Source organism: Trichomycterus rosablanca, chromosome 20 (genome assembly GCF_030014385.1).
Source record: "Trichomycterus rosablanca isolate fTriRos1 chromosome 20, fTriRos1.hap1, whole genome shotgun sequence".
Classification (NCBI taxonomy): domain Eukaryota; kingdom Metazoa; phylum Chordata; class Actinopteri; order Siluriformes; family Trichomycteridae; genus Trichomycterus; species Trichomycterus rosablanca.
In genome coordinates, this window is record NC_086007.1 from 23403104 (window position 1) to 23475192 (window position 72089).

Genomic DNA, 72089 nt, shown 5'->3' on the forward strand with positions numbered 1-72089 from the left:
CATTTTGTAGTGACTCTGTCTGTCTCTTGACATCCACTCCTCGCAGACAACCTTACATGGGCTATGCAACAAACACGCACTGCTGCACTGACGTCAGGTTAGTCGAGATTAGGCAAGATTTAAGCTATTGCTCTTGGCTGCGTTCTAATGAGGGCTTGGGCCTGTTGGAGTGGAAGCTGAAACAGCTGCTTCTCCTGCAACCAACAATCCTTTGCACTGGTGCTCTGATACGCTGGCTGGACTCCCAGACCCCCACTCATTATGGATGCATATTGACAGTGCTGACCTCACCTGTTCTGACATCATGGGAGCGGCTGGAGTTGGCTGGGGTGATATAGATTAGTGTCTGGTTTGCACAGCTGTTGCACCACACATACGCTGCCACACACATTCAGTCAGACAGCGCACTTTTGCTCAGTTTAAGGAAATCATAGTTTTTCAGATGCCATAATGCAGCATTATCTTTCATGTGTTATTTTTTGTAAACTAGATGTATGTAGAGTGTATATCTTAACTCAAGTGCAATATTTTAACAACGATTCTATGGATTCAATTTGGCCACTTTAACCATAGCGATTACTAATATTTAGACTTGCAATTTCCGTAGACACCTGCAGTAAAGTGGGAAGACATTGGCACCTTACAAAATTCACTTCCATTTTATCTTTGAAAGCAACAATCAGCATAACAATTGTTTGTCATATGCTCTATGGACAGGGTCTATTGTGCAGCTGCACACAAACTTCACCATATAACACCATAACATCACCATACGCAATATCAAGCCAGGCAATAGTAGTAGAAAGCCTCTTATGATTTTTGAATTCATGTGTTTCAGCCACAACAATTGCTAAATGGTGTAATAAATCAATTATATAAAGGTGCTTCCAACTACAATACTTCAAAGTCTTGTGAGAAAAAGGCTGTTATTATAGCAGTAAAGATCACATAGAACTCAAATACCATTTGTTTTTGAAATGGGATGTCCAGCAAGCTCACGGCCAGATCAGTATTTGGGCTGTTGTGTGCTTAGCTAAGGGTTAATTAATGGGTGTGAGAAGCAGCTACCCTCCTACATGCATTTTTATTCATCCCTATGCCTCAGTGGTAAAACAGTGGGTTACCATGACATTCTCTTCCACTTAAGAAAAACAGTCCATCCTTGCTTAGGCATGAGTCCCTCCCTTTAGTGCAGAGATTACTGACCCTGTTCACAAGCATTCCTTTATTACGAAGACTCGGTTACTCAGTCCAGATTGTAGATAAAATGGTTTTCAGTTGGTCCCAAAAGGAGAGTCATATTCCAAGCATTAGAATTAAATTAAATATAATAAAATAATAAATTTGGATAATTCCACACACCAAAATTGACTGCACACAGGTAATGTTAAGCAATATAAACAATAAAACAACTTTGCTAATGCTAACCACTTAAAGGAGCCTGTTTTAAGTTGTTGCAATACTGCAGTTTATTGCGAAGCTGCACCCATAAATAGGGTCTTAATACAATTTTTAAGTCCAAGTACAGTTCAAGTTTACTTCTAAATTTATTACAGTTACCAGGTATAGATATTGGGAATAGATGTCATGTCACATTGCATTGTTTGACATGACAAAAATCTATTGTTGCTCAAATGCTATGAGTATGTAATAAAAAAAACATTACACTAATTCCTGCTGCCCTAATTCATTGTCTTTTTTAATATGTAATATTTCAAAGGAAGTAGCATGTAATATATACCCTTTATATGTTTTTGCTTTTTCAGCCTATTTCTCTAGTTTGAAAGTGGAAGTAATATTTCTCCCATTCAACCTGTACAACCTGCTTTCAATTTGTAAAACCGAAATATTCATCAAGGGACTGCTTTAACTGGCAGAATTTATACTGTTTCTTTTATTAGACTCGATCATAGCTAAGTGGAGGCATTACATACTCGGTGCATGATGTAATACACTTAACGTCTTTCCCCTGTAATAAAAGTTTACTGTCATATACAGTTAAAGTCATCTCTCAAAAGGACATGCACAAATGCTTCTACTTAGATTTTTAAAAAATCTGTTATAGTTTATAAATTATTGTTAACATAATTGGAATAAAAAAGCTGAATGGTTGAAGAGTTGCTTGAGAATGTGCTTCAATGGAAAGCATCAGACTCAATGAAATCTGACCTTTTGTAGAAAGGAATTTACATTGTCAGTTTCACAGGGGGCTTACTTGCTTTTCAGTGGTGTCAAATAATGAGGAAATGTTAAATTAGTACCCAAGGATGTAACAATCTATGATGTCGTACAGTATGACATATACATTTTCTAAATTGTTATACACACCTTGTGAGACTATAACGAATGATTGCAGCATTTGTTTCTTCAGTGTGGATTTGCCTGACTGATCTGAGTAAACTCCCCATATATACAGTATATATATTTGAATAATGGCTGTGTTGAAAGAAGCTTTTCTTCACTTTTAAAACAGTGGCTCTGCATATACACCTTTTGTTCTTTGTTAAATATTTCAAGCACAGGCATGTTGTGATTGTTCATTCTTTGTGACTAGCACAGAGTGCAATGGGGTTAACATGTACACCCCAATTTAACTATGTTTGGGATATACTGGAAGAAAACAATTCTAAACAGGCTCTCCCCTCATTTAAAATCACTCCCTGGAGGAGTCAATAATGAGATGATTGATGATCAACCTGAACGAAAAAGCAACGTTCATATTTTCTGAAACATGCAGGCTAAAATGTCACCGGTCAAACTGCAATGAAGTTCCACCCATGACTAATGACTCCCTGCTGTCACAGGAGAGTGAAGACTTTAAAATTCTCCTTCAGTGCATGTCAGGAAAATCTCTCAACAATATGATTCAGAGGGAAACCACTTAAGTGAAGTAAGTGCATGGATGATGATTAGTGTATGGTATTATAGCATTCACAACTGAGACAAGATGCACACGTGATTCATGTTTATAGCTATGTTATTTAACAGGTCTGACTCCCCCGAGAGGACACAAAGTAAGAACATTCCTCAAATAGGTCGCAAATCCATTGTGGGACAAACAAAATATTATTTATTATACAAATTTATAAAAAAACATTTAATAAGGGATCGTAAAGTCATCATATGATTTAAATATTACATGTTATAGATGCCTAACAGCAATAAAATAGCTCAAGATGATCTGCAATGTTTAATACCAAGTGATTTAGAAGTCAAGTGATTTAAATAATGTGGTTGAGAGAATATTATTACGCTGTAAACCAGGTGAGCAGTGTAATTCTGAATGCCTTGTTCTAGCCATGTGGTGTAATAATAATGTACCTTTAATAAAGTCACCTGACATTTTTTCTGCTTTAAAATGAGATTATTTCCTTGATTGAACTAAAATACAAGATCAGCGTTGAGTTAGTTGTTGTGTTGACTTAACTGTGTTGACTTAAGTCACTTCTGAGGTTACCTCACTGACCCACAAATCCTGTTTTGTGGTATGCCTAATGGAATTCAACCATGTAGAAATTGTGATTTTAAGCAAATACATTTTCCATAGTAACAAATGCATTTCACATTCCTAAAACAAGCACAGAGGTTGTACTTTGGCAAATATTGATAAAGACTTTGGGAGGATTATGCACTTGACAATTCCTTTAAGATATCAGACATGAAACCATCACTAATAAACAGTTCTGGACACCCAGGTAGGTTCAGTTTCTTTACTTTGACCACTATTGTGTGTTTTAGCCACTGTTTGTGTGCTGACTTTTTGAAATCAAAGCAAGCTTCTATCTTTTTTTTTTAGCTTGTAGAGGTTCAGGGGCCGCTCTGTTTGCTGAGAACGCTGGAATGCTCAAGATTGCCACTGGATGCAATCCTTCATCTGGATTGTCAGCTCTTTTTGACATGTAAGGATTACCTGTGCCTTAAGCTATGCCTTCTTTCATCCAACTGATCTACCCCAGAAAAGTAGACGGTTCTGGCATGAACTTCTAGCTTCAGGTCTTGCCACACTGCCTTCATTAAATTCTAGACCCCTACAAAAAGCTTATTATGTTTATTTTCAGGTATTTAGACTTGCTTAATTGTTTTAGATCATTGTCCTGCTTTGTAACCTAATTAAACCATATAATTACTTAAATAATATTTTCTACAGCATATCACCCTGGGCCTAAGGTAGCAACGTCTCCCCCTACACCATCACAATACCCTTTTCATGTTCTTACAATAGCATTTGCATTTTACTAATTGTGAAGTGACCCAGATGCAACCTTGACTAGGATAAAGCAGTTGAAAAAACTGATCAGTCAGTAAAGTAAGACCTCTTTAATAAATAAAACTATGCTTGTGGTCCTCCAGTTCATAAAACATTGTGAGTTTAAATGAATAATATAAAAAAAGCAACAGCTGGAAAGTGGGTGTGCGAAGAGTCACAGTAGGTTAAAAAAAACACAATGTGTGAGAAAAACTGCACGATACTTTGTTAGCATGGGAAGTTGGAAAAAACTTAGCATTGATTAGATTTGCTTTGAAATGGGTTTGTACATTTGTTTATTGTTTTTTATGACAGCAGCTTGAAATAGTCTCTCAAAAAATCTCAAAGGGACATATTCAAAATTCTTATGGTCAGCAGAGACAGTGACATATCAAAAAAATTTATGGTAATAGAATGTTTATGTCATTATATCATCTGTAAGCAATAAGTCACAAACTTTCCCACACAACTGTACTTGAAAAAGTCTCCTTTCTTTAGCCCTGGTGTTTGTGATACAATGAATAAAGTGCCTTAATTTATTAGTATTAATTCTACATTTCTAAACTGCAGGTTTTACAGTCAGATTTAAGAATAGAAATGATCAGTTTTAAAACATGTAGAATCCCACCAGATGTTGTTGGAGCAGAGAATATAACCTGTAAAAATATAACCTTTGCCACTAGTGCACAAACATACAGTATTTTCAATGCATTTATTTCTGTTAATATTCATTTATGATATTACTTTATTGATAAGTCATTATCACATTTGCCATATGCACAGTGGACATACTGTATTTTAAGTCTGTATCATTTAAAAGGTTTACAACAATGAAACAGGAAATATTATTGACTGTAAGCTTGTTTTCACTTCATTTCCCCTAGCTAAGGTCCTCAGCTGCTGACCACAGCTGCACTTAACTGTTGATATATATTTTCCAAAGCTTACATCTGGACATTCAAGAGAGAATGTCAGGGGAGCAGAATTAAAGGAAATTCAGAGCTGAATTACTATCTGCACCATTGGAAAAAGCAACAAAGATATAGGTCAGAGGATGATAGTTTATGCTCTTGACTTATTAAATGTTAAGTTTGTGTTAAGGTAAGCCTTTCTTTTCTTTTTCTCCCAATGTAGTAATTTTTACACTCAGGCTGAGAGAGGTCGCAGACTAGCTCACATCCCCAAGATTGTTTCAGATTTTTTAATTGACCAGTGTTGTTTTTTTACAGAAAGCCCTAACAAGTACAGATGAACAAGCCAGGCTCTCTGGATTCCTCCACCACTTATACCGATACCTCAGCAGGGGAGTAGGAGTCACTCCTACTTGGAAGAGTAGAGGTTCTTTTCTTTGTTTCAATGCCAGAACAAGCATGTTTGAAATATTTATACCCCGAAAACTGAACCTGAATGCTGTTACCAACTTTAGTAGAGGATTAATAACAAAATAACACCATTAAATTTGGCTCAATTCTATATACTGCAACACACAGCCAGATTATTATAAATTAATATAAATGAATAAGCCTTTGGCAAGTATTTTAGTAACTTAAACAAAACAACATGTGTTAAGGGAGTGAAAATAAATATACTTACTTAATGGGGTCTTTCTGCTCCATTGAGTCACTGTCATAAAGTTCATTTATCATGTTCAGTTTCATTCATCATGCACGTTTCATCAGTGTTTGCAAATAAAGTAAAGCCATTAAAATGTATAATCTAATTATTAAAATTAAGACATGCCACAAACACAAAAATGATCATTTAAGTTACTGTAGGCAGCTTGCACTAGTCTACTTATAGACACACTAGATTGACAAAAGTATCGGGACACCTCTTCTAATTTTTGAATTCATGTCTTTCATTTACATCAATTGCTAATAAATAATTTATATAAAGGAAATTCTATGCTTTCATCTTTGCAGCAACAGTTTAGAGAAGGTCCTTTCCTGTTCCAACATGACTGTGCCCCTGTGTACAAATCAAGCTCTCTTGGTTTAAAGAAACTCAGAGCTCTGACCTCAACCCCACTGAACAGCTTTCAAATGAACTGGAATATCAGTTGAGGCTTTCTTGGCCAACATCAGTGCCCATCTATTAAAATCCTCTGTTCAATGGGCAAATTCACACAGACATACTTAAAAGTCTTGAGAAGCATTCTCTAAAGAGTACCTGTTGTTGTGAAAGGTGAAAAGATCACACAGAGGCCATTCTATTCTAGGTCACTCGCATTTATTTTTGAAATAGGATGCCCAACAAGCTCGTATTCAGGTGTCCACATACTTTTGGCAATACAGTGTACATTATTCATATTTACAAGTCAATGACATTGCTTTAATTGACTATGAGTTCTACTTACATTGTTATTTGACATAAGAATTACTCTAATCTATTTTGTTCTGCATTTTTGTACCTCCTGGTCATGGTCCACAGAAGCGCTAGCTAGCTCATGGCTTGTGTAATAAGTAGCTAATGTTTCAACATGTTGGATGAATAGTGACAGCTGAGCTATGTGTCTTCTTAAACATGGATTTGCTCTATGGCTTGAAAAAAATTGTTTTCAGGCAGTGAAATTCCCAGGAAATAAGAATCCATCTTCCAGACATGAGTAGACATAAAAAATGGTAACTGGGCTCTGCCTGGTGGTGCCAACAGACCCCTTAGGCTGTGAAAAAAACTTTTAGGCTTTGTGCTCAGTTGATTAATGCATGCAGAATATATGTATTACCTAATAACGGAGCTACATGAGACTGTATAGTTCATTGTAAGCTAAAAAGAAATAAATTTTATTATAATGTTTTCGTTATGGACCATCAAGTTTTGTGTAGTAATGGATTGTAAATTTGACACTTCCAGGAAAAGCTCACTAAACAACCAGGCAGCTGTAAATAACTTATTTCTACCTATAAATTCTAACAAAGTGCACTGGTTGACCATTTCTGGCTTGTGTCTGAAATGCAGCTTGTAATAGTTCTTAAATGGGCTTAGCAAGACACAGCAAAATACATTGGTGTGATTGAGTCTTGAACAGAATCTCACAGGTTTCTTTTGTATGGACTTTGCAAGCCTCTCAGCTTTTATTGCTCCCCTGCAGCTGAATAATACACTCATGACCCTCCTCATAGGACCTGCTATATAACCAATACATAAAAATCTGTGCAGCTAATGTTCCACCGAGCTAGCTGAACATTCGTCTAAAAGATAAAAGGAAGTGAGCACTTCAGGCTCTCTAGGCCTCGTGGCATTACCTCATACTCTCTCGACAGAGCGATGATGGGTTTCATACAATAGACACAGGGCGTTCTGTATTTCCAAGACACACCTGACACAGATTGTAATCTATAGAGGTGATGTTTTACCTCGTGGACATAAAACTGCAGTCTCTTTTCATTTCATCTGCTACATAATGATGAAAGCTTAATAATTTAATTGGTTCCGTTAAAAAGATAAATAATGGCTTTTTTGCCTGTGCATAATTTGTATGCTGCTGCAGTGCATAACTTTACGATTAGTCAGTTCAGCTGCAGTGATGTACTAATAAAAAAGAAGAATGCTAATGAAGGGTGCTTGATATGTTGCTCTTTATGTAATTTATATACTTCCAACTTTGTGGCACCTTTCTGTTCCAGCATGACCATGCCCTGTGCAAAGCGAGGTCCATAATGACATGGTTTTACTAATTTAGTGTGGATCATTATCAGTGCATGGTCTCATAAATGCTCTCTTGACTGAATGGGCACAAATTCCCACAAACACACTTATAAATGTATGCTTTTATAGTCACAAAGCAAGTCTTAACTTCATAGTTTTAAAATGGGATGTTTGATAGGCTCATAGTCAGATGTCCACATATTTTGGCCATATAGTGTATTACAAAGTTCTAAATCAGTCTGTAAGTGTGAATGAGATTGTATTATCTTCATCCAGCTGTTGTGGAGTGACTGGTCAGCAAATTGCTTTTACTCTTTCATCACTTTGTAAAGAATCTGAGCTGGGCTTATGTCTTTGACACTTGGGACTGCACAGCAAGAAGTGTGAGAGGGACAATCATGGTAATGTAAACCTTACTTTAGAGTAACATTACAAATTATCAGCACTGATTAGCTGGATCCAGCGGTGAAACAGGCTGTAACTGTATATCTATCAAGACTTGAAATTGCCTAATATTTTGATCCATTGTATATAATAGGAATAATCAAATGAACAATTTATGCCAGATCATTATACTTCCTCTGTCAAACATTTCCTGTAGCTGCTACTCAGACTTAGACAACAGTTACAAGCATGATCGGATTGTTTTCCCTACAAAAGTGTTTTGCCTTTATTTTGATATCAAATATGTAAGATACATAATACAGGATCATAAAGTTATTAATTAATTCAACTAAATAAGAAAACAAACGGCTGGTTTGATGTGTGAGGACAACCAAGTACAATATAAAAACTAGTAGGATGGTTGTTTGTTTTGATTTTGCCAGTAGCTCTGGACGACACGTCTCTCTGACAGACAACTATTTTACTCTATTTATTAAAATGCGGCGATTGTGTCACAATTTAATGTACTTACTGCTACTTGGAGAGCTGATGGTTCTCATTATTATGTGGGATCTTTTTAACAGAGCTGACCTTTCTAACTAAACTTGCGGTGTATTACTTTAATCCTGGCCCATTGAACATTCCTTTAAAAAGCAGTATCACACATGGTGCTGCCACACATTATAAAGGGAATAATCTTTTATCCCTGTCATGTTTAAAACTTTAGAGACTTGGCTTCACGCTCGGCTTTACAATTCTGTGGTGGTCCGGACAAAGCATTAATGGGTAATAAAGAGCTTCAAACTGACAATGGTATTATATTAGCATCCCGCTGTCTCTGAACCATGTCAGGAGGTGTGGGGAAGGCTTTGCTTTTCATTGTGGAGCAGATGTGGTTGTTAAATGGAAGAGTAGGTTTTTTGATCTCACACAACAATATAAAATCTTTTAAAATAATTAAATAAATTGCCTAAGAATGTACCACTCTGATTCTTTATATCAGGCTAATGTTGAACTAATCATGACCAATTTAATATCAGTTTGGAAAAGACTGGTATGGTATTGTTAATGGAATAATGGGGTCAACACCTTCCTAAAATAATTTTTATGTTTTATTTATATACATTAAACAGGTTAAATATACTTGAATGAATAACTTTAAAAGTATTTCTTCCTGTTTATCAAGTTCTATTGTTAGCCACTCCCATTGCTAACTAGATAAAGTATATAATCAAAATATATAATCAAAAACTAAATTATATGCTTTAAACTTTGTGGCAGCAGTTTGGAAAGGTGCTTTTCTGTTTCATCATCACTAAGCCCCTTTGGACAAAGTGGGGCTTAGTGCTATATTCTACAGCATAACTGCATAATGCATGTGATGTATTTACTAGTAGCAAAACATTTAGAACTTACCAGAATGCTATTAAAAAATTGTTCACATTTCATAACTTGCAATTAAAACCACATTCTTATAATTTTCAAAATTCTTCAAGCCCACTTGGTACTTTCTTGGCAGATGGTTTGTGTCTTAACTATGCAACTTGAATTCTGTTCCCAGGCCGAACCCCCCTCCCCCCAAAAATGAATTCTCTAGAAATATATATTTGCATTGATTATAACTAGTCTCATGTTCAAATGTACATGAATGTATGCTCTCATGTAGATGGACCTAAACCTAAAATCTTGATTTGCACAAGCATTGCTTGATTTACTCAGCTTTAGCTGTTATTAAATTCAAATTGCCCACACAAGTGGTGCAGCAGACTTGGCTTTTTGACCCACAGGTCAGGGAGTTCACAGCTATTTAACTGCTCTCTGCATAATCATGTCAGTGGGTGACTTACACCTAAACACAAGAGCGATTTAACCTAATTAACGTAATATAGCATTTAAGTAAATGTATCCCTGAAAAGTAAAAAGCCCATATAACCAAAAATATATGTTGTTGGTGCAGCAGTTTATTACAGCCGCCCACCAGCTCTGAGATCATGGTTCTAGCCTCGGCAGTATTACCACCCTTGTAGGGCGCTCTACAGACACAGCTGGCCACAGCAACAGTAATCACCAGCCTCCTAAGGCACCTACACTTGAAATATGCTGCAGGCATCCAATTAGAAATTATATTATAGAATATATAGAAGTATATTTACATTAATTAGAACATTAGCTATGTACTGTTTAACAAAAATTTAAAATGCTTTTTTTTATTTACATGTTTTATCTACTGCCCTAACTTTTTTGGAATTGGGTTTGTACAAAAATATATAGTAATACTAAAGCTAAAATAAGCATTTTGCTGGTAGGTAGCTAAGAGGAAAGTGACTAACGACAGAGATCAACAACAAACTTTTTACCCTTTTACAATTGAATATTGAATAACATCTAGCTTCATAAGTTCTTGTCCAGTCTTTGTTATAAATAATAAAAGTTCTGCACTGAAAAAATTATCAATACAACCAGAATCAGGCATTCATGTTAAATTAACTATAAGTTTATTTATGCACAGTTAAATGGATGTATACACAGTATACAAAGAAAACTGGTAACAAAAAGTACAACTGCTTCTCTCTACCTCAAAAGAAACAAAAATCTAAATAAATCAAATTGCTAAATTTTTAAAATCATTAAACAGCAACAGATGTCAATTTCTTGTCAACAACAAACACAGGATTTCTAATCGTATACAGCAGTGATTAATACAACACATACCAGGACATTATTACTGTGCCTTGTAAGAAGAAACATATTGGCCAAATGTATTTGTGTTTATAGCTGGATGGGTTGAAATAATGATTCTGATGGGAAATACAACATTTAACGCCATGTGCATTTCTCTATAAAGTGGACTGCTTTTTAAAATCTCATTCATACAAAAAGGGACACCTGTACAAAAAAGTTTGAAAAGGAAATAGAGACTTTCATTTGCATTGTACACAGGCAATACAACAAATAGTTTCCCTTAATCAGGGCATAGATCAGGGTAGAAATTTATAGAACCAACACAATTTATAGGACCAATCAGAGCTACATTTGGTTGACATAAACACTTCACATTTGACCATTTAACTACAAAAAGCTAAATATATTTGCATTACTGAAGCCTGAATGCTGTGTTTTACACTACTCTGATAGCATTGACTGAGGACAATAGAAAATATTTTAATAGATACACTATATATATATATATTGTGAATACTTATTTTGCGGGGGTTGTGTAAACTAAGTTGGAACAGCAATCCAAAATCATTGTAAAATGTTAAATCTATCAGACAGTTTGTTTAAACTGTGTCGTTCTTGGAAATATCAGTCATGTGGTTCTGCTTAGTGGATCTAAGTTCTAGAAAATTCCTAACAAATATGCAATGTCAAAAATGCAAGTGAATTGTTTTGTAGATATCAAATATTTATTTATTTTAAGTTGCTAGTGTGCAACATGAAAGCTTGTGTGGTTTTCTGCTTATGTAATGTTAGTTTCAGCAGAGCAACTGCTAGTGTAGATGCTGCCCCATTAGTGCCAGGGAGACAAATTTGGTCCATACCAGCAATATGCTCATTTTAGCTTTAGTATTATTTAGAAGTATTTATTTTTGTACAACCCCAATTTCAAAAAAAGTCTCTCAAGACCAACCTGGTTCTAACTCAACACCAGGACATGAGTATGTGCTAAGCTGCTGCTCTGAAGTACAATAGACTGTGGGATGTGTTGGTATTTATCTGAAACTAAATATTTAGCCAATTTAATCCAATAAAACAATGCTAATGTAGGGCACAGTTGGTCATTTTATATTATATTAGCTAATGTTGCTTCTGTTATTGGAACAGTTTAAAACAGACTGGTTTAAAACATCATTTTTAGGTCCAGGTTTAACTGTCAGCAGTGCTGGCGGCCGTCTGGGCGCCAACACAGATATAATCGGCTGTGTCTGAGGGGGAAGATGGCTGAAGAATAATTCAAAAGCAAAACTGTTGGCAATTCAGATTTTAAGAGCTGTGTTGTTGCAACAAAGAAAAACAGCAAAAACAGTGTGAAATCAGGTAGAAATAATCAAATCATTATATCACACAAACCTGGTTACCAGTTACTTTATCCTGTTGCACCATTATTTGCACTGGTAAAGCACCATAAGACAGCAACAAAAGTAAATTGAGAGTTTGGACCTGAAACAATGGTCCATAAAACCTACACTATATAATAAGATGTGGACACTTTTTAAATCAAGTATATGCTTCTGAATTGACTGTGCCCCTATGCATTAAGCGTGTTCCTTCAAGTCAAGGTTTGATGAGTCTGGTGTGGAGGAAATCCACTGGTTCCAAGCCCTGACCTGGGGTTAATTGGAATGTAGACTGTGAGCCAGGCCTTCATGACACTTTTTATCTTGTGGAAGAAGCTTCGCGGAAGATTGGGGGCTGTTGTATACCACAAATGCAGGTATTTCAGTAATAATTTTTGTCCAGTAGTTTACAGTCAGGTGTCCACAAATATTTGCCTTTATAGTGTACATTTACAAGTCTCTAACAGTTTCTAGCAGTGCAGAAATCCAGTTCTTGTGGTTTTCTCTTGCCTGAGCAGTGGACTCTGGATAGAGGCAGCCCGGTGTGAGTGACACAGTGTATAGTCCGTTTCTTGAAACCCTTCCCACAGCTTTTTGAGCAACTAGACCACTCGCCGATACTCCACATAGGACAAGGGTCACCACACACCCTCACAGCACTAGGCTTTTCTGTTTTGTCACAGTAAGTGTCTGCTTTCCCATTTAGGTCTAAGCACTTAACAAGTCTTTTCTGGAAGCCGTTTCCACAGCTCACAGAGCATTCCTCCCAGTCACTGGTCATCCATTTACCGGAGGGTTTCTGACTTTTTAGTAGTGCTTTGTTGGTATCTGGCATAATGCTGTTCTGAGCATGTTTTTTTTCTTCCTTCTTGAGAATCTTTTGCCCCTTGCTTTCCTTTGTCAGGTAGTAAGAATAGCGTATGCGTGGTGGAGTCATTTTACCCACAGAAAGCACCTCCACAATCAGGTTCTCCTGAAGGGGTCTGATGGCCTTCAACATCTCAACAGCTGTGGAGGTTCCAGTGTAGCGCAGTAAGCTGCCTTTGACTATAATGTCTCGCTCAGCCGCAGAAACCACATAATTACCATTGAGGAGATACCGACCGTGAATGTTCCTGACGGCTAAGTAGTTGTCATCATTCAGCAAACCTTTGTAGCCATGCTGTCTGATGTCTATGCTTGAAGCTCCAACTGGTAGGGTGACCACAAAATTATATCCACGTCTGGAAAAAACCCCAAACACAAAACAACAACAAAAAACAATAGTTTTATTTTTGCATAGTGTTGATGGTTGTAAAAACATTTGTGAACTGTTTGTACTTGTCTGCATTACTTATTCATAGAATGTGGTATGATCCTCATCCAAGTCAAAATTATAAACACATTTTCTGTCTAAACTACTACACCCAAATAGTGTTTTTGTTGTGTTTCAGTGTCTTTACTGAGCACAATGATTATTCATTTGCAGTCCAGCCTGGGAATTATGTAAACCTTAAGATGAATAATTTGTCTAAAAACCTGGGTGTATATCAGAATACAATGAGTGGATTTTCCAATACACATGAGATTACTGTAGTAGTATAAGCATAAAGCAAAGAGCACACAATAAAATACTGAAAGTAAAAACCCAAGAATAACTATAACTGGCTAAGATTTCTGCTTATGTGCTCACAATACGAAAACACTAAACACAATAATGGTAATAGAAATAGATATAATGGAGAAAACAACTGCTGTGTAGTAAAAAATATATGTTTCTATACACCAGTTGCCAACTGAATGTTTCTGTGAAGAGATAGATGCACTGTCTATTAAGACCATCATAACTGTAAAGCATGGTGGAGGGTGCTTTGTTGACTCCAGGTCTTGACAGCTTGCATATTGAGATCGCAAGTTGAATGTTCATCATCTAAAATTCGTTAGAAGTTGGATGGTGTAACAAAACAATGACCTAAAGTGCCTGAGTAAAACAACAAGAGAATGGTTTAAAAAAGCAGGCTATGAAATGGCTGAAACTGGGATACTGTTGCATGTCCTGGAAAGTGTTGATGAAGTCTGATTAGCTTTTATAGAAATTGTTACCTCTGCTAACATTGTGTTCAGTAAAGACTTAAATAGTACTACTGTTAGTGTGTAATTAATCTGGGCAGAATAAGTTTATCTATTATTATAACTTGGATGAAGATCAGAATTCCAGGCATTTCTAAACTGTTTGTGAAGTTTATACTGACTCAAACACTGATCTCAACATGGAAATACCTAATATGGCACCTACATTGGTCTGGTGAACACCCCAGAGACATTTTTGCAGTTTTGATTGTTTCCTCCACACACTCCACACTTGTCGAACTTCAAGCTAGAGTTCAGCTTGCCATCACACCCCGCTTTGATGCATTTTCCTTGGACACAGACAGCTGAGGTTTCGGGGGAGCACAGTGTTCCATCCACAACCTGTTCGTGTAGATAAACCGCTTTGTCAGTGCACTTTATTTGAAAGCTCTAATGGCTAATGCGTTCACACCTCACTGACAGAGACCAACTCATACCAAACACACACAGACAGCGCTGAAAGGTGTTAAGTTATACAAAACCGTTCTTCCAGAGGAAGGTTGGTTGAGCATACCATACCATACTCAAACACGGAGTAATGCCAACAGAGTTTCAGTGTGTTAGTGGTTCCAATCATTTTATTGGTTTTAATCTTTGACTGTTTGTTTAAACAGCTGAGACTGAGATGCCACAGCTGTAAATGATTCTGTGTATGGCTTTCTCTTCTCCCATCTTATAGTTGACGTTACAAGATCAAATTTTACTGATCTTATTCTTGTCTTTGGCATACTCAGCATTTAAAAGGGAAGCACACTCCCAAATACACACTTTCAAATCCTTCATTAAAAATTTTGGATAAGTGGAGACTGTTATAGCTGCAAAGGGGAAATCTAAATTAATGCCCATGTTTATGAAATAGAATGTCCAATATTCATGGTCAGGTGTTTAGACATTTTTTGCTTTATAGTGTACACTACATTTTAATTTAATTTCCATTTCATCAACCTCGTTATCAAGGTCTGGTATTGTAGGCACGTCCAATTTCACCAAAAACGCACTGGGCAAAAGGTAGAAATACACAAGACAGGGTGCCAATCTGTTGTAGTGCTTCGTTTATCCGCCCAGAAATAGGCAGAAATCTGTGATGACCTGTTGGCTGATAGCACTGCTGAGAGCTGGGTTCAAATCTCAGCTGTGGTGTCAGCCGGTCGGGCTTCTAAACAGACATGTGGTGAGCTACCATAACAGACAGCTGCGCCACCCAAGCCCAACAATGTTTAACAATGGTTAACAGCCAGCTCTGATTAACAGGTACTTAGATAGTAGTGTCCATACCTTCGGAGCAAGTACGTAAAAGTATCCTGTTCCATTTGCTCTGCAGATAAGCTTGCACTGATCTTTCGCCGAAACTCCAGAATATTTGGGCACCCACACCACAGAGGATCCAAGTCTGTTAGTTTTGAGGCTGATGTTATTGAAGGCCTCACACTGCTCCTCACGGAAACTTTTTCCTGCCAACATAAGCAAGGCATCAATTTATTGTGTGCACACATTCCAGCAACCAGCATCACAAAGATGCTGAACGTATACCTATCATTGAAAAAGTGGTAAAGTAGAACTTTGTGTCAGAGGTCTAAAACAATTGAGTCAGTTTACCTGCATGTTTACATGGCTCCAAATTGCAGGAGCGGTGCTTCACACGCAGGCCATGGCAGTATTTGCCACCGTTTTCTGGAACTGGGTTGTTGCAATCTCTTTTGACCAGCTGGACTCCTCCCCCACATGTCCGAGAGCAAGCTCCATATGCCCCCCACCGACCCCACTGTCCATCTACCTGTGAAAAGAACATGACTGTGATCTTCAACAACTAAGATGAGTAGGTCTGTCACAATTGCAAACATTATTTCAGGTGACTGCAATTAATCATCAGGTTGTGCAATCTTTTTGATGCTTTGACAAATCCCAATTTCATTATTGACTTCATTATTGTAATTAAATCACTTTGCCACATCTTGATATTTTTTATATTTGTTATATTGTTTTCTTGATTTACAACATATAAATAACAACACATGTAAAGCCATTGGTAGCATAGCAGTAACAGTTGTTGCACACAAAAGAAGACAAGAGAACAGATCAAACTAGAAGCCTCTTTCTAAAACAGCCACGGTACCCTTGTTAGTGAAAGTTTGATTGCTGTTTTGCTCGTATTGTATATTATACTCCTCCAGATGTTGAATGTGCACAGATTAGAGAGAAGGGAAAGCCTGTGGGCGTCACTGTCATTTATGAACAATTATAAAAGACGTCTTCCAGATGTGCATTCCCATTATAAACATGCATAGCCCCACATGAATACTATAGATTTGAGAAAGCTTTGCCATATTTTGAGAGATTTGACTGGTTTATCAGGAAAACTCAGTTGTGGTTTAATAAAAGTCTTGTTCAAATCAAAATCTCTGCATTTTTGTAGTGACATTTCTCCTCGTGTTTTGGAAATGACACTATATGGTAGTGGTGTGCGATACTGCAAAATTTTTTATCGATCCAATACCAAGTAAATACATGTACCGATACTTTTTAATCATTTACACTTTCGGCAATTAGCAGACGCCTTTATCCAAAGCGACTTACAGTACTGTGACAGTATACAGTCTAAGCAATTGAGGTTTAAGGGCCTTGCTCAAGGGTCCAAGTGCAGCAACCTGACAGTGGCGGGGCTTGAACCAGTGACCTTCTGATTACTAGTCCAGTACCTTAACTGCTAGGCTACAACGTCCCACAACTACAGCAAAAATAATTAAGGTAGATGCATCATCAAATGGCTAAATCTGAATGAATTTTTATGACATTTCTGTATAATTGTAATACATACATTTTTGTAAGTAGTTGCTCTCAGTAGGGTTGTAAATAAATTCAGATTTCTTGTTTCTAGGTGCTTTACTTTCTCACTACATTACCATCATGGCGTATCACCACAAAACTATTATTTCTATCAAATTGACCCTATATCTGTATCTGCAAAGCAAATTATTCAAAAACTTACAATCTTCCAATGCCTACCAATGTACTGATGTCTGTTAGGATTATAACAACGTGACGGTACCACAACAAAACACAGCAGAGCAGGAGGGGAGGAGCGAGGTGTGCATGTAAGATGTGAGAGGAGCGAGTCTGTACACACATGATCTTTACTTTCTGATGAAACGGGAGAAACGTGCTGAATATAGCAGAGAAAAAGTAAAACTAAAGTATCTATCCCATCACACTATTATCGATCCGATACCAATACCAACATTGGTATCGATAATATCGATATTTGGATTGATCCGCCCATCACAACTATATGGCCAGAAGTATTTGGACACATGACCATAAGCTTTTCTTTAGCTAGAACTGTTCTGAGAAGGCATCTCACAAAACTTTAAGATATGTCAGTGAGAATTTGTTCAGTGGGGCTGAGATCAGGGATCTGTGCAGGTCACTGGAGTTTCTTTAATCCAGTCTTTTCTTCATGTCTTTATAGAGCTTGCTTTGTGGAAAAAACCTACCCTAAAGTTGTGCTGCAAAGTTGGAAGCATGTCATTTTCTTTATTATACATGTTAGCAATTGTTGTGGCTGAAACACATGAATTTAAAAATAAGGAGTGGTGTCTCAGCACTATTGTCTATATAGTGGATTTATTTATACATATTCATCTGACCATGAGCTTGATGAACATCCCATTCAAACCATGAACCATGCTTTGTTGCCACAAACTTAGAGGCATATAGTTAATTTGATTTAATTAATTTTATAAACTTGTTAGGAGTGGGTGTGGCTGCAACACTTGAACTCAATAATAAGAGGTGTCCACATACTTTTAGTCATGTCGTATACTATATAAAGCCTTATCCCATATACTTGTACTTACCCAGTACAAGTAAGCTTTTTAATTCTCTGGAAATAAGTGAGCAGTTGTAGAACATAAAGTTAAACAAAGTTGTCAAATGGTGTCAAATATATAGATGGTATTGAACGCAATGATTTTACCATGTTTGATACAAACATTTAAGTTCATAGCAAAAAGAACCCACAGAAAATTGTATATTTCCTTCTCTGGTATTTTTATGACTGTCAGGATTCCAATGTTTTACTTGAGGAGAGGTCAAGACTTTATTACGTATGTCTGTCCCTTATCAACTGATCCAATCTGAATAGGGCTTTGTTTGCAGTCTGCATTCTAAGCTTACATTGATGAACATTTGTGCCAGTGTCTGTTTTTTTCAAGACATCTTATGATGTAACACAAACAATTATAGTCATTTATTTAAAATACATCAAGAATTCATCTACAACAGGGTATATCAGTATCTATATAGAGACTTCCTCAGTGCTCTTACCTTGGGTTTAGTACTGATGTCCTTATTAGCGCAAGTGCCCATGTAGCATATCTTGTTTATGCCACAGCTGGTGCCATCAGCCCAAGGGACGTGGCGAGTCTGACACACTAGCTGCCCACGTGCCCTTCCTGTGCACCACAGCTTTGAACAAGCTTGCATATAAGGACAGGGCTTAGATCCAGAGCCAAATGCCAACTCGCATTGGCGTATGAGGCTGTAAGTAAGTCCTGGAAGGTCCTCTGATAGATCAAGTAGCTTCTGGGGTTTGTTCAGCAGACAGTCACCTTATAGAAACAGACCAGGAATGGGTTAGCTTTTGTAATAATAAAGAGGGTTCTCCACATATGTGGAGGTGTGATATGACATGCATGAAATTAAAACGATATATAATTCTACTTTGAGTGTTGTATATATTTACCATGGCCGCTGTCCAGAAAATCTGTAACTATGCTGGCACTGCAAACAGACCAAAGACTGCTGCGATCAACCTTGATGAGGTTAGGGGACATCATGTGGTCGTCCTTCAGTTTCCCAAACTTTTCCTCACAGGCCTTGTTGTTGTCATGTGGCATATTAAGGACATGGCCTGAAAAGTTAGTGCAATAAAACATGTTTAAATTGAGATTTTATTACCCGCCCACTACCTAAACCATTAAGCTACCACTTTCCTAAAAGCAGTATATTTATGAGATGATTTTATCCAAATTGTGATAGAATACACATACACATGCATTTGTGAGTTAAAGGCCTTGTTTTGGGGCCCAACACTGTCAACCTGATGATGGTGAATCTTGAATCGCTTAGCCACCATTGTATCTACATTCCTTGTAAAAACAGACAAACTAAAGTACTTAGATGTAGCAAACACAGGTACATTTAAGTACTTTTATTTCAAGAGAGTAAAGAAAACTGCATTTCAATCTCAAGTCCTTAAAGCTGTCGCATGTAAATCATCGTGCTTACCTAGTTCATGTGCGGTGATGAAGGCGGAGGGAAGCCCATCATCCTCAATAACAGAACAGCTTCTCTTGGGATCACACATGGTCCCAACATCAGCCATGCCCAGAGTGTCACAGGTCGTAGCCGCACATAAGTCCTGGTGGGATTTTAAAAACACCATAGCCAGTTAGCTGAGAAGACAGCATTTTATTGCTGTGAGTTGTTGTACATTTTAATTTGCTCTATTCTATTGAAATCACGAATCCAAACAAAAGTCAAGCGTTTCATTAAATTAGGTTATAAACTGATTCAGATATGGCAATGGGACAAAGAAGAATTTCATAGTCTATTTAAATAATGAGAAGTGCCCTTCTGCAGTGACCAACGGGGGTGGCCAAGAATTTCTATAAAAGTTCTAGTCAAAACACAGATGGAAAATGAATAAGTGATTGTAGTAAGGTCACCTGTCATTCTGTAACCCAAGAACCAAAGGATTGCTAAGCTGATTGCAGCAGTGACACTATTTCTATTATTTTGTTATGTGAGTGGTATCATGTGAACAAAATTATCATGCAATTTTAATGTGTAACAGTTACATTCAAGTATTTTTATGTATATCCATTCCATGGTTATTTCTCAAGCAATTAGCAAGAAAAAAAGTGGGCCAGTGAAATTACTGTATCTGTAACATGCAGGCAAAGAATGAACTCTGGCTTAACTCTGAAGTATGAATGTATAGTGACATAAACTGGGTGGACCGTAATTTCTAAGTACAAAGCCAGTCTAGAGAATGTAATCAAGTTTTGGGGTTGATTGATACAGACATAGTGATGTCATATGTCTGCCTCTCTCTGTTTTTTCCCTCACTGATGTTTGTGATGATAAATAATGCAATGTGTCTTTTAAAAAAATACTCAATAATCAAAAATAACTAAAACACAGACAGCATTAATAGGGAGCTATCCACCTACTATAGCTATGACAGCATCCATTCTTCTGGAAATGATTTTTACCAGATTTTGGTTTGTGACTGTGGGAGTTTGTGCTTATTTACTCAAATGAGCATTTATGTAGTCCGGCACTGACACTGGATAAGACAGTCTGGCTTACAATCAACATTTTACTTCATCCCAAAGGTATACAGTAGGGTTGAGGTCAGAGCTATGTGCATGTCACTGGAATTACTCTACAAGAACTTTGTCAAACCAGGTTTGGGCATAGTCATTTTTGACATACTTTTACACCCACTTGTTTGGTGAAATTGAATTTATTCATCTCTTAGCAATAGGTATGGTTAAGAAGGGCATCCACATGCTTTGGGACATACTGCGTATTTCATTTCACACACAAATTCCCATATTTCAAAACCTGATATTTAAACTAAGTATCTGAAGAGCCAGTACTCCACAACAGCTTGGGTTTAAGTGTTTTGCCTTAAGTCTTGAACCCTTGACTTTTTAAGCCAGGCCAAAATATGTTTTTACTAGCACTGTTAAGGAGAGATTCTTTTCCACATCCTTTTACATGATTCTTTTTTTGTAAAGTGAATCAGGTTTAAATAAAATGCATCATTTTATTGATGTCAGAATTCTTCACAGCAATAAAGGAACAAAAGGTGTAAAATGATAAAGCCCCTATAAACCAGCTCACAGAAAGTTATTGCGCAAAACACATATAAATACACTGGGTTATGTCTTAGGAACATTATCATTGTAGTACAACAATCTACTTTGTATGCACTGCAGCTGCCATGGCAACCATGTATTGTGTTCATTGTTTTCCTTTAAGTTTCTGATTTGATCCATCAATGCCAGCCAAAATTAAATTTCTCTGTTGTTATGATTGATTTCTGTGTGTTTTCACACAAATGTTAATGTGGTGGGTAAGAAAAGTTTAAACACTTAATTAGTTCATTTATATTTATTGACCAATTCACACTGATCAGTGGGTCCATAGCGTAGCCTTAGCATATCCTTAAAAGCAGCTTGCTTAGGGTGCTGTTTTATTACAGAGCATCACAATTTTTGTAACAACTAAAGAAGGTGGTAAACTTTTCTGAAGAACATGGTAAAAAAAACCAGTAAGTATCCTGAGGAAACCCATGAAAATCCACCTAGACAAAAACCAGATGCAGGGATTGAACCCGGATTGCTGAAGCTGTGTGTCACCAACACTACTTGTTGTGCCTTCATGCCACCCAGTTACAGTTTAATACCTTTATTTCTGAGAGTGAAGTTCACAAGTGTGAAGCATCCTTACATGCTTTTGTATGAAAAGACTTCAAAAAGACTTTTTCTGATCTTACCTTTTTGGTAAACAGAATTGCAGTGTCCCAGTACTCAGAGAGTTTCCCTTGAGCCTTGTATAACTCATTTTGCCATGAGCAGAAGTTGCGCAGGGTCAGAGCAGCATTGCTGGAGATATTGGGTCCTTTCTCTGGCTTTTCGATCACAAGGATCTCCACCACCACGATGTTGATGAGGTTCAGGATGCTGGGATGCCTGTACAGCTTGGCAGCAACAGCCATGAGAGTCAGAAGGTAATGCCTCAGATCGTCCCCATGGAACTCGGCCATGGACTCATCAGCAACGACCAAGACCTCTACATATCTGGGATGAGAGGCAAACCTTTTGGACCTGTCAGTGCCTTTCGGTGCAGATTTGGTTGTCATTTTTCTCTGCGCGTTTCCTAACGATTCTGAAATGGCTCGGTTAGTACCAGTCGTGACTGCGCATCTGGAAGTGAAGTTAAGGTGAATGATGGAGTTTCTTCGGCGACGTATGAGGTGCGTCTGTAGGGCGTTTGATGGAAATCCGTGTACTGTGTCATTCCCAAGTGGCTGAAAATCATATTCCATACCGTTATAAGAGAAAGCTCCACGCATTCCTGCGCACAGACTGAGCGCTGCAGAGGATGAAGGATCCGAGTTCACATCTCCAGAATAAAAGCATCTGCGTAAAGTGGACACTTTGGATGGATGCGTTCTGTGCGCATCATCAGGTGCGAGAAAAACTGAGTCAGGTACGACATTCAAATTAAAGTCCTGTTTAAAGGCGCTTATTTTAATAACACATTTTTGGTCGTGCCTGACCTCCCCCCTACAACCCGGAGCAAGTTGCACAAGTTCGCAAACATTAATTTCCATGCAGAAGTACAAATTGGTAAAAAGCAGCACATGACTAAGAAGATGCACCAACCCGAAGAACATTGTTAATTCCTGCTGAGAGATCTTCCAAACATGACCACGCAGAAATATGTAAGCTGGTGCATTTAATTGCGTCGCTCAGGTTTCAAATGCCGCAAGTAATCCAAAGTTGCACAGTTGTGCAGACACGTCATAACTCTGTCAGATTTGCGCTCATGTAGCATGTGCAAACTGTATAAATTGAGAATGCGAGAGTTTAGAAACTGTGCGCTGATTGGCTGCTGTGGGTCGCAGCCAGTTGTGGATCCGTGCGCTCCACCATCACTGATGGAGCAGTAATGAGGGCGTGGCTCCCACCAATAATGTTCTACACTGCATTGTCAGCCAAGTTTCATTATGATGAACTTTGGTACACTTTAGTATGGCAAATAATTAGAAAAGCTGTAGATTATTTAATGATTTTCTAAATGATTTATACTACTATTAGTGCTACTACCACTACTACTACCATAAATAATAATAATCAACAACATCATAATAAGAACATTTGAATATACTGTTATTTTTTCATATATGTTTATATATAATTAACTTTAGCACTGCTTGGCATGGCAAATAATAAGATAAGTTGTAGAATGGTTGATTGATTTAATGATTTAATGATTTTATAAATTAGTCTAAATTTCTATCACTATTATTATTACTGCGACTACTACTACTAATAATAGTTTTTAATATTATTTTTCATATGTTTATATACATGGCATAAGTATATAATGTAATTATCAGATATTTAAGTTTAAATCTCAATAAGCTTTTAGATTAACATTATATATAATAAATTTTCATTGAGGGATTTTTCATATGTAGTCATGATTCAATAACCAGATACAACTAAAGAACTTACTCATTAAAGAATTCTATGCATGCTTATATTTCTTGTGTAACCTATTATTGTTTTGTTCATATTTTCTTTAATGACCTGTAATGCTCCACTACCACTTAAAGAAGAGGAGCCCCATATTATTGCGCCCACTTCCATACTTAAGTCTGTCATAAATCCTAATATACTTTAAACTCATAAATGTTTTGCATGGAGTGTTGAAACAGATGATTGTTGTACAGTTCATAGTGAACTGTTTACTATGTAACTGTTGTTCATACTGTTTAATCATTTTGTCCTGAAGAGCTTTAAGTATCTACTTCACATTTACTATGACTGAATGAAACATTTTAACCAATTTAAACATGTTTTATAATGAAATCAGGAGCAACTAGCCTGAGAACATTTAATATTAATTATTATAATTATTTATAAATCAACTATTCATCATTCAAAAAATGTATACCAGGTTTGAACTTTACCTCATCAATCTACAACTAAAGTCACAAGTTTAAACACCCTTGTCACGGCAGTCATTGTATTCAATGAATTCTGCAGTTGTGTTTCTTTCTGTGTCTGAATGATTAGAACAGACAATTGTTTGTTGAAAAGCTTTTACAAAATCCTTTCACTCATTGACTCTGTGTTTTTGCTGGGTTACAAATATACACACAGCAACTTGCATTAATAATCTGGTAATGTAGAAAGTTTTGTGATGCCACTGAATTTGGTGGCGTGAAAGATTAACTAAATGTCCAGAAGTACACAAGCAAAGGAAAACATCTTCTAATCTTCACAGATTTATAGACAATTCATTAATGAATGCATATGGTTTTGGTATTGTGCATTATGTATGCAATTTAGTTTAGTTCTTCATATAGTGGTTTAGAAATTTTTCGCCCCCTGATGTTTGATTTCATTTGTACTTTGTACTGTAAATGTCCATGTAAAAAAATCAAATAATTAAAACATATACATATAATCAACACATTAATTTACCACTCAATTATATATATATATATATATAACATAATAACATAAGAGTAACGGTTAAAGTTTTTACATAATTGTTAATATCAGTGTATCATTTAGCCAAGGTGATACACTAAGAGCAAATGTACTTTAGGTGAAAAAGCACACACTGCCTCCTTGTGGATGTGAGTGTACATTACATTTGCAAGACCTGCCATATGTTCCAGAATACATAAACAAACAAACAAACAAATAAATAAAATGTTATTAAAACTATGGGTTGCCCAGTGGTTTGTGGGTCGTTAGAAAGAGAAACTAGAGCTACAAAAATGTTATGTATGCCCACTGGATTTGCTTTCACTGATTTTATTAAAAAGCCTGAAGGTCACTGTTTAGATCTCAATTATGTTGAATATTTTCTCAGTTAAAAATGCATCTTAAAATAAACTAATCCCAAAAGTCTTTAAAGTTACATATAAAAAAAAAAAAAAAAAAAAAAAAGTTCTTGAAATAAGAGAAAACATTTAATCTTTATTAAGATCCTTAAAAAAATCTAATCTGCTTTATGCCTTACTGGGGAAGTTATTTTCTTTTTTATCAACCGCTTAATCCTGGTCAGGATCGAAGCGGGTCTAATTCTGTCACTAGGCGCATCCCTGCAGGGCCAATTCATCACAGGGCCACCTAAGTGATATATCCAGTATTATTTGCTTTAAAGGGTTGCAGGTTGGCTCAGTGAAAAGCACTGTCGCCTCACAGCAAGAAGGTCCTGGGTTCGATCCCTGGGTGGTGCTGTCCGGGTCCTTTCTGTGTGGAATTTACATGTTCTCCCTGTGTCTGCGTGGGTTTCCTCCGGAGGCTCCGGTTTCCTCCCACAATCCAAAAACATGCAAGTGAGGTGAATTGGACATACTGTATCTCATTACTCTGATGCCAGTGACATGCGACAGTGTAGAAACTGTGCCAACCAACCCGGCTCTCCCCTTAACTGGCTGGCTACTCCTCTCTTTGGATTGTGACTGTGCAGGAGCAGAGCTTTGGCATTGCTTTTTATACTGGACATTTTTTCAGGGATGTGAGTGGGAGGAGAGACCATTAGAGAGATTAAAAATAGCGTGTAATTCCTATTTTTTCCGACTGGAAGGCATAAATAGCGGCGCAGAAATGCACCAAGTGTAGCGCAGAGACGCAGAGATGAGAAGCGCGTCGCCTGTAGTGTAAACATACCTGTAGTGTCTTATATAGAGGTATATCTATAGATATATATATATATATATATATAAGTGTAGAGGTATAGATAGGCTCTGTGAATTAACACATGTGGACCACACTGTAAAGGCAACTAATACTAATGAAGGCATAAGCTGGATACTTAACTGGTTCATTTTTCAGACCAAGGTTGTGGCCAAATTATCTTAACACAGTTTTAACTTACAAAACGTGGAATTTCGACCGGATAAAATGAGCTCCTTGTATTTTATTGTAGTTTTAGCGTTTTGTTTCTTCACTGTAAGTGTTTCTGAGTGGTTCGAAGCTGAAGAAATAGTGCCTATTTGTTTAACCGGACGCTCAGGAGGACGAGTATCCAAGAGGAGCGAAGATCCTCCCAGTTTCCGTCTGACTGCTTTTGGAAGGAATTTCACCCTGAATTTAAATCCAGACACCAGATTTCTGTCCCCAACACTGAAAGTTTATCATATCAGGGCGCAGGACGCATCGGACGCTTTACATCCGCGGAGCTCATCGCAGAGACAGGTGTCAGTCCGCGACCCGACAGATGGACACAGGTCTGTCATTAAAAGTACAGAAGATGAAGATCTGCGAGGCTGTTTCTATACAGGAACTGTAGACTTTCAGGAGGACTCGGTGGTCTCGGTTAGTCTCTGTCACGGTATTCTGGGATCGTTCATTTTAGACGGACGCGAGTACCGCATCGAGCCACAGCGCTCCGGCACTGGAACGAACCACAGCGCCACTGACCGGCCGCACATCATCAAGAGAACATTCAGACATGTACCCAGTACAGACGGGATACTCGGTCCAGTGGATGATGCGAGTGTTCATGAGGGTGAAAACAGTCCTATTAATAAAGAATCCTTCAGACACCGGCGATTTGTATCCGCACCGAGATTTATTGAGACTCTGGTAGTGGCTGATTTCTCAATGTGGAGCTTCTACAGAGACCAGACAAAGGCGAGTGGAATTATATATAAATTATATATACATTTCACATATAAGCTTGTCAAACCTAAATGTATTAATGACTAGATTTATAAGAATAAAAGCTTGGTTAAATTAAAATACCAATGCTGAATAAAGAACACTGTGCCTGCTTACTCCCACTGACAAACAGGGTTAGGGGTCGGGTTGGCTGGCAGCACACACAGTGAGGGACTTTTGACTAAAAAACCTAGGCATTTATAAGCATAAAAGTTATAGCTATAACAAAGTTAAAGCAACTACATTGATAGGGGAAAAGTATGAGACTGTATCAAAATGAGATTATTAAATAATATTAAATATTATAAGCTTACACTACAAAATGAACGACGTTTTAGATATTACTGCTTTCATATTCCTAGTGTTAATGTTATTAAGCAGCAATACAGTTGCCATTGACTGTGAATGCAACAAGTAGCAGGTGCACCATGCAAGATTTCATATCATTCTCTCAGATTACTGATGAAAATAAAAAGAAAGAAGCCAGCAGTCCAGTGATAATGCAGGATGACCTGAAAACAGCAGAAACAACAGTTAAATATGGAATGACAAGCAATGAACATAGTTAGTGGTAATCTTTGTTACACCGTATAAAAAACAGCAGCCTTTAGACAAATCATACCACTTTTGAGATGAATTTGGTCTGACAGAACAAAATTAAAAGTCACTGGCAATCATTTAGCTTGTCTGATCTCAGGTACATCATACACATAGTGAAGTTTGGAGGTGGGAAACATTAAAACATCCATATATTCACTGGATTTAGTTTCATTAGTCAACAACCTCTTAAGCACATTTTTTCTCCACATGAAAGGTTAAACTTTACTGCCGCTTTATTATTCAATCATTCATTCATCGTTTGTTTAACCACCCGTTTATCCTGGTGAGGGTCACCTTAATATGTGCCTGAGAGTACAGTAGATCAAGAAGGCAAACACTGTGTTTTTACATTCATCTAAAAGCCCCTTGGATCGGACTACCAAACAGCCTTATTGCCTCCTACATGTTAGATGCAGTGAAACTACAGTATTTATTTAAATCCAACAGAACCAAAATGACCTCTGTAAAAAGTCCATCTGTGTAAACTTTTTCAGTATTACAGTATTACAGGTGTTACTGATTTTCAAAATTAATACAATCTATTTGATAGAGCTTGATTTATTAATAATTAAGTCATTTAAGTTTTTTATTTCATGGTTTGACATGCCTGTTTTTCAATGCTTAAAACCCTGTGTGCTATATCTTTATTTGTGCATTTGCACAATACATTTGCAAAATGGGATTTTTATACTTTTTTCTCCAGAACACAAATCATTGGAGTTAAACCTGTAATGGTTTTTGCAGTGAATATGCAGAAGTGCAAATGCATGTAACATCTGGTTAGAGGAAAAGCATAATGTAGTTTAAGGGTTACTTTCTTAGTACTGGCAGCCAGAGAAGCACATTTTCTTATGAAGAAAGCCATGCAGCAGCCGACTTTTCACTGTGCAGTCAGTGTTGAGATAGACATCATTTATATGCTTCAAGTTTGACCTCATGAATCAATGTCAGTCCAGCTGCAGTACATTTAACTGGTCCGTTTTTTAAAGCCACTAAATGAGCCTAATGAGAAATTTACAGGCTGAAATTGTTATTACTGCGTCAGGTATTGCGTGGATGATTACTATCGATCACAAACTGAAAAAAGTAAATCAATGAATCTTCATGGTCATCTTTAAAAATCTAAGTGAAACCCTTCCATGGAAGTGGTTGTTGGTACAGCAAAAAGGTGCTCAGCGTCCACAAACCTTCAGTCATTTATACATTAGATGGCCATAAATGGACACCTCTCCTAATTTTTAAGTACTAACATTGAGGTAACAGTTTGGGCAAGGCCCCGGTTCTATTCTCTGAGGTCCATGAAGACATGGTCACACCATCCTTGTTTGTTCTGAAAGAACTGCAGTGGCCTGCACACAGCCCTGACATCAACCCCATTAGAATGAATTAAAATGCTGATTGCAGGCCAGGCCTTCTTGTCGGCCTTCTTCTTCTCCTTGGTGCCTGAAGTCATAAATGATTTTCTAAATAAAAGGCCATAAATTCTAATAAACACAGTATTAAACTTCATATAAATATAGCACATACTTCTGGTCCATACAGTGTATTAAGCTGTGAAAGTGTAACATAGCTTTTCTTTCTAACAGCATTACGTCTTGACTTTGGTGTCAGTGGCTGCACAGATTTACAAGCATCCCAGCATTAAGAATTCACTCAGCATGGTGGTCGTGAAGATGCTGATTTTGGAGGATGAGGAGGTCGGGCCAACTGTTTCCAGTAACGGGGGCTTGGCTCTGCGTAACTTCTGCTCCTGGCAGCAGCAGTTCAACCCAGCGAGCCAGAGACATCCAGAGCATTACGACACTGCCTTGCTATTTACTCGAGAGGTAAAAGAGTTTTCTCTACTATATTAAAAGCCAGATTATGCTGGTTAAGCAGAGGTGCTCTCCTGCTACTGTGCTGGCCCTATAAAAGGTGTAGAAACACATGAGTTTGACTTAAAAGCTGCACTTTATTTAACTGTGATTCAGATCATATGTGCCTTGGTCTTGTGGTGAACTTTGAGTGGAAAAGATTTGAGGCATGTTGTTAGAGCTGAATTTGAATACCACACTGTTTCACTTAATGATATTGCAGCCCATTTTATTGTGGAAACACTGATGATAATCTCCTAATCATTAGAAATTAAAATAAACAAATGAAGGAAATAAATGTGTCCTTTTGCTTCTGTGTCTACTAGGACATTTGCGGGCAGCAGAGCTGTGACACGCTGGGCGTCGCTGATGTGGGGACCATGTGTGATCCTAAAAGGAGTTGCTCTGTCATTGAAGACAATGGACTTCAGGCAGCCTTGACAACAGCTCATGAATTAGGTGGGCATTTAAAACAAATGCTGGTGTGCTAGTGTTTTTAAGCAGAACTTTTTTCTTTATGCAAAGTGCTATTGCATTTTTGGAGCTGAGTGATGCCAACCTCTGTATACTGGCACAGGTAGGCATTATACTGGCCTGTGAACAATATTTGAATTCACAGCACCTCTGTTGATAAATAATAACTACAGGTACAGTTCTTCTAGATCTTTTTAAATTTGTGTATATTTGGTAAAATCACAATAAAACTGTTTTATTCAGTTAAATTCTGCAGATAAATTGAAACCATGCACTAAAGTTTGCATAACAATATGCCATATTTAATTTTGTTTCCTTCAGAGGCATGTGTTCACTATGACTTTGTTATTCCTTTATTTTTACTTAGAAAAAATTTAAATCAGGTTGACAAAACTTTTGAATAACACTTTCTTAAACTTTCTTACACTTTTATTGAACTCATTAATTATTAGGGCTGTACATTTATTGACTGTTTTGTTAATTTCTAATGTCATGTTTTGGGTAAGAAGAGGAGAAATAAATAATGAAACATCTAAATGAGGCCATGTGAGAATAAAAAAGAAGAAATCTTCAAATTTACTTGATTATCATTAAATATCAGCACTTACATCAGTTCTGTTTTTCTTACTTTAAGGCCATGTAATGAGTATGCCTCATGATGACTCCAAGAACTGCGAGAGTCACTCTGGACATCTAACCAAGCACCACGTTATGGCTTCTGTATACACTGGTTTTAATAAGACGTCTCCCTGGTCCCCCTGCAGCGCTTTCTACATCACTGAGTTTTTTGACAATGGCCATGGTATGTACGCAGTTCATCAAGTGCTGTTAAATACTACATGCATTAGTTCTAAAATGTAAACTTTATTTGCAGGATTGATAAGAATATTAGATTCCTAAATTTACATTATTATATAATATAAATGTTATTATATAATATACACTATTTCTGGTAAACCTGAGATATTTTATAAAGTGCAGTAAACACAATAATCTGTGCCAGTAAAACAGCACATGGTTTTCTCATGTTATATCTTGTAAGATTGAAGAATACAGAACATTTTAGATCATTCCTTTTTACTCAATCTCTCCAGGTCGTCCAGGACCTAGCTCCTCTATTGTGCACCCTCCTCTTTAGCTCACCCCACAGCTTTTCTCTAGGGTTTAGATCAGGTGACTTAGATATCCATGGCGGAAGCTTGATCTTGTATTCAGTAAACCATTTTGGTGTTGAACAGGATATATGTTTTGGGTCTTTGTCCTGCTGGTAAGATCCAATGACGACCCCTTTGTAGTTTCCTGGCAGAGGCAGACAGATTTTGATTTAAAAGCGTCCACCTTGATTGTTTGTTGGCAAAAAGCTTAAAGTTTGTGGTTAAATGACAGGAAAGGCTTTTTTTTCCTGAGAAACTTTCCAAATAATCTGTTTGCATGGAAGTGGTGTCAGATGGTAGTTTTGGAGAACTGGAGAGTGGGGGTCCTTGTTCAGGCAAGTTTGTTCCAGCTGAATGGAGGTTTCTAATTATTGCCTAACTGTAGATCTTGGCATTCTTTGGAGGTTTAAGGGAATTGACAAATCACAGATTCTTCTTTTTCCTTAATCTTTAAAAAATGTACAACTCTTTTTGGAAATTTAGTTTGTATTAATGAAATAAATAAAATAAGTTATATGAGGAGCTGGTTAGTATTTCCCTAATTAATAGCTAAACGTTTTTGTAAATCCTTGTAAAGACCTAACAGTGCAGTTTACTGCAACTGCATTTTAGTTAGATGTTAGTTCCAGTCACTTGCGTGCCATAAAAGCTTTTGCGGTGGACCATTTGAGCCGCCAGTTGTACAACGTTGGGAACATCTAGCCCACATTATTTACGAGGAGTTTCCTTTTATTTGAAGAATATATTACAGTGTATAACACAAATATAGAAATAAAACTGAAATAAATGAAATAAAGAATGTTGGGAAATTCTTTTCTGTAACTCTTGATATATTGCCTTTCCCTACTGGAATCACAGTCCATGTCTCCATAGTATGAATCTACTTTGAATCCCCTTCACTACTTTAGCATTGTTGGTGGGCAATGGCTCTTATTTCCTCTTGTAACCGTCTCTTGTATTTAAATTAATCTTTTTAGCTCAACTGACAAGTGCATTCCTGCAGATCTTCTTAAATGTCAGTAAGGGGGCATTTACTGTGGTCTCTTTCTTGATTCCTAAAACAGGGGACTGCCTGCTGGATGCTTCTGAAAAGACGTTGCCCTTGCCCACCGAGCTGCCTGGTGTGACTTACAGCCTGGACCAGCAATGCCAGCAGGTCTTTGGAGAGAATTTCACTTACTGCAAAAATGCCTCAGCTGATGAGGTGTGCAGCCAACTGTGGTGTGAACAGAAGGGCCAGTCTCTGTGCACCACCACCAATGGAAGTTTACCTTGGGCAGACGGCACAGAGTGCTCTTCTCAGAGGAAGTGCTTGAATGGTGTTTGTACTGCGTCTGAGGAGGTCATGAAACCAAAGGTAAAAATGTTATAAAAAGACAGGTAGTAAAAGGTTTTAAGCTATTACTTTCCCTGTCAGTGCGTGGTTAGAGACTAGAGCTATCTTCTTTTTTGTGTGCACTGTGTGTGTCAACACTTTAAGGTATTTAAAACCCCCAAAAATTCTGCTGCACCTAATACCAGTACAACCCCATTACCATGTTTTTTATTCACAAAATCTATCTATTTTTATAAAAGTTTACATTTTTATTTGAGGTTATATTCAGATAAATACTGGTTTACCATTACTCGAGGCAAGGTATATCCAAATTAATCGTTCTGTGTATTTGTATATTGCTTTATATTCCACTGTATATACTTTAAATTGTTTTCCTTTATCAGAGAATATTATTTGTACTCTGTGTGGCTGCAGGTGGTGGTGGACGGTGGCTGGGGAGAGTGGGGTCAGTGGAACCAGTGCTCCCGTTCCTGTGGTGGAGGCGTGATGTTTTCTTATAGAGAGTGCAATCAGCCAGCTCCTCAGAATGGAGGAAAGTATTGTGTGGGACAGCGAGTGCAGTACCGCTCCTGCAATACACAGGCATGTGAAAACAACCATGGTAGGTGCACTTTAAACTGATAACCCCTTAGCAAGCCTTCATGGCTTTTAAAGAGGTTTTGGGGGCACAACTTCCATAGAACCACTATTGGACTCTTGGGCAATTAAGTTAACCCTTGATTGTTTGGATTGTACCCATGTCTTCCCAATCTAGTCGTATCCAAGTACCCGATAGCATTTTGCTGCCTATTTTGCTGCTGACCTTCACTCCTGACTGAGGACGGCGTGCATAATACTTGCCCCCTTGGACATGTGTGCAGTTCCTACTGCTTTTTTCACCTGCATTAGACAGGTTTATATAGAGATGTGTATAGTGCACAGAGAGTCATGCACTGAACCCCTTTATCCCTCTCTGTGCAGGCCCCACAGACCAGCCAGCAGAGGTCAGAATTGAGTCATTATTTGTATAGTCATCTGGCCTGCTGGTAGCACAGCTGAGATTCAAACTTTTTTAGATAAAATCATAAAGCAATTAAATTACTGCAAAAATAAACAAAATGTGAGGACCCAGGCAAGAATAAAATAGATGTTTAGTGCTGACTGCATTATTTTGCTTTTCATGCTGTACTCCTAGTTTGCATATGAAATAATGCTGAGCGATTACAGGAAAAAGCTTCAGAGAAGAACAATGTGAGAAGTATACCAATCCTAATCACTTGGATATCTATGGAAAAGTCAAGCAGTGGATACCAAAATATGCTGGTGTGTCACCACGAGACCGATGCAAACTTATCTGTAGAGCAAGAGGAAGCAGTGAATTCAGAGTGTTTGAGGTCAAGGTATATACAAATCACAATTAATTATATTCAAAGCACAGTAGCATTGGTAAATGATTCAAACATAAGTATTAACTTACTACAGGTAATTGATGGGACAGCTTGCAGTCCAGATTCCACTTCAATCTGCATCCAAGGTCAGTGCATCAAGGCTGGCTGTGATCTTGAGATCGGCTCAAATAAGAAGCTCGACAAGTGCGGAGTGTGCGGTGGGAATGGCCTAAGTTGCCGGAAGATCTCGGGCTCATACAATAAAATCATGTAAGTTTAATATATAACATATTATAATACAAGGTTTTTTTGCTTAAACTTTGGGTCACTTTTACTCAGCTTTTTACAATTGATGAAGCTATAATCAAACTCCTCTTCTTCTTTTAGCCAAGGATACAGTGATATCGTGACAATCCCTAAAGGTGCCACCAATATTGACATCAAGCAGCGGAGCCAAAGAGTCAGAAAGCATGATGGAAACTACCTGGCCATCAAAAGAGAAAATGGCGAGTATTTACTGAATGGCAACTTCTCAGTGTTCACTGTCGAACAGGACATTCCAACTGACGGGGCTGTGCTTAAGTACAGTGGCTCGGCCAGCTCCTTAGAGAGGATCCAGAGTTTCCGCCAACTCCAGGAAGTCATCATCATTCAACTGCTTTCTACAGCTGGAGAGGCAAGCCCACCCAAAATCAAATACACATTCTTTATCCCAAACAATGTCTCTTTTAGTAAAAACAAAGGCAAGAAGACATCTGTTCATCCTTTTGGAGTTCCACACTGGGTGCCGGGAGAATGGTCAGAGTGTTCGAAAAGCTGTGGATCAGGATGGTCTAGAAGGACGGTGGAGTGTAAGGATGATGCTGGCTTCTATTCAAACTACTGTGACCAAAAACTTAAACTCAGAGACATCAGGCCCTGCGCAGACCTGCCATGCCCTATGTGGCAAATAGGGCCTTGGTCTTCATGTTCCAGAATGTGTGACCACGGAGAACGGCATCGCAGTGTGGACTGCATTGACTACACTGGGAAGGCTGTTGAAAAAGAAAAATGTGATCGTTTAAAGCAACCCAAGCTAGTGTTTGAAGAGTGTGTGTACCAGGAGTGCTGAACACCCCTAAGGTTGAGTTTGGACATGTTTGGACTTGCAGCTGTGCATAGACAAGATGGCCAGATGTTCCCTGCATTTGTTTTATGTGTGCGTCCTCAAACACATGTGCATCGTACCAATAAGGTGCAATACACATGTGAGCAGTAGAGGCAGTATAGTATTATGTGAAGACAATGCCAAGAGAAGACAGAAATAACTTTAGCTGTTTGCTTACTAGAAACTGTCTTCACCCTGTCTCAGGACCCACATTTGTTCTTTGTTTTTGCATTTCAATCCAAAATCTTTTCTTAATTTTCTCTAAATTATTGTCACAGAGATAAGCTGATTTTATACGTTTTTATACGTTGATTTTATAAAGCATCTAACAATTTAAACTGTAACTTGGGCTCATATCATTAACCCTAAACCCTCCACAAATAATTAATTTATTTAATTTCTAAACATTTTCAAAGGCAGCAGTATTATGTGATTACATAACCAAAAGTATGTGGACTTTCTAACATTAGTGCTTGATCTCACAAAGCCACAAATTCCCACAGACAAGCTTTAAAATCTCGTAGTAAGGCTTTTAAGAAGGTTGGAGCTAAAAATGCAGAAACAACAAATAACAACAGATGTAGTAGTGAAATAACAGATTTACTAACATGAAAAATGTGTTGTACTCCAGCCATCGATCACCAGCTTGTGTTTTCCTGAGCTGGATTGCAGGACGGAGTAATACACTGACCTTTCTGACCCAGCTTTAAAGAAAAGCAAGAAGAACTTAGTTAGTCCTAACTACTCTAAGTGACATGGCTTTGGCCTGTGTATTATTGAGAGCAATTTCTGTTGTTTATTTATAACCACTATTGTTTTCCTAATGGAGATCTACCTCAAGAAATATTTCATTTTTCATTTAACATGAAGTTGCAAAACAATCCCGTCCAGATTTATCTTCTGTGATTCCTTGTATGACTGTACACGTGTATTTGGACAGTTTAATGGTTTTTGTTCTAACTTTTAGTGCCATATATTTTATATACAACATTAAACTTTGTCAGTCCTATGGTTTGTAATGACTTTCAATTCAAGAGATAAACATACTTCTAGAGTACAACTATTGTGAGATGCTTTGTAGAGAGAAAAGTGCATCTTAAGCATCTTTGGAGAATTTTCTTTTTCTTTGCGTGATTTTCTTTTTTTGGGGAGGAAATTGATCAAAGCCAAACACTCTGGCTTGTTATATGAAATACAATATATGACCTTTTCAGCTGTTTATAGTACATATATCCAAAAATACAAATACAGTAAAACAGGTAGGACCATGTACATTATTTCTTCAGTGAAGGACCATGCTATTTTATTATAACATTATTTATTTTTTTACTGTTTGTATGTTTTTCAAATGGACACAAAATAAAAGAAAATCTGCTGCATGAGTGTGTGTCATCTATAAAATTTATAACATTAAAAAAGCTATTTTTTACTTTTAATATAATATTTGCTGAAAGTTGCTAATCAATCATTCAAAACTTTTTCTCAGTAGGTGTCAGTAAGAAAAAAACCTGGATATAACATTTAAAAACTACATTTATTCACTTTAATATTGAATGGGTTAATATCTGGTCTTGTGACTAGGCCACTTAGGGACATCATTGCTTCAGTGTTATTGTCTTCCTAAAAGAAAAACTTCCTTTCTCTTTTAGATTTCTGACAGAAATAAGCCGAATTTCATCAAATATATTTCAGTGTTTAGAGTATATTCACTTACTAATAATCCTGACCAGACTGCAAGTCCCTAGCAAGTCTCTAGAACATGGTGCTACCACCACCATAAGAGAGATGTGAAGAAGGAGCTGGCCTGTTGGACATGTGAGGGGACAGAGCTCAAGAGTCAGGGAGTCAGCCTAGAGAAGACACAGTTGCCAAGTTCATGTAGGTTTGATATTGGGATATTGAATAATCCAGCAAAGAAAGACCTAAGAGTGTTGGTTGGTATGTATGGAACAAGGTTATAGTGAGCTTTGTAAATGAGGAGAAGAATTTAGCATTGAACGAAATATATGACAGGAAGCCAGTGGAGATGTTGCAGGATGGGTGTTGTGTGATGATGTAAGCAAGCACGATCTGGAGTTTACGTAAGTGAGAGGAGTTGGTACCAGCGAGTAGGGAGTTACAGCATTCCAGACGGCTAGAAATGAACACACGAACGAGGGGGTTCTAGGAGGGGGTGGGGGTAAAAACCTGCATATCAGGGTTAGATGGAAACTCTCATGTCTCTGAGGAGACACATTGCTGAGAAGCAGCTGTACTATATCCTGTAGTGGTCCAAAACATTTGGCTCTCAGTGAGGTGCATCTGCAATAGTTATTACATAACCTGACATTTTATTTTATGTCCCAGCACTACATACCTTGCTAAATGCACGACTCCTACATGTTTGTATGTTCAGTGATCGCTTTTCGTACTATTGTACATTTATTTTAATCCTAATTAAAATGGGTTTGAAAGTGAAAAGAGAAATCTCTCACTAGTTATGCTTTGATTTACTCCCCTAATCTTGCATCTTCCCTCTACTGCAAAGATGCGTGTTTTACTATGTGCTCTGTAGGCAGGGTAGTAATGAAAAACATGCCATATTAAACCAGCAAGACTGCTTTTAATTAACAGCTGCAACTGGAGCCTCCTGAATTACATCGTACTTTAAGCTTAGGTTATACAAGTTCTGCTTAAAAATGTTGGAGCAGTGTAAACAAAAACAGGCATTTATATAAGAACAACACAATAGAAAGCTTTAATGTTTTTCCTTATTAGCTTTTTTGTACAAATATTCCTAATTTGATGGGTGCTGGAGCCTATCCGAGCTTTTCAATGGGTGCAAGGTACACAGTAACACCCTGGACGGGGCGCCAGTCCATTGCAGGGCAGACACACACACACACACACACACACACACACACACACACACACACACATACACACACCCATTCACCTATAGGGCAATTCAATGTCTCCAATTAACCTGACTGCATGTTTTTGGACTGTAGGAGGAAACTGGAGCTCCTAGAGGAAACCCACGCAGACACTGGGAGAACATGCAAACCCCGCACAGAAAGGACCCGGACCGCCTTGCCTGGGGATGGAACCAGGACCTTCTTGCTGTGAGGCGACAGTGCCACTCACTGAGCCACCGTGCCGCCCAGGGGAAATTAGGCACCTGTTTTAAAACTTTCCACTGGTAAACATTTAAATATGTAATAGATGATACTATGATTGGATAGGAAATGAGCATTAAGACAAGGTTTGAATGTTTACCAGCAGGGATGAATCTGTGTTTGTCACTTTGTGAAAACTGTGTAGCGAATAATCCAACAGCTTAAGAACAACATGCTTTATGCATAATTATATGAAGTGATTTTACCATCTACAGTCCATTACATGATTAAAAGATTCAGAGAATCTCTGTACATAAACAAACACTGAACACATGACTTTTTATTTCTCAGGCTGTAATGAGTATAACCACATGGACTCAGGAATCCTCGGGTAATCCTCGTCAGTAAACACATATCATCGCCCCATCAACAAATAAAAGTAAAGACTAAACCCTGCAAAGCAGAAGCACATGTGAGCAACATCCAGAATCCTTGCCAACTTCTCTGGGATGTGAAATGGACTGCACAGATGGAAATGTGTGCTGTGATCTGACAAGTCCACCTTTCAAATTGTTTTGGAAATAACATGCTTTGTGTTCTCCAGGCCAGAGAATAAAATTAGTGTTAGCAGCACAAACTTTAAAGGTGTCTGTCATTATAGGGTTGTGTGAGTGCCAATGGCGTGGATAACTTGCACATCTGTACAGGCACCATTAACACTGAGGGGTAAATATTTGTTTTGAAGGAACATTTGCTGCTATCTTTATTTTTGGTGCATGATGTAGCTAATAAATGTATAATTACTGTTTTAATATCTACAAATTAATTAGTTGAAGAACTAGATGAATTTGTTCTGTTTTTACTTGTATACAGGTCAAAAGCAATATGTTTTTATTTATTTTTATTATTACATCGTTTTCATCTACATTTTTCTTTTTGAAAATTGAGTTTGTATCATTTTCTTCAACAGTTTGGAGTTATTGGGGTAAAACTGTATCATTTATTTACTTACTTACATATATACTACATGGTCAAAAGTATGTGGACAGCCTTTCTAATTATAAAATGAATTATTTGCTCTTAACTTTGTGTCAACAGTTTGGGGAAGGCCAGTTCCTGTTGTGGCATGAATTTGCCCCTGTGCCCAAAGCGAGGTCCATGTTAAGTTTGGTGTGCAGAAACTCCAGTGGCTTGCACATAGCCTTGATTTTCAAGTTGAGTTGAAACATTATTGCAAACCAGCTATTCTTACCCACCATCAGTGCCGGACAACAAATCCTCTTTTTGACTAAATGGGCACAAACTCCCACAAGTACACTTTTTGCTTCTTCACAGAATGCCCATGATTTGGAATGGGATGTCAAACAAGTTAATGGTCAGGCGTTCACATACTATTTGTTATATTGATTACATGATGTTGCTATGCAGTGCAGATAAATATTTATATGTTATTTACAAGTTCGGGTGGTGGGTGTAGTGGCCAGTATATTTAAATCCACACAGTTATGAACTTCTGGAGGGTGAAAATAGACACCTGGTAACATCAGTGTCTCTTGCCAAAAATGAGTTAAACCTAAAACCTAAATTTCACCCCAAAAATCATAATACTTTTTTAATAAATATTTTTTTAATTAAAAAAAATAATTTTCCAGCACTGTAGTTTGCTTAATAAATCTTTTATTTGTAACTTTTCATTACATAGTTACTTCAACATGTACTGTTTGATTACAAAGCCATCAAAGATTCATTTATGTATTTTCACAAATTCTACTACAAATTTACTAGATTGAAGTAAAGAGTCTATCTTGTAAATTTCCTGTATTCTTACTTTCAAAAAACCCAAACAAACATAAATAAATAAATAAACCACTACAGTTGCACCATAGTGTCGATGTTTAGAAATTTCTGAAAAGCTTAAGCCTTCATTGGATCAAAATCACATGCTTGTAAGTCTTTGTGAAGATAAATGTTTCCAAAGACAGATCACTTTCAAAAAAGAACAATAGTAAGAATAAATCTCATGTGAAGGGACTGAAGGATATACAAAGTCATCTTTATCCTTAAATTAGTCCAAGATTTGAAGCTTTCAAACAAACAAAACCCGGACCTTGTAAAGCAGCCATAGTTAAATATCTTGGCAGGGCTTACAGATCTGCTACATGTCAAAACACCTCTATACACAGATATATGTGCCTCGATTTCCCCTAGTTGGCTTTTAAACTTCGAACTTTCTGAGATAATATTGTCTTAGCCTAAGTGCCTGTGGACATTTATAGATATAAACTAAGTGAGTGGTACAAATGACAACAAATGGCAAAATCATTAAGTCTATATTCTGTTTTTGTGCTGTCAATATGTTTTGGGACATTTTAAGTTGAATACAATTTTAACTTTTTAATTCCTGCTACTAGCAATTTTGCTTATCTCAAATTTATTGTTCATTGTTCCAGTCTTTCAAACTGGTCCCAGTCTTTTAAAAGTTTGTAAAAACAGGTGTGAAGAAATTTCAGTGGCCTGAAGGAATTTCAGTGGTCTGTACAAAGCCCTGACCCCAACCCTTTTAAACACTGTTGGGATCCATGCTCTGTCTGTAAATGTGATTTAGTCACTGGTATTTTGTCTACTCGTAAAGAGAATAGCCCGCTTTTCCTGTTGTACTGTGACACATCTGGGAATGGACTCATTTATGTCTGCACACACAGATTGCCTTTTTCAGACAATGTGAGAAAGAAAACAGCAAAGTGAGATGAGTGTAACAAGATGCAGTGAAATTCTTTGCCAAAGGAAAGTCTCCGCTCTAAATTAAGAAGTGGAATGTGTACTAACTGTTCCCTGTTGATAAGATGAATTTGAAGACTCCAGAAACAAGACAGTGGGAGAAAATCATACTAAATTAAGAGTTCAGCATGACATACAATGCTGGTCATTAGAGACCGGTCAGCTTGTGGTGCCCAGAATCAGAACCAAACAGGGTTAGTAATTTGCTGCCTAGTGCTGGAAAACATGTCATTTAACTGGACCGGATCAAGTCCGGCATCATGGTTTTTAGAGAATAGCAGGATGCCAACAGAGGAGCCAGCATATCTGTGGGAGGGAAACCGGGGTTAAATAGAGGCACCTTCAAGTTGAGCAAATTAATGCTGAATGAGGTGCAGGTATTCTTAGGTTACGAGAACCAGTACAATGAACAATCTGCCCCTCAATGCCCTCTGCTGGCCCTAATGGCATTACAAGAGAGGCATGATTCTATAACTCACCTGCTGATCTCTACAGCAGGTGGACCCACTAAACTGTCTGTAATTTTTTTTTTACTGTTTATGGACATTATATGTATTTAAATGCATGTCATTTTGTTGAAGTATCTAAAAAACTGCATTGACACCATGTGTTTATCACTGGAATGAGCAATTATTTTATCTTCATCAATAGTTTATGAGTTTATATATATATAAATATATATATACATATATATATATGCAACGTAGCAGATAAGTTACCTTATTTACAATTATGTAGATTACCGACTGCTATTAATCTGAAATAGCTCCCTATTTAAAGAGGAAGAGTTCAATTGATTTTCATTATAAGAACATGTTGTCAATATCAGAGCTTAAAATACTTCAAAAATATATTAGAAAACTGTCTCAAGTGCATCATGTAATCACTGTATGTGTATTTTCAGTGATTGATGAAACATGTTAACATAAGCGCGTAAAGGAGGACTAAGAGACACGAACAAGCACAAAGACACACGAAAACGCACGAAGATGCACTAAAGCGCACGAAGGTGCACGAAGATGCCCGAAATTGTACGAAGATGTACGAAAGCGCACGAAAAGGCACGGAGACGCACAAAGGCGCTTGGCATATAATTTATTTTCATTATTGAAAAGGCGGCAGGTTTCCTACTACTACTTATACTACTACTACTACTAATAATAATAATAATAATTATTATTATTATTTGTATTATTATTTTCTCTTTTTAACAACGATTTTAAACAAAATTAGTATTATTATGTCAGGGTGGAGAAAACATTCCACGAGTTCATGTAAGGGTTTGAGTCTACACTTCACCTCTAGGGGGCAGCATAGTCCTGTTCTGAAATCATAATAGGAGATGTGCGTCAAGAAGGCAAAATGTGAGAACTGTAAAAATGTGACAGATCAGTGATGCGCATCAGAATGATACACCGAGGAGACCCTAAATACGGGAGCAGCTGAAAGAAAAAAAACCGTGTTGCACTACAGAAGTGTAAATTGTTGTTATTACCATTAATCCCAAACGGTTTGGTTGAAATCCAGTTCTGCCACAGGCATGTTTACTAATAACTTTGGTTACTGATATTATGCCTGAAGGAGCGACGCAAAATAACTTTGAAACGTCCATGATAGCGTTATGACTGATTACCAGTTCATAGCTTCACATTTATGAATGACATTAAACAGTTTCCCATGCTGTGTGTGTGTGTGTGTGGCATTCACACAGAAATTATAGAATTTAAAGCTCCACAGTTTGCCAAGTTTATTTTGGTGTAATAACACCAATAACAATCATACAGAACTAAACCACATTTTGTTTAGTTATTATTAAAAATTATTATATAAAATAATAATTATATACTAATATAATAAAACAATAAGGGTAAACGTATTCAATGTGGCCTTTCCAGTTTACAGATTTAAATCCCTTAAAAAGTTTTGGTGGGATTTGAAGAAAGCAGCTGCAATATGAAATCCATCAAACCTCAACGATCTAAATATTTTGCTTGAGAAGAATGAGTGAATATACCACAAGAGAGGTGTCAGAAGCGCGTTAGCACTTACCAAAATTACTTATTAGAGCTTATCAGGGGGACAGGATGTCCCACCAAGTACTGATGCTGGAGGTAGAATAACAGTGCACACTGTGCACATCCAAACTTCAAATTCATCATTTCATATTATATAAACTGCTTTGTCCTAGTCAGGGTTACAGCAAGTCCAGTTCCATCAGGAAACATTGTGCCCAGGGCAGGAACACCCTTGAGAGGGCACCAATCCATCACAGAGCTTCTGCCATTCCTCTAGCCGGTTAAGTGTTTGTTGATAGCTGGCTGATAGCACCACTGAGATTCAAACCTGGATCTGGTAATGGACCAATGCACCCAAACGCCATTATGTTATCAAAACTGCTAGCATGTATCAATAAATACTTTTGCTCTAGTTACCAAGAATTTTGTAACCAGAGCAAAAGAAATGTTTGATTTTTGATGTGCCACATGTTTTTAGTAGGGGGTATGAAGTACAGGCAGGCCATTCTAGTGCCTGCACTCTTTGGCACTGTCTTGGTAAAACAACCAGCAAAATTACATACATCTTCTTTAAGCTCTTGTAAATAAAAAAACAGCTGATAAAAAACTTGATTGAAATGTGTGGCAGGCCTGAAATGCAGGAATGGATGTATATTAACAAATGATGACCAGACAAAACATGAAATATCTTGGGTTCATACTGTCATACTGAAATCAAAGTCAAAGTAAATGTAAGAAACTCTGTGTTTTTATTTGCATTTTCCATACTGTCCCAACTTTTTCTGATTGGAGTTTTTTTCCAAGTTGGAGTAGCTTGGAAAATTCTGGAAAACAATAATATGGCTTTAGAAGCTAATTAAATAATTTAAGTTAATTTAAGGTGTACCTGTGGGAATTTTTTAAGGCCTACCTTTAAGGTTTACTTGCTTCTTTCCTTGACATCATGAGAAAATTAAAAGAAATCAGCCAAGGCAGAGAAAGAATTATGGACCTCCTCAAGTCTGGTACATACTTGAGAGCAATTTCTGAAGGCCTGAGGGCACCACGCTCATCTGTTCATCTATTTAAATGATAGTATGCAAGTTTAAACACCATGGGACCATGCAGCCATCATACCATTAACCATTAAGGAAGGAGATGCATTCTTTCTCATAGAGATGAACATACTTTGATAAAAAATACAAATAAATCCAAGAACAATGGCAGGATGCCTTTTAAAGATGCTGGAAGAAACAGATACAAAAGTAATTATATCAACAGTAAAATCTGCCTTATAGTGACATAATCTGAAAGGCTGCACAGCAAGGAAGAAGCCATTACTCCAGAATTTTACATTTTGGAGAAACGTCTGATAAACAAAAACAGAACTGTTTGGACATAATGACCATCCTTACATATGGAGGGAAAAGGCAGACCACCATCATAACCGTGAGGCATGGGGGTGGAAGCATCATGTTTTGGGGGTGCTTTGCTGCAGGAGATATTGAAACAACATCTCAAGACATCAGTCAGGAAGTTAAAGCCTGGGTGCAGATGTGTCTTCCAGATGGACACTGACCTCAAGCATACTTGCAAAGTTGTGGCAAAATGCCCTAAGGATACGAAAGTGAAAGTAATGGAGTGGCCATCACAAAGCCCTGAGCTCAATAAAGTTAATAGTAGATTTATGATCAAATTTAAAACAGTGTGTGCAAACAAGGAGGCCTACAAACTTTACACCAGTTATACTTGTTTTAGGAGAAATGGGCCAAACTTCCAGCAGCTTTTTGTAAAAGGTATTTATATGTGCATTATAGTAGTAGACATTTACAACTTCCTTTAATTATAAAAATAAGCACTGCGTAATTTTTTTGTATTTTTGTTTTTTCACGCTGATTAACTAGTTCAAACGAAGGGTAAACATGTTATTTATTATTTTATTTACAGCTCTGTTATTACACGGCATAAATCATGGCATATTAATTATTTCATTGTTATCCTAACAGAATATTACCATATCAATTATTTCATTATTTTCTACCATTAGTGCAAGAGTGAGCGTTAAAAACACTACGATTCTAAGGTATTTAAAAAAAAATTAGTTATTTACATTTCAGCTTGGGCTTTAAGTGGCTAAATAAAATAGTTTCTGTTTCACTTGGGCCAACAGACCTGTTATTATAATGAGGTTGTGAAATGAAACAAAACATTTCATTACATGTCAAATGATACAAATCTTGGACCTAGTTAGCTTGTTAGATGCTTTTTTTGTAGCTGTTAGACAGACAGACAGACAGACAGACAGACAGACAGACAGACAGACAGATAGATAGATACTTTGGTAATCCCGAAGGAAATTTAGGAGAAGTTATATATATATATACAGTATATATACAGTATATACGTATATATAATAATATAATAATATATACATTTTTTACTATTTGTTTACTGCTTCCTTTTGGTCAGAAACATGGTGAGTCCAGCACCACTTATAAACTTTGTATGACGGTAGAAAACTTAAACACACTTGAGTATGGGAGCTGGGAGAAGACCCAAGTAAATAACCTCTCTCACAATCAGTGACAAAAAAGCCAGAATTAAACCTGGGACATCATAAACCACATTGCTGTGTGGCTAACACTTTACCACCTGCCTTACTGTCTGACCTTTGCTAACAGATGTACTATAATTAATGAATAGCCATGTGTAAATAGAAGTTTAGTAGCTTGCTAATATTATAACTCTATGCATTCACAAATGCTCTTGCTCAAAAGTCTATAACTGGATTAGGGTGGTGTGGGTACAACTTCATAATAATGACTGTGGATTTAGAACAGAACGTCCAAGCGGCTCGTCGTCAAGTGTCTATATACTTTTGAGCATATACTGCTGTATTTTGCTGTATATTATAAAATATATCATGGTTTTATGCCTCACACTACAAAAAAAGTCATAAAAAGCCAAAACAACTATTTAATTTACAAAATAAGATTCTGACTCATATTTAAAGCAATAAAAATAAGAAGTTAGTAGATAAATTTCCAGCCTTTCTATTTATATTGAATTTTTGTGCCACGAATGTAAAAGTGTCTATTTGTTCAGACTTGACACATTTGGCACATATCCTCTGAACCAATACTCTAATAATAGTGATTATAAAAGCGATAGAATGGAAGTGCAAAAGCAGATATGTAGGTTTTGCCAGGGATTTTGCTCTGCCATCCACGCTCTCCCCACCTTTAATCTAGAACATAGATGCAAATGCTGGAAAAACGTCCTGGCAATTATTTGCATTTAAACAAATTGCTGATGGTCAGTTCAAAAGCTGCTTGCACATTCAACTTCAGTGGAAAAGTTGCACTAAGGTTAAGTACCATTGCATGTCTATAGTACGATGATTAAAGTCTGTCCAGGTTTTAAACCAGACACTGACATTTCGCTGGAGTAGGAGCTTGGCCTTTCTGTTTCTCTCAACTCAAGCGAACTTGATTGATCTTCAGCATGGATGCTGGTAAGCTCAATAACCTATAACACTTGTGTTCAGTTGCTATAATAATTTAAGAAAGCTCCTGCCTGGGAAACTATGTTAACATGGGCTGGGTTACACTGAAGGATATTTTCCTATTTCTTACAGGACTGTGCTAGCCTTTTGTTTTTACAATGGCAATTAAGCTTTATAATTATGTAGAAACAAATTTTTGGAGCAAAGACTTCAATAATAAACATCTCAGCTTGATGTGGAGCTTTAGTGTTCATCAATGTGTCATTTTATGGCAGGAGAAGTACTACCGCTTGATCGTTCCCCTTTGGTTCATTCATAAATCTGGGGTCTTTTACATAATGCTGCTATAGTTTTTGCATGCAATTTCCTATCTCCAAACATTTTAAATTGCAAATATGCCCTCTGTTCACAGGCTTATGAGCTACCCAGGAATGTTATTTCTAGTGATTCATATAACAGCTTTTATAATAACAGCTTTTTTTTTTACACCATTCTGTTATCTGAACCTGACTTATCAATAAAGCTGCATCACTGACTCACTGTTGGAGGTCTGTATGAGTCATCGACGATGTAGTAATGAAGTTTATATGGGATCATTTTCACTGAGCATAACCTCCCCAATCCTTCTGATTCTGACAGATCTAGTCCTGAAGGCTTCACAGACTTGATTGCTTTGGAATGTTCTCACTGATCACTCAAGCAACAGCACGCTTGTTATTCATGTGTGACTCATAATTGTGCATTAAATACAAATTAAATATTGTCAGGCCATGTGAAAACCTTTGAGTAATTCTTTCATCATTTTTGCTACACAAAAAATATATGACAATACGACAGTTGAACAGTTTAGATCAATACCTGGGTTTGATCCTCCTGTCTGGGTGGAGTTTTGCATATCCTTCCCATGCTTCTCCACATTTAAGTTTTACCTTATAATATGAGAGTTTTTCAGTTGTCTCTAATCTTCCAAAAACATGCCACTAAAAGGATTATCTACATTAAATGGCTCCAAGGCCATCTGCCTCATTCTGAATGTTGAGCTCATTTGTGTCCTTTTGCCCTGTTTTTTGACAATGTCTTTGGTAAAATCCTTTAAAAAGATTTGATAATTATTAGATTACAAAATAGATCTAATTAATAAAACATGTCTGGACACCAAGAATATGAGGATTGTTCTGTAAAACAAAGGCTAATTAAGAATCTTTATTTAACATCTGATTGATACTATTTCAAAATGTGATAGTTAAATCAATTAAAAGCAAAACATACACTATATGGCAAAAGTATGTAAACACCTAACCATGAGCTTGTTGGACATTTAAATTTATTGCCAAAATGTTCACTAAGGTTGTGGTCAGATAACCAAAATAATAATAATACTAATAATATGCTTATATTATTATTATTTAATGTTATTATTTTATTATTTTTATTTTCACCAACTGCTTTATCCTGGTCAGGATTGTGGTGTGTCCAGTTTCATTTGGAATTAATTCAAACCTGGATCTCAGTGGTAGAGGACTAGTGCATTAATCTACTGTGTCACCCGAGCATCTAACAAAAATAAATAAATAAACAATAATAATAATAAAATGCTTTTATTATTGATATTTTATGTTATTATTTTATTTTTTCCATTTTAATTAATTACTTTATCCTGGCCAGGGTTGTGGCGTGTCTAGTTTCATTTGGAAACAATTCAAACACGGATCTCAGTGATGGAGGCCTAGTGTTTTTAACTACCGTGTCACGCAAGCATCTAACAAAAATAAATAATAATACTAATACTACCACTAGTACTTCTACTACTACTAATAATATTGTTGTTGGTATTGTTATAATATTTATTACTATTAATTGTGAAATAAGTTAAGATTTTCCTTTATACAAAAACAATGGTTGATAAAAAATATATAATCTCATGCTATGTAAGGTGTGTTTGTTCCTGCAAAGGTTGCATTGCAAGAGCATTTAGCACTCTGATGTTTTATTTCCCCCAGAGTTTTCCAAACGAGTGTATCAGGGGGTTAGGGTCAAGCACACTGTCAAAGACCTGCTGGCAGAGAAGAGGTCACGGGAAACCACTGGACCACGCTTTACTGTAAGTCATCAGTTTATTCTGCATGGTAATTAAGTTCAACCAAAATTCAGTCTACGTCAATTTTCCCATGAGCTTTCTTTAATTCTATTTATTTTGTCACTCTGCTTTTTTTATTGCATGCAAACAGACAGTTAAAAACAGTTGGTATGGCTATCTGGTAACATTAAGCGTGGATTTGCCCTTTTATTTGTCCACTGGATTATGGTTTTATTCTAATGATTCATGGGTCTTTGGTCCCAGATATATGGCTTTCAGACTATCTCTTTTCTCCTTTCCATGTGATAAAGTAAAGCCCATTAGCAAATACCAAAACATAAGCAGTACGTGGCTGAAAAGAACCCAGCAATCACATGTGCTTTCACAATGTAGGCAGCAACAATAACCAACAATGGCGATGGTCACGAACTCCGTGCCGCAGCAAGTTAAGCTGCCGTTTTGGTCTGTGGTCGGCCTATGCAAAGTCAAAGCCTCGCACACCTGCCCAATAATGTTGTTCTTCGCGCAGACCACAGACAGGTCTGCCATTGTTGTCTCAGACAGAACAGAATAAGGCATTTAGACACATCTCTGCACCAGCAATGCCAGCCTTTCATGGATAAGTCCTCTCTATTGTTTCTCACGAGAGCTGCTTCTGTTTGCTTTGCCATCTTAACCCTGCATGCATTCACGCAGTGTAAGAAAAAGGGGCCTAAATACATGTACACAAAAAAAGGAGGCTACAGTATGTTGCATGGCAGCACACGCATTATGCATAGGCATGGATTCATATCTGTCCACTGCTTTTGTACCATTAAGTCACAACACGGCGACTGTTGGAATCCTGCCCGAAACACTTTGTTTAAAAATGTCACTACATTAAAGATGAAGAATCATGATCAGTTTATATTGGATGCAGATGCATGTTAAAGAGTTTAAATGTTTTATTGAAAAATAATGAACTTTTATTGCTAAACAGAATTACTTAATTTTTATCAAATTCAAATTATACATTAAATATAAATAATTCTTAGTGCACAACTACAGCATGTGGCCAAAAGTATGTAGACACCTGACCATAAACTTGTCGGACATCTCATTCCAAAATGGGTATTATGGGTATTAAGTTGCCCCAAATTGCCTCAAATCCCCTTTGCAGCAATAACAGCCTCTGCTTTTATGGAAAGATGTATGTGGGAAATTGTGCCTATTTTTTTAAATCTAGAAATCAACATTTCAGTTTATATCAAAGGGGTTTTTAGGTGAAGGTTAGGATTCATGAGATGCTCACCAAACTGATCAAGTTATATTTTTATGAGCTTTGTGCACAGGGTCACAGTCTTGCTAAACCAGAAAAGGGATTCTCCAAACTACAGCCACAAAGTTAAAAGCATAAACAATATTTGTTTGTATAGCTGATATTATACACCAACTGTTAGCAACTGTGGCTGAAACACAATTTTAGTTTATTTGCTAATTTTAACAAACATAAAAAACTGGCTGCAATAGTATTTAATTTCCAATTTATAACATTTAGCAAAACAATAGAATTTTGTACTTTAATTTGCAAACAAATGCAGTGTACATGATGTATTAACTTATTCTACCTATAATCAATTTAGGAGGAAATTTGACTATGGGTGTCCAGACTTTTGAATAAGTCTGCATCAATACACCATGTATCAACAAACTAAATAACAAGCACACATTTTAGTGCACAAAATAACAGAAGCACAAGTAGGTGCCAATCTTTGTAAAAGTACAAGGCGTGTCATTGTGGTCAGAGGAGGTGAACAAAACCTGAAAAGGAAAAAAGAAAAACTCTATTGAGGGGAACCTGGATAAACTGAGGGCAACATACACAAAAGCTGCAAACACAAAAGTTTCAGCTGGCTTTAAATCTGGCCTTTTAACTAAAACAGAGAAAGGCCATCTGCAAGCGTAAGCAAACGTTCAGGTCTAAACTTGACACAGTAAAGGAAGGCACTCGCCACACTTTCTTCTTAAAGAATAGCAACAATAGAATGTCTCTCTTATATAATCCCAGCTAAACATGAACACTAGGTTTTTCACAATTATGAAATATGACTCGAGTATTTTGGTAGTTAACCAACTTACTATGGCCAAATCATATTATTTAGTCATTATAGATTTTGTCTTCCTTTTTTTATTTGTACATAAGTATATAAAAATAAATGCATATATTTCCCCAAATATCGTTGTCACTGGTGTTACTGCACTATTTTAATGGCATATTTGTTATTTTGCATTGAAGAATACAGTACATTTCTCCCACTCCCATAGGAGCAGAGTCATGCTGGAACAGGAAAAGTCCTTCCTACAAAGTTGGAGGCATATAATTTCCTTTATTACTTGATTTATTACACCTGTTGGCAATTGTTGTGGCTGATACACATTAATTTAAAAATTAGAAGGGGTGTCCCAATACTGCCCATATAGTGATATAGTGTCCCTACAGTAAATTCTGATCTGCTGCATTATATTTTTTTAAGCTCAGTCTGCTTCAGGTTACCCGTGCGTGTTAGCAGTGGTGAATTCCACAACTGTTCTGTTTGGAAAGCGAATTTGCATGCATATCCAGTCTTCTTCACCTGACTAATACAATGTTTGGCTGCTTGTAATTGGTCTCTTCTCTTTGTGCTGCAAAGGTTTCGTACACAATGGTCAACAATGACTAAAATGAAACAAAGCTTGGAGTACAACTATTGACTCCAGATACTGAACAAATCTGTTTTGCATTTGCAACCTATTTTGTGGCTCTGTAGCTATTGCTTCGATTTTCTTTACTGTCTGGCAATCTACAGAAAGTCTATGTCCAAACAGTCTGAGCTGTATCAGTGGATTGAAGCTGATTCATGGATAACAGAAGTACAATGTTAAATCCTTTTACTGAGGTTTAAATAAGAGTCAGTTTCCACAGTGGGTTCCAGAGAGCATTTCATGGTCAGACACACATGCAAACTAGAACATAATTAAAAACACTTGGATGAGGGCAATGAAAAACCAACAACAGGGAGCAAAAATTACTAGATGGGAGATGAAGCAAACTACATAAGGCTGGATATAATTCTTTTGGACTATTGGACTTAAGTTAGACTTTTTAGTCAGTGATGTAAACTGAATAAAACTGACAATAATACGAAGCTAATTTAAATAGACAGATGGCAGCCAACCAGCAACACTTTGCAATAGTCCAGTCTGAACATACTGATTTCTCATCATAGGATAGCTTATGTCTTATTTTTCATACGTTTTTTAGTTGACCAACAGTGGTAATCTAAAAAAGGCTGAAATTACTAGTGAAAATGCTTCTATTTTGCCTTTTTCAAGTATATACAACATTTGAATTCTTTCATTTTTATTTCATTTTCATCAACCACTTTACCCTGGTCATGGTCACATTGGAACCGGGCTTCAAATAGCCCATCATCAAGCTGAGACTGGAACTTTGATTTATTTGGTGGGCTACAGTAATAGATTGTGGCATTACCCAAGCAGGTTTTTATTATAAAACATATAATCAGCATATTAATTTAATCATGACCAACTTGAGCTGAACAGCAGTGTATCTTCGTATAGTGAAGGTTGTAGTTAACATTACCCAATAATAAGTTGGTGCTATTGAACATACAGAGTATGATGTTTATGCCAAATTCTGATCCTACCATCTGTATGTCACAGCAGAAATCAAGATTTGTTAGACCAGGCAATATTTTTCCAATATCCAATTGTTTAAGTTTGGCAAACCTGTGTCCACTGGGCGTCACCCAAACAAGTTTTAATTATAAAACATATAATCAGCATATTGATTTAGATAAAAACATTAATTTAGGAATTTTATATTATTGGATATGTCCAGCATCAGTTTAAACTGACAAGGTCTCCACAGATGTGTGCAAAATCTGCTACTCCATGTTATCACAGTATATTTAACAATATTCCCAGAAGCCACAGAAGTCAGCACTTCTTTTTACCTAGTTGTTGCCACACTTTGAGGTTTGAGATTCGTAATGAAAAACATTTTAAATGAACTGAAAAAAATAGAAGCATTTTTACTAGTAGTTTAGATTTTTGGCCTCCAGTGTATACACACAATAGGAAGCTAACAGATCATTTTCATAACAATGCATCAAGTAGCGGAACACAAAAAAAAATCACAGTCAAATTTGGATAGGTCTCAAATATTAAAATCAAAGTGGTTTCTTAATATTGTTGGATGCAGCAGAGTCTCTATGGCGCTACAAATCATCTACACACTGTTGCAGTGCAGTGACGTTGAAGCCCCTTTGATCACTAAAGACACCTTTTATGTCTGTAAATACCCCAGACTGGCCTCAGGTATTGACGGCACAACAGGATAAGGTGCACAATAAACACTTGCAATGTTGACCTGGTCTTCTGTCTAAACTGCAGGTGTTAACATTTACACAAAGAATATTCTTGCTTTTAACTTTGCTTCTGGGGTACTCTCCATGGTGCTGGGTCCCATCAGGTGCGAAATAAATTTATGAATCTGAATGCAAAGATAATAATAAAGTTGTTAGCAACATGGCTTTGTGAAATTGTATGCAAACCAACCAATCACTGGAAATTTGGATTTTATTTTACTTTTATTTGAACACTTTGTGGCAAGAAGTATGTGGACGCCTGACCATGAGCTTGTTGGACATAACATTAATAACTTATGGGCATTAGTAGAAAGTGATAACAACAATCCTCACACTTTTAAATAGGCTTTTCAAAATTGTGCCCATACTGCCAGGCATTTGTTAGGCACTGATGTTGAACAAAAAACTTCTTTCCATTTGATGCTCCAGTTTATCCTGAACAGGGTTTTTTTTAAGTTTCTCCACACCAAACCTGTGCACAAGGGACACAGTCCTGGAATCGGAAAGGGCTTTTCCTAAACTTTTGCCACAAAATTGAAAGCAGATTTATGAATCTGTTAGTAAAGAGTATGGCAACATACTTTGGCCATATACCATCTCAGCAAATTGTCAATTAACTTTTGACTTATTTTCACAGCTAATCTGATGATTGACGTTTTTCAATAGTCAGTTTATAATTTGGGTAATGCCATAGGGTCATGAATGCAAAGCTAATCTCTGTTTTGTTATTCAGTTTAACAATGCAGTCACTAACATGTCAATATGTGTTCAATTTTCTTTTTTGCGAAAAACAATGCTCTGTTTGTTAAAAGCCATATTTCTTTCCATCTCAAGGGCCTGTCACCCATGTCAATTGTATGTAATGTATTGTGAGGGCCGAGTCGGATATGTGGGGGAGGGCTCAGCTAACCACTGCTGAGTCAACAGATGTTGTTTAGAGAGCTTTGTTCTTACATGAACTTGTTTTACTTACTTTGGCCTCAGCGATGGTCCTTTTGAGCAGAAATCCTGCAGGCACTGGTGGAAAGTTGCTCATTGCTCAGTCAACTAAATTAAAATTGAACATAGAGCAAGAAATTGCATCTGTAGTTTTGCCAGTATAAAAATGGTGCATTATATATTTATATTTTATAGTATTGCTTAAAATAAAGGTTTATGAACTAGCATGGGTTTATAGGTGCATTCATGCAGGAAACTATTCATTTATACATTTACTGCAATATAAACTGAATATGTTTAGGATAATCATGTCTCATGCATGCCCTATTGCTGAATGTACTGAAGAAATATAATACTTACGTTACAGATTTAAGTAGGTCTTTAAGAGACTTTTTTGTTTTGCAGATTGTATTGCATTTCACCACATTGTTTTGATGAAGAGCTTTTGAGAGCTAAACATTAAAAAAAACTTTTTAAGGGCTTGTCTATCACTTTTAATGAATACATTTTTTTTGCCATTTATATAAATCATTACTGTAGGCTTCAAATGCTTCAATCTCCAATAAGATAAAAAGTTTTAGTTTTCTCACATCTTGTATCTAGGTGAACTATTAATGTTATATTCCTCACTAGTAAAATGCCTTCCTACTTATTTAGAAATATGAAAAGTTTTCACACATTGTATCCTCACCCTGGTTTGCTAATCACATAGAGAAAACTACACAGGTGGTGCTCTGAGAAGGTACTTAATGTTTAAATCCTTTCGTAACTAAAACACCAGGGTAAGAATACAACGTGAGAAAACTATTACTACAAAACTATTAGATTATATTATAAACTCATAAAGAAATACTGCTTCAAACTCTATGGTTGTGACTCACCATATGTTTATGGTGTATACCACCATGAAGACCTTTACAATTGTCCTTCATTGCTTAAAAAAAATCATAAATGTAGTAGCTCAATAATTACATTAAATAATACAATGTCATTCATAGCTACTTGAGTGACGATGTGGTAAAAGCACACTTGCCTACTTACAGTGGGTAAATTTCACTGATGGGACATAATTACTTTTGTACACATACACAATTATTGTTTTATATTTTTACAAAACCTTGCGCTACAGCACAGAGTTCTAACACCAACATGAGCATACAGAAATGTCTCTTTACTGGACTCAAATTATCTTTTTCAACAAGAAACTTTCAGGTGTAGAGCTGCCCTCCTATGATGCATCAGCCGAGCAGCACAATTTTCATAGCCTGCCTTCAGTGATGCAGATGCAGAGTTGTAGATAGGTCACATGGGGAAGTCTTGTAATGGGCAAATGACATTCAAATTCTGGCCTCAAAATTTACTTGCCCTTCAGACAGGGCTATGCTCATATCAACTCTTTCATGTTTGTAATATGCAAATATTAGAGTTCCTCCTGGTGCCTTTCCACGTGACAAACTCCCTGGTAACATGATTTCCATGTCATCATGCTCTGTCCACTTTTAGATCTTCCATACTGGAGTAAAATTGTACAACACATTAGTTTCTCCATTTTATTTAGCTCAGAGTTATTTTTGAATAAAACTAAAAAAAATAGTTTGATTAAAATCATAATTACCATTATATAAATCATGTATCCATTATATATGTATATGATCATAATCATTCATCAAGTTCCACATTTAGCAGACATTTATTTTACTAACTTAAAAGTAAACAGTATTTAAACACACTAATAATTAGTATCACTGATTTAGGCTATATAATACAAATAAGGAAGAATTGGTTTACATAACCACTTCCATTTCCACATCAAATATTGCTTAAATGAGCTGTGAAACATACAGTATTATCTATACAAAATGTGGCAATAGGGACAAACCAAAGGAAGAAGAGGGTGTACCAAGGGAGGAGAAGGGCAACAGGTGGATAAGCTATTTCATTTTATCCCCAAAGGCGCCATTATAGACATAATAGCTAGCAAAACCACTATTCAAACTCAGGTAAGCAAACTGCTCCACCCAGGGTAGCCCAACCACAATGGCTTGGTTTTAAAGACCTCCACCTATTTCACTGGAGTTTGTTTTAAACTGATTTTGCCAAATAAAACACTTGATTCCTATTAAACTGTGTTTTTAAAAATTTAATGAGTAGTTCTGTGGAAGTTAATAGCTGTAGAATTTAGAAGTGAAGCTATTTACTTTACTTTGGATAGACTAACTGTGGAAGGCTATTTAATAATGCATGTAAAGTTTTGCAGTCACAAGGAAAAGGTTTGTGAATTCATTAGAAATATCTTAATTTATGTGCTAGTTATGCACAAAATAAATATGCAAGACATAAAAACACATGAATTAATCATTTACAATTTATGTTATACATGTTCCTCAAGGCCTGGACAGCTTGCAGTTGCAGTTATTGAAAAAAAATCATAAAAACATAAAAACATCATTTTTAGGAAAATTTAAGGTTAGGTTGGATTTTAAAACACAACACAACAATGGAATGGTTAACTGGTTAACCTCACCTTCATGCAGATCGAGACATGAACAGTAATTTTTATTTAATGTAGAATGTGTTTGACTATACTATAATGGATTAAATTAAGATCAGATCCCATAATTCAGATATTCCAATAATTACAAGGGTTCACAAACTTTTTCTTGCAACTCTGCTCTAGCCAATTATTTTAACAATCAGTATGCTATAGAATTCACATTAACAAATATTCTGTTATATTCTATTTATTTGTGCTATATGTTTTAGGGGGTGTCACCTCAGAGCTCATTTGTCCAAATGTCAGGTAAACCTTGATTATTATTATTATTATTATTATTACTAATTAATTAGATGTAGTGTCCACATGTTTAGCCCATGCAGTTTATTAGAGTAAAACACATTTCATTTTAAAGATAAAAGATAAATAAACTAAATTCTTGTCTTTAGGATCTCATACACTGCAAGGATACTACAGCATGAGAAGACCCTTTTTTTCTGAAGCAGAGCTTTGCCCAGCGAGCAAACAATTCTCTGCTGACATCTACTCCTCAGGACTGACAGGGAAGTCCATCTCATGTGACACTACATCCATGTCCGGCTACACATCCCTTATAGACAGTTACTACCCAGAAACATTTAATGAATATCGTACTGCTGCCCATGCTGCAGGAGCAGGAACCATCTTTTCACCATCTGCGTTGTCCACGTTTCTGCCACCTTTTACTGGAGACGCCTCCCATTTTGTTCTGGTAAGTGCATGAATCCTTAAAACTGCCTATGTGTTTTAGATAGCGGTTGTTTGGAGTGGTCTAGTTGAATTTAAACCCTTATGTGATGATGTGGTAGGACATTAAACCTTATAGTAGCATATATATGAGACATGCTTCATATGTTTACTTTATTATGACAGTAAGAATGTGACAGGACATTTCATATGAAATTGCTGAAAGGATCACTAAATATAAGGATCTGCTATCAACCATTATTACAATTTAATTAAAACAATTTATTTAATATAATAATGGAGATGGATCATCATTAGGAGTGAAATAAACACAATTACAATGTTGAGTAGGATGGAAAGTCTGCTTTTTGTCTTGTCTCATCTAAAACCCAAAACATCACCTTTTGCTTTCTTGTCTTGTTTATATGCAGTATAAGTAAGAAAACATGCATCTAAGAAAGCATGGTGTTTGATAGAAATAGTTTTTAAGTAGAATCTAAAATGGAATTTACTCAACTGTACAAAAAGAAACTGTAACGGGACGAGCTGCTTCAGTGGGAAAGCGGAAGCGCCTATCAGCGCGCTGCAGCTCAAAATAACTACATTTCCCACAGTCCACCACGCTCATTAACAAAGACTCGCAACACCTGGGTCTAGCACTATTTAAACGCCAGTTTACAACAGCATGGTGCTGAGTCTTTGTTCATTCAAGGATTAAGCCGGTATGCTATCGGGTTTTCCGAGAGGTATATTTATTACTTTAAAGTGCTCCAGAAACTAGTTAACACAGAGAGCTTGTGAAGGAGAAAAGATAGTCAGAAATAAAGAGAGATAGAAAGAAAGCAAGAAAGATAGAAAGAAAGAGCAAGATAGAGAAACAGATAAATAGTTGAAAGAAATAACTTATAGGTTGTATAAAACGTGAACAGGATAGTCGAAGCAGTTAAGGAAGCTGTTCACGTTCTTTTAGTAAGGATTCCTTTGATCACGTTTAGTTTAATAGGTACGTTTCCGCGATCGGGGTGTGCGTTCGTCCACGCATTCCGATCGCTTCTTTGATTGTGTTCTTTGTTAAAAGACTACTAACGCTTATCGCTGTTATAAAGTGTGTGCGTGTGTGAGTGCAGCCACATAAGCCCGTACCAGAGTGTGTTGCTACGGTGACGATATAGCTCAGTCGGTAGAGTGTCGCTCTAGCGCTTCTCCGTCCCGAGTTCGAATCCAGCGCAGAGCGGTGCAACACACAGTAACGTAACACAAGCACACACTTTATCTTTTCTGCGATGTCTGGCTTCGACAAACCCTTCAACATGGGCTAAGCATCTGCTGTGGGCAGAATATGCCCATAACACGCTTTGGCACTCATCTATTGGCATGTCCCCTTTCGAGTGTCAATTCGGATACCCACCACCTATCTTTTCAGATCAGGAAGCAGACGTTGGAGTTCCCTCAGCTCAGCAGCTAGTCAGGCGCTGCAAACAAGCCTGGAGGAGGGCACGAAATACCCTCAGGTCAATTACTGCATCCAGGACAGCTATAGCCAACCGGAAAAGGCGCCTGGGTCCTTCTCTTCGACCCGGACAACAAGTTTGGCTATCAACCAAAGACTTGCCATTGCCGGTGGAGTCTAGAAAGCTGAGCCAGAGATACGTGGGACCGTTTAAGGTCCTTAGAAGAGTAAACCCAGTATCTTATACTCTAGTCCTTCCTCGGAGTATGAGAGTAAACCCAACTTTCCACGTATCACGCCTCAAGCCGCTGCTGTGCAGTCCCTACAACCCCCCAACCAAAACCACACCTCCCCCACCCCGGTTAATAGCTGGGTCCCCAGCCTACACAGTGAAACGCTTGTTGGATGTTCGTCGGGTCAGGAACTCCAAACAATACCTGGTAGACTGGGAAGGTTACGGCCCGGAAGAGCGCTCATGGGTTCCAGCCAGACACATCCTGGACCCCGAACTAATTCGTGAATTCCGCCGTAACCGAGCAGCAGGCATGGGAACGTCAGGAGCCGTTCCTAGCAGAGGGGATCCTGTAACGGGACGAGCTGCTTCAGTGGGAAAGCGGAAGCGCCTATCAGCGCGCTGCAGCTCAAAATAACTACATTTCCCACAGTCCACCACGCTCATTAACAAAGACTCGCAACACCTGGGTCTAGCACTATTTAAACGCCAGTTTACAACAGCATGGTGCTGAGTCTTTGTTCATTCAAGGATTAAGCCGGTATGCTATCGGGTTTTCCGAGAGGTATATTTATTACTTTAAAGTGCTCCAGAAACTAGTTAACACAGAGAGCTTGTGAAGGAGAAAAGATAGTCAGAAATAAAGAGAGATAGAAAGAAAGCAAGAAAGATAGAAAGAAAGAGCAAGATAGAGAAACAGATAAATAGTTGAAAGAAATAACTTATAGGTTGTATAAAACGTGAACAGGATAGTCGAAGCAGTTAAGGAAGCTGTTCACGTTCTTTTAGTAAGGATTCCTTTGATCACGTTTAGTTTAATAGGTACGTTTCCGCGATCGGGGTGTGCGTTCGTCCACGCATTCCGATCGCTTCTTTGATTGTGTTCTTTGTTAAAAGACTACTAACGCTTATTGCTGTTATAAAGTGTGTGCGTGTGTGAGTGCAGCCACATAAGCCCGTACCAGAGTGTGTTGCTACGGTGACGATATAGCTCAGTCGGTAGAGTGTCGCTCTAGCGCTTCTCCGTCCCGAGTTCGAATCCAGCGCAGAGCGGTGCAACACACAGTAACGTAACACAAGCACACACTTTATCTTTTCTGCACAGTGGGTCCAAACAGCGTGCGGGTGAGAATAAACCCGGAATTAAGTTAAAGTCCGCATTAATCCTCGCCCTCACACACACCCCCTTACAGAAACATTTAAAATGCTACAAGCATTTTTCCTTTTATGTACATATGTAGCACAATTAAAATAAAAATATGCTAATATGCTTTAAATGAGTAAATTTTCCCAGATTTTTTTGCATATGTAATCAACTGATGTAGATTTAAAGGTGTGGTACCACAGGTTAAACTATCCCTTTCATCTCAGATAAGATCATTGCCACCCTTCAGTCTGAGGATTAAGCCACAGTCTGGAATGAGTTCTGTTTGTGTTTGTGTGTACAGAGGGATTCGTGGGAGCAAGCCGGGATGGAGGCAGCCGAGGGCTTGTGCGGGAACGGTCTGGCTACCACACCTGCAGAGCCATCCAGCCCTAGCCAGTACCGTTCGACCTCCAGGAGTGCAGGCATTTCCTCCTCACAGTTCTATTCCCTGCACACCCTGGATGAGGTACCGTATCCCACACCCTTCCAGTTCGCTTCTGGCTTCCCGTGCCCTACATACAGTGAAGCTGCAGCCAAACTCTCTGGCCTGCCCATAGAGGACCATGAGAACGCACAGTCTGCCCTGAACGACACACTGCCATGGGCCAAAGAGGATCCCGCCGGTGCCTGGTCACACTGTGAAATCAGGAGGACTTTCTGATATAGAGCATCCAAGCTGCATAGATGAATTATCTAGATGAATATAAGAGAAATCAACACTGAACATATTTCATCTTTTACAAAACAAGAGCTAAACCCAGTTTTTGTGGATCATTTAGAAAGTTTTTGGACTTTAGGTATAATTTTGATATCTGCATTTATTTAACTCAGCTATTATTGTATGTATGAATGTATCATCATATTGAAATGATAAATCTATTTTATATTTGTGTAAATACATAATTTAAAGTTTAAAAAAAGTCTCAGGTATAATTAGCATAACCTAGGTGAAGGTAAAATTGCATATTGTTACTAGAGAATTTTTCCAGAAAGGTTGATTGTAGCTATTGTAGCAAAAAATGAAGAACCAACTCTATACTAATGCCAGTGGTTTTGGAGTAGGATGTCCCACAAGCTCATGTTTAGCTGTTTACATAATTTTGGCCATACAATGTCTTAAATATTCCATTTACTTATAAAATGTTCAGACATATAAAGGGAAATCAGTTCAAGAAAACATGCTAATCTTAACTGTATAAAGTTTGTATCCTGATGTTACATTTATCTTTCATATTACTGACATGTTCTCTATATGTCTATATAGTTTTGTAGCTTTGTTCCTTTTTCAGGACAAGAAGAATTTGGCACTTGAAGTGTATAATTACTTGCTATCTATGTTTTAGACATTTGTATAACTATGGATTTAGATACTATATATAACTTTATATGCATTATAATTTACAGGTGGGATAATTGCAAGTGTGTGATTTTACATTGTACATTGTACAAACAAAAAATAAACATGCTTATTAAAAAACCTTTTTTCTTGGCCTTTTAAAAGTAATCTTATATTATGAAGTCTTGGTGAATATATTTTTGTTTCTTGAGAAATGGCATAATTGTTGGACCTTGGAGCTTGAATATTGTGAGTATTTAGTAGCTTCCCAATTTTAATTAATACCACAGACCTGCCCCACTAGTGTACCTGGAAATCACCAAGAGCAGTTTTTAATGTTTTCAACGCTTTCAAGTGCATTCATTTATATGACTTTGTATTTTATTGTAATTGCTGGTTTTTCTTTCTTTCTTTCATGTACACTGCAACAGTATTTCTTCATTTTAGTGCAGTTTTTGTTCTTCCTATGTGTTTTTTATTTATTTTGTTAGGTATCATCATAATTATAAATTTGTTTCACTGTGAGCAATCTAACAAGATATATATAAAAAACACCTAGAATAAATCTTCACATGATTCATTTAAAGCTAAACATAAAGCCCATTTTACCTAATAACAGTAAGGTTACCTTGGTATCTGAAATCTAAAACTTTAATTAATGTAAGACGTCAAAATAGGCCTGTATTTCTTTAAATACAGAATAATAAAAATACAGTACACTTAAAACATCCATTATATGCTTTTTATAAAAATAGACTATTTACCATCCCCATCACTATTAGATATGATCAAAGGGTCATTGGTTTAAGCCCCATCACCAATCTGCTATTGTTGGGCTCCTGAGCAAGACTCCTAACCATCAAGTGCACACAATGATAAGTAATTTTCGGACTAAAAAGACGTAAAATGTTGTAAACTTAAGTTTACAGGGGTCGTATTTGCTTCACAATCCTGTTCAGCAACTTTAACAACTTGGCGCAAGTCATGAAGCCACCCTGGATCTGGCTGTTTTATGTTGTAATGTTCAGGAATGTTTTACTTTAATTTTGATTTTTACTAAGTTCATTTAAACTAAGTTATGTGTAATAATTATATGTCAGGGGTTCTTTGCTTTACGATAAGTAAGGGGCCTTACTGTGTCAAGCAATTTAAATGGAAATGGTTTTAAATCAATATCATTTAGATCACATTCATTGGATCTGCAGATTTCTGTTGGTAAATTAACAGAAGAACTTTACAGTTTCAGGATGTATATCATAAAAATGCTTTGTCTGATTCACTAAATCTAAACAGTACGAGGAGAATTAGTATCAGTATGTTCTAAGAGGTTAGACATCTTACCTAAACTTATGCAGTTGAAGACAGTTTTTAATGATCTCTAGGAAATAAATATTTTCAAGGAAAAGGCCTAAAGAAATAAGATGTTAGAGGATCTCTTTACATCTGTTGCTGCACTCCCAGTCCACCTTAACATTTCCAACCACATGGTGGCGATATTAGTAAAGAACGTATGGAGATTGGGAAATGCCTTTAAACACTGTAAAACACCTCACAAATGTACATCGTGTTAAAAAATTCTTATAAAATGACATTCTAAAACAGGTATAAGCTGAGTAAACCCACCGATCCTGTTGAAACAAACCACTGGAACAGGCCAAATAAACATGATTAAAATGTTAACTGGTTTGTTCCTTGGGGTCCAAAATAAACTGATTGTACGTATCATCCCCACAGGTTATTTGCCATTTAATAGAATAATAATGTTAAAGTCAACAAAATAAAATACAAAAAGAGTATTGTAACACTTTATTCCCAGATAAAATGTTAGGAAACAATAAAAACTAGAACAGGTTTCTCCTGATTTCTGGTAGTTATGTCAAGGTTTATATTGGTATTTTTTCACCTTATGTAGTTCGTTATCCCATTAGGAAGAGGCATAAATGTTTAAAAGTTTACCTAAACTAGACGAAGCCAAACGCACCTACTAGATTTCAATAAGTCTGACTTATAATAAGAGGTTCTGGATGATCCTAATGATGAACATAATAGTTTAAAATCTGTATTGGTCCATCACTGGTTATAATGATGCAGCAATAGCTGTGATGAACCAGTGATCACCATGAAACTCACTATGAAACAGTCTTACAACTGAGCTTACATTTTTCCATAAGCAAATCTCTCTACTGTAAATGAATTACTCGGAAAGGTACTCCCCAATTTCGGCTTAATTTTTATACCTTAATCGAAAAAAAAAAAACATCTGATATTGGATCATTAGATGGTTTTCTTAACGCATGGTATCAGGTGTTTGCCATTTATGAACAATAACGAGGTATTTTACTAGTTAAAAGGTCAGTGAGTTCCTCTCCATATGTGTAATCTTTTTTAATACATTTAAATAAATAGGTTTGTTTCTAAACGGCTGCATATAGATTTTTACAAAGCGAATTTATAAATACTAAATATAATCTGAAAAGACGCAACTGTTCAAACATAAGATATATGGACATATTTTAATGAACAGTGTTAAATGGTAAGCATTACGGATATCAGCTCTTTCTGTCCTTTTTCTTATTCCTATTAAAACGATTTAAATATGTTACATTTTATAATGTAGATGTAGATGGATTTTTATTTCACTCAACCATGTGACCGGCGTTATTAAGAATTAATATGTTAACAGTAAAAAATAAAGAAATAATAGCCCCAGTGCACTCTCACTCTTTTTTATTCATTATTTTATATTTTTAAAGATCGAAAAATAATCTTAATTTGATAAAACAATATTTTGTCTAATATAGTTTGTATGACAGTGTAAAGAAATTTAGATGATCATGTAAGTGTTTAAAGATGGAATTTTTGTTTGTATTACAAAGTTAAAAGTGATTTTTATATAAAACTATGTTTAAATGCTGTTGTTTGCAATAAATATAAATTTATCTTAAATATCCACCTTTGTGCAGTTGACTCTTGTAAAGTGTCAGAGAACTCCCAATGCACTGATGGCCAAAATGGCTGCCACCACATGCCACGCCCACCATGCCTACATTTCTGAAAAATGCTCAGCAATTAAGCTATAGAACATACTATTTAATAATTATTTACATGTTTCTACTTTGTAGGACATTAGTAAAGTGTTATGTGATGTTTGAAATGTCATTTGGTGACTCCATCATACTTGGAAGTGCAAAGAGAGCCCCATAGCCAGCCTCATGGCATCATTATAAAAAGGAGATTAAAATGTCAAAAATATAATTTTGTTTTTGCATCAAAGTGCGAAATAAAGGTATATTCTATTAAAGTGAGTGTTGTTTTATGCGTTCTGATAGCGAATATCGCGAAGAAATAAGTATTTTTGCGAAGTCTTTGAATATTCAAATTGAAAGTATCGCGCAATCAAATCATTGTCAAATCATTGAGTTCTTGGGGATTTAAATAGTAGGGATGAGGGCTGAAAAACTCAAACTAATGCTTCCCTGGCTATATTACTACATATTTGTATATAGTGAGAGTGTTGTAAGGGTGCTTGATTGAGACTTTGTAACATTTTTATGAATAATTCGTTCTAGCCCATATAACAGAGCCAAGAACAGGAGCTTGGAGTGTTTGACTGGGTCTTGCTTCTCTTCACGCCAATAATGTCTGGTAGGTGAATCTTCTTCTGTCTTTTCTTTTCATTTTCTTCTTTATGCTGGTGAACCTGAAAAACAAAATAAGAAGAGAAAGAGAAATTATTAATGATGTGCTGCGTGAATTAATTAAACAATTCAAACCTGGCAACAAGGTGCAACAGGGATATGACCAACAAGCTTATCCTTTCACTTAGAGTATGGAAATAGAAGTATGAAGTTTAAGAAGTACTTTTAAACTTCAACACTATCTTTTATAGCTTTAATGTTTGATTTAATGCACTTTTTATACTGATAACCAGGCAGCGTGATGTGTTAATTAGTAATATGAGTGCTTTATATACAGAAGTTAATGCTTCTTACACATTTTTATCTGTTATGTGAAAATTCATGATTTCAAACAGGACAGTCATACTTTAGTTTGGCATTTTATTATGCTTTACTTTTCTGTTTTTGGCCAACGGATTTTCTCCTGAATACTGAATTGTGGATGATGCAAATATTATAGCTGATCACAGACTAATCAGGATAATTTCACCCCAAATGCAGATGATGTGATGTGTCAGTAGAAGTCATATGAATAGTTATATGAGAGTTAGTGTGAGTGTGCGCCGAAACCTGTCGCAATCTTATCAGCATCAATGCCAGTGCGCTGCCGCTATCAGCTCCGCCATGGCGTGGCGTTGTTTTTAGCTTAGCAATTGATCCCGTTCAGAACTTTTAAACAAATTTTTAAGATTTCAAGAAGACGCCCACTTACCTAATATCAACTACATGACCAATTAAATAAAGACTTGCTTGTTCCTATTTCCATTAATCTAGTGCGTATGTGACCTATTCTGCTATAGGATCATTTTACTGACTTTTTACGGTGTGTTTTATGTCTCAATCTGTATTGTATTTTTACTATACATGTTTTAGGTTCTACACATTTATAAACATTATATATACGAAGATACATTGCCCGAGTCTATTTACGATTTCTATTTCTTTTTTGATCGTTTTATATAGCCTAATAGACCTAATATACTGCCTACAACACGATACCCGGCGTTTAGAAAACAAAGCAGCCGCTAAACACAAAGCACTCGCTTCCCTTGAAACTCCGCTTGTTTTCCCCAAACTACCGTCCGATCGACCGATTCAAACACATTTTACACATCTAAAAACTTTAATGCTTCTTACCTTCATATTTTGATGAGATTTATAGAAATCGCGAAACTTTTCTCTTATTACACGCCATATTACACGTGGTTTTTTCGGCTGTTTCCTGGATGGGTGCAGCTCTTCCCCCCTTTACGCAAACCTCTGCATTCCAGCCGTGCTCTGCATTGCATTGGTCGGTTTACGCTAAACCCACGTTTTTATTAAATTGTAGATTTTTCCCTTATTTAAACTATTTTTTACTAAACTAGCTTTGCTTCTTGGCGTTCTAAACGAATGGAATGAAATTCCACTGCATTTTTGCAGTTTCTTTGCCTATTGTAATGCGCACTGACCGCCACCCCCGTCACAATGAACCACTGAACGGCTGTTTTGCAACTCTGTTGGAAATAAGCTTGTATTATAAATGGGTTTAATATGTGTTTTAGATTGGTATGATATAGTGAAAACAGCTATAGACTTAAAACATATTTGGGACAATTTAGCAAAAATAAAAAGGTTTATTCGTGTGTGCATAACATGTAGAACATTTCAGGGGATTTGCGTTTATATGGGCATTTTTTTACTTCATCTCCAGACAAACCTAAGGTGTACCAGGGTGTGCGGGTGAAGACCACCGTCAAAGAGTTACTTCAGAAGCGCAGGGCACTTCAGGCTGCAGAATCCAGGGTAAGACATTTTTCTATTTTCAAGACAAATTCATATTTTCTCAGCTGTTATGCGAATCTAAATCTGATTAATAACTACCAAAAAACCTAACAGTGCTTGACATGGCCACACCTCTTGGTTTCCCATATCAGGACTGTTGATAACTGAGCAAACATTGCTGACATGTGACTGCATTTAAATAACAATTACTCTTGTGTAAAAAGAAAAAAAAACACTCCAGTTGATCATTGCTAACCTCTTTCTCCCCCTCCTCCCCTCTCTGCTTTGCCCTCCCTCTTGTCTAAACAGAAAACACAAGCTGCCTCGACCCACGACGTCTGTCCCACACCACTGGCTGGTAGGTTCATCAGATCACAAGTTACCTTAAACACATCTTTACATTTTAGGCAGACATTTCTAAATCCTTGGACTAAATAAAGTGCTTGCACCCAAAACGAAATTCCCATAGTCTAGATCACACCTCCCAAAACAGCATTTTTGCAAGAAATAAAGGCTCAACAAGTCTGTTAAAAGTCTTCTGCACAGCATAAACAAAGCAATTATATTCAAAGCGTTTTAAATGTGTTTGGACCTCTAATAAGATTGCCAATTCTGGTTTTGCACCTATACTGTCAAATCAAATCTGCATAATATCGACAAAGGCAATCTGTTTAAATGAAAACAATTAATAAATCAAACAAAATCCGATTTCAGACTTACTACCTCCAAAATGCAACCATTTGACTGATCCTCAGGCAGAACAGTTGTAAAAAGGACCTCATACAGTTTGCAAGATTCCTTAAAATGTGTATGAGCTCCTTTTATAAACTTCTATTCAAATGTGATTTAGCTGTTGGCTGTTGCTGTCGTGACATCATCTCAAGTCTTTACAGGCCCAATTTAAATACCCTCCTGTGCTTATCTATTTTCTCTCTTCATCTTTTTCCAGCGACCCATCTCGATATTTTCTGCGAGAGTTCGACACAGGATGCTTATTTCCAGCTACGGCAGTTTGCAGACAGTGGGCACATCGCCATGGAGGACACGTTTGATGACCAGCTCCTGATGAACATGATGCCCGCTGAGAACTTCAGCTCCAGCCCTGCTGTGTGTGCGCCTGCCTCTGCCCAGTGTTACCACGGATACTCACCTTCATGCACGGACTATTACACTAACAGCTTAGTACGTATTACTTTTGCTAAGAAAAGCTTAAGCTTGAGCTGCAGATTTTAGAAATATTATTTTCAGGCAGCAGATAAGCTAGATTGCATTAAGCCTTCTTCAGGATGAAAATTACAGAGCTTAAAATTTTCTATTAATTGTTTTGGTAACTTTTTTATTGACCCAGTTAGGTTTACCAAAATAGAATCCACTTAAATTAGAATGTGGAAGTGTGTAGAAAACTAGAAAAACGCAAAGTGCTGTTAATATTTAACACGTTTGGAATTATCCATCATTGTTAAAGGTAATTAAACAAAAATTTACAACTGGTCTTAACATTTTACACAAGAAAAGAAAAAAGCTGCAGTATGTACCTTTTTGTCCAAAACAACTAATTTATAAAACTCTAAAATAATCTGCTGCTGCAAGTCACAAATTTTAATTACAATTATGAGCTATTAGGATTGATTTTGCTTTTGAGATTAAATATTTCCATCTCATTTTCATGCTCATATTATACATAAGGACATGGCCAAGTGATGCCACAGCCTTTGGACTTTTTAGATTCTGAATGGCTTGTCATACCCAGTTATCAAATTTGATTAATGTACAACAACAAAATACTTTCACAATTGTCTTGCAGTTTTACATTTCTACCACAGATGTCTTCAAATCTCACATATGTAGAGCATCTTTAAAAAATGTAGGTCCCAATGGAACTACTACACTTAGCAGTAATAAAGATAAAACATACTTAATATGTTTATTGGTTCTAATTAACACTGCAACAGCCCATGCCACACCTCAGGTGACCACTCTGCAGGTTTCTGCACAGTAGGTGTTAGATAAGTACTGGTGTTGTATTTAACACTGTAGGTGTCTTCCACATTCTAGGTATTATTCAAAGTGATAAGGGATTTTGAATTGAATTGATTTTGGTGTGTTTATTTAGATAACGTCTAATGAGACTTGTTTTTTTTTTCTTGCAGGCTTCCAGTTCACCGACACATTCGTTCAGCCTTCCCAGCCCAGTAGAGTACAATAGCTACACTCCTCCAGAGTCAAACTCCTCATCCTCATCATGCTACAATTCTCCTACACGCGTGGACATGAGCTCCAGCTTCACTCCAGAGAATTATCACTACCAACACTGCACCTTGCAGCACTGCTTTTGCTTGTCTCACTGGCCCAGTCTGCAGGATGGTACCATGGCGTCAGACTACACGCCTCCTCACTACAGCGCCTCAGACTGTTTTTACCCCTCTCTGACAGATGAAGTTTACTGTAGACGGGATTCCTCAGGCTTAGAGCTGTGTTACTTATAAGAGCATTTTGTCTAATCATTGTCTGTACAGCGTCATCAAACATTTCAATATTTTTGTGTTGTGTTGATCTGTGTTCACCTCATAACCATACACTGCAAATCTGTATACATTTCATCATTTATACATAAGAAAGTTTCACGTAAACTTTGTTGAAACGTTTGTTAATATCAACGTCGAACAAATTGTTCTGTTTTTCTACAATAAAATGATATTTTTCGTAATTTTGTGTTATTTTTAGCATACTGAACCGAATTACACGTAAATCTCTAAAACAGAACTGATTTATGTTGCATAAAACTGAAAATATAACTTCCAAAAGCTATTGTTTTACTTATTAAGAAATAATTCAGGGATCAGTTTTTAAATGCATACTTAAACAATTTGTATTTATAATTCAATAGAAACAAATTGATATTCTGCTTAGTTTGAAAACTTATATAAAAGTCTCAATGAAACACAAAGTCATTAAAATATAACTAAATTTGCTTATAGACTATGTAAGATTAAGCTTAAAATATGGATTAAGGTTTATGTGCTAAAACTTTAAATCAAACATTTGCACATTATTTTTAAATATTATTTTTTATTATAATATTGTTATATGGAGATTTTAAGGAATAAATTATAACTTTTGTTTGATGTAAAACTGCTGCTGAGATGTCAATTATCATTCATATGCAGAAAGACACTTCCCAAAAACTTGTATTATCTTAATAAAAGTGTCTTAGACATCTCTTCAGAACAGAACCATTTAATAAAAATAATAGCAAAAAATATTAACGTAAGGGCTTTTAAAGATCAATTAAGCAGAGGATTTTTTTTTTGCAAAAAGCAGAAGTCTTACGTGCATGCAATTATTAGTTCAATTATAACAAATGAATGTGTATTAATTATTAAGTCATTATTCTAACCATATATCCCGTTGGTTTTTTTTTTTTTAAATGTTGCAAAACTGTCATTATTGGTGTCAGATTTTTATTTATTTAATTAAATTTTTTTTTCTTTCTTTCTTTCTTTTTCGGGCCGTTTTTATTCATTCTTTATTTCATTAAGTAAAAAGAAAAAAAGGCTGTAGAAAAAGATTAAACTGGTCCAAAACACAAAGAACTTCAGAAGTAGGCAACCTAGGTGTTTGAATTCAGCATGCGGTGAGACTCGAGTTATCTGTATTTTGGTTAAGCTGATTAAACCCAATATGTTCAAACAAACAACTAATAATGATCATATTTGAACTTGTCTTCTTCCATACTATCGGAATACAGCTGACCCTGTTCACATAATAAACATAAATTCGAAAATTATATGTGTGTCATGCAAACAGATCAGAATCTGAACATGTTGTTCCGTTGTTTGATATAAAGCTGTCATGTCTGTCGGTTCTGGGATTTGGTTTCTCTAGCACAGTTACTGAATGGCTCACTGAACACTGTGTACATATTAACTTGAGTGAAAGCCAATGTTTTACAAACAAAGAGGTGTGTTTCGTGTGGCTCGTTTCCCACTGCGCCATGGTGGAAATTCCCTTTTTACAGAGCAGCAGAGGTTAAAGTTATCCATCCATACTGGTTCCGTAACTCAACACCAGACCTCGTATAGGCCTACCTCCTGACATGCAAACATATCTGATGGGTGTGCACAGACGCACAACACGCAAAAATGCGCACTCACCAAAATGTCAGGTGTCAAAGAGCTAAGTCTGCACTGCAGGCTAAAGAAAACCTGGATGCCTGAATCTGATAATACTATGTTGCTATTTTAAAAGGATGTTAACAACCCTCATAACTATTAAACTGATGTGTTTCAGCAATACCCACTGCTATAGCAGATGTATACAAATAATTGTATAAAATAAATTATATGCTTCCAAATTGCACACGCAGGTCCACAAACAAATGGTTTGATAAGTTTGGAGTAAAGGAACTCCAATGGCCCACACAGAACCCTAACCTCAACCCACCTGACCACTTTTGGGATGAACTGTAAGGTTTGATTGCCACTGTTTTTCCCAAATGAGCACAACTATAAACTCTTGTAAAATGCCATCACAGAAAATGGTAAAATTGTATGCATATTATACAATCTGACTTAACATCAAATTAAGATTTAAATCTAGCTAAAAGCATAAACACAACAAAATCTCATTTTAATTTCTATAATTTTATTCCACTTAAAATGCCACCTATAATGAGTTTGGAATTTTCCCCTTTTTGCTTAATAGACTTTATTGTTTTAATATAGAGAAACAAACTAAGAAATAAAAATGTAAAAAAAAAAAGCTTCTAGAATCAATTTGAATGCTTGCTGTGTATTCTGTATAACTGATAATCTAAGGCCTTCTCATCCAGTGATTCATAATCTTACAAATTCTCTCTTTTGACTACATGGACATATAGATTTCCTCACACATGCTGGCAAGGTGTTGCATGAGATTGAAGCTAGGCATTTAATTACACTAGTCACATACATTTTTTTAATGATTCTAGGGTTAGCCACATATTTAGAAATTGTCAAATTTTGTATTCACACATGATTCAGTTCTATATAGGGAACTTGGCCCCCTTAGACATAGGGCAATGGAAAAGGGGGGCATGCAGGGCCGGCGCTAGGGGGGGGGCTGAGGAGGGCATTGCCCCCCCAAATTGTGTCTTTGCCCCCCCAAGCACAATGCAAGCAACGGCTATTTTTAAAATTATCTCTGAACCAATGACAAAAATGCATTTTGTTTTACAGTGTGAAGATATTTCCTTGCTTATTCCTGATTGGCTCTTTGAGTCATATAAAAATCGGCAGACTGCCCCAAACAGTTCAGTTCGGCAGTATATGTTCTGTTAGTGTGAGCGAGAGGCAGGTATACTGGTAAACACTTTTTTTTTACAGAATTAGTATTCTTTTGTTTTCTTTATATTTTAATTTCCCAATAATATAAATATTCTCACTCATTCCTATTTCCACGTTTGAATATTCTCAGTCTGTGTGTAGGTACATTTGTCAGCTTTGACTTAAATTTGTATTAAAGCCTTTCAAGAAATAGAGTTGTTCTATTAGTAATGGCAATTTAATTAAGGGGGCGTATTAAAATGAAATACAATTAGATAATCTTTTTTCTCCATTTACATAAT

At 36.7% G+C, this 72089-nt stretch overlaps 4 protein-coding genes across 4 annotated transcripts; 3 read left to right on the plus strand and 1 right to left on the minus strand.

The window, feature by feature from the left end:
- Positions 1-12738: 12738 nt before the first annotated feature.
- On the minus strand, positions 12739-22915 carry LOC134334267 (A disintegrin and metalloproteinase with thrombospondin motifs 15). The gene is made up of 8 exons (XM_063016507.1): positions 22013-22915; positions 19732-19864; positions 19187-19354; positions 18769-19052; positions 16042-16219; positions 15721-15896; positions 14612-14787; positions 12739-13559 (listed from the first exon to the last, which is right to left on the minus strand). The coding sequence occupies exons 1-8, from the start codon at positions 22913-22915 to the stop codon at positions 12797-12799; spliced, it is 2781 nt and encodes a 926-aa protein (XP_062872577.1). The 3' UTR covers positions 12739-12796.
- A 3253-nt stretch (positions 22916-26168) lies between these two features.
- LOC134334340 (A disintegrin and metalloproteinase with thrombospondin motifs 8) lies at positions 26169-34822 on the plus strand. Its single transcript, XM_063016598.1, has 9 exons — positions 26169-26900; positions 29114-29353; positions 29707-29839; positions 30489-30656; positions 32073-32365; positions 32759-32945; positions 33551-33723; positions 33806-33981; positions 34099-34822. The coding sequence occupies exons 1-9, from the start codon at positions 26169-26171 to the stop codon at positions 34820-34822; spliced, it is 2826 nt and encodes a 941-aa protein (XP_062872668.1).
- Positions 34823-46232: 11410 nt separating this feature from the next.
- On the plus strand, positions 46233-60368 carry si:ch211-213d14.1 (POU class 2 homeobox associating-factor 2). The gene is made up of 5 exons (XM_063016508.1): positions 46233-46242; positions 48234-48334; positions 56422-56458; positions 56602-56903; positions 60009-60368. Exons 1-5 carry the CDS (start codon positions 46233-46235, stop codon positions 60366-60368), a joined length of 810 nt encoding a protein of 269 aa, XP_062872578.1.
- Positions 60369-64681: 4313 nt separating this feature from the next.
- linc.pou2af1 (lnc RNA pou2af1) lies at positions 64682-69191 on the plus strand. The gene is made up of 5 exons (XM_063016509.1): positions 64682-64688; positions 66414-66505; positions 66794-66842; positions 67434-67666; positions 68635-69191. The coding sequence occupies exons 1-5, from the start codon at positions 64682-64684 to the stop codon at positions 68968-68970; spliced, it is 717 nt and encodes a 238-aa protein (XP_062872579.1). The 3' UTR covers positions 68971-69191.
- The last annotated feature ends 2898 nt before the right edge of the window (positions 69192-72089 follow it).

Bases quoted from the DNA above. Each gene is read 5' to 3' on its own strand.
- LOC134334340 (XM_063016598.1), top strand. From the start codon at position 26,169: ATGAGCTCCTTGTATTTTATTGTAGTTTTAGCGTTTTGTTTCTTCACT. The intron at 29,354-29,706 runs GTAAAAGAGTTT...TGTGTCTACTAG, and splicing joins CCTTGCTATTTACTCGAGAG to GACATTTGCGGGCAGCAGAG. The intron at 32,946-33,550 runs GTAGGTGCACTT...GAGCGATTACAG, and splicing joins GGCATGTGAAAACAACCATG to GAAAAAGCTTCAGAGAAGAA.
- si:ch211-213d14.1 (XM_063016508.1), top strand. The intron at 48,335-56,421 runs GTAAGTCATCAG...TATATGTTTTAG, and splicing joins CCACTGGACCACGCTTTACT to GGGGTGTCACCTCAGAGCTC. The intron at 56,459-56,601 runs GTAAACCTTGAT...TCTTGTCTTTAG, and splicing joins CTCATTTGTCCAAATGTCAG to GATCTCATACACTGCAAGGA.
- linc.pou2af1 (XM_063016509.1), top strand. The intron at 66,506-66,793 runs GTAAGACATTTT...TTGTCTAAACAG, and splicing joins TTCAGGCTGCAGAATCCAGG to AAAACACAAGCTGCCTCGAC. The intron at 66,843-67,433 runs GTAGGTTCATCA...ATCTTTTTCCAG, and splicing joins CTGTCCCACACCACTGGCTG to CGACCCATCTCGATATTTTC.
- LOC134334267 (XM_063016507.1), bottom strand. From the start codon at position 22,915: ATGTTCTTCGGGTTGGTGCATCTTCTTAGTCATGTGCTGCTTTTTACC. The intron at 19,355-19,731 runs GTAAGCACGATG...CTAACTTTTCAG, and splicing joins CATCACCGCACATGAACTAG to GCCATGTCCTTAATATGCCA. The intron at 13,560-14,611 runs GTAGGTGCCATA...GGTTTTTTCCAG, and splicing joins GGGGTGTTCACCAGACCAAT to ACGTGGATATAATTTTGTGG.